At 38.8% G+C, this 72,089-nt stretch overlaps 1 protein-coding gene and 1 pseudogene across 1 annotated transcript; both read left to right on the forward strand.

The window, feature by feature from the left end:
• The first annotated feature begins 371 nt into the window (after positions 1-371).
• Positions 372-29,734, forward strand: LOC140921668 (uncharacterized). The gene is made up of 15 exons (XM_073371679.1): positions 372-620; positions 1,299-1,463; positions 1,717-1,830; positions 2,217-2,342; positions 3,047-3,143; positions 3,939-4,157; positions 5,012-5,388; positions 6,127-6,294; positions 6,860-6,970; positions 11,315-11,434; positions 12,136-12,226; positions 12,772-13,146; positions 13,266-13,400; positions 14,287-14,526; positions 28,354-29,734. The coding sequence occupies exons 1-15, from the start codon at positions 543-545 to the stop codon at positions 28,695-28,697; spliced, it is 2,760 nt and encodes a 919-aa protein (XP_073227780.1). The 5' UTR covers positions 372-542; the 3' UTR covers positions 28,698-29,734.
• Positions 29,735-36,234: 6,500 nt separating this feature from the next.
• LOC140932169 (uncharacterized) lies at positions 36,235-52,164 on the forward strand (annotated as a pseudogene).
• Positions 52,165-72,089: the final 19,925 nt, after the last annotated feature.

Raw genomic sequence — 72,089 nt, forward strand, 5'->3', positions numbered from 1 at the left:
AAACAAATACAAAAAGCCGGAAGATTCTGACGATAAATATAGAAGGTCTGTATTCCATGAAATGGGAATGAGGGGGGGGGGGGGGGGGGGAAGGTGTGAAAGTGTGTGGGGAGGGAAGGGGGCGATTGGGGTAGATTAGCTAGACTCTCTTTTTCTTCATATTTAGTGAGTGGAGTAAACAAGCGGAAGCGTTGAGCAGACGCGAGAAACGAGGGAGGCATTATCGCGCCTTCAGTCACGCGCAAGGTCGTGCGTGTCTCGCGCGTTCCGCTCGACGGATTAGGAAAAAAAGAGAGACTGCTCATAGTCTAGGGTGGAGTTGTCGCCTGTTAAATTTTCATTGATGCCTGTCTTTACCTAACGCATTTCAGGTTCGAGTTTTTGTGTCATTAAGCCATGAAGATCAGTCTTCAGTTGTTCATTCACCTTCCGCCGTTTGGGCAGAGTCCGTTAGTACAGCTGGATTTCAGTTATGCTCGCGTGCAACAGGTTCTACAAATGACACTGGAATTATCAACTGGGTAGCGTTTCAGGACAAACCCATGTTAACGCATGGAAGCGTTACTTTTAGCGGAATATGGACAACAGAAACTAAGTGTGAGAAGGTGGCCTTTTCTCAGGTTAGATAACAATAATTGATAACAAGTATATAATTTTGTTATAAAGGTGTAAAACGTAATTAAATAGAAGAAACAAATGAAATAGTATCAGAAAGTAGTTCTAAAACAAATGATCACTAATTAATATCCTGAATTTGCTCTTATTAGATAATCGGGCATAGCAGAGTCCATCGCTAAAAGTCTTTTTAAGCTTTCTCTCGGGCTTTAAGTTTCAAACTTTTCCTTCCATCGCCTTTAGATAAGCCATTTTCACGTTTTACTTTGGAGGTAGTGATTGAATAATGCGTGACCGTTTTGAATGTGTTGATGTGTTGAAGGGAATTTGGAAAATAGAAGTCTATTTATTTAATGATATCAAATTTTTAGCATTAAACTTAACAAAGTTGGCCGAAAAGAAACATTGTCGTTTGTAACTTTATTTAGTAATGGGCCAAATAAGATGCATTCACCAACCTTTTCAACACTTCGTAGAAAGAGGTGAAAGAGGGGTAGAAAAGTAAGTTAATGTGAATAGACAAGTAGATTTGATTAATCTGCTCCCCTTAGCCTTTGATAAATCCTTAATTTCATCTAAGTGCCGCTAAGTACTTCATGGATACGTTCCTGCTGATTTATCTTTCGAGAAGCTTGTTGATTTTTCAGTCAATAGTTTTTCATACATCTAACATCTTTTTGCAGAGCTTTGCTTCCAAGCCTCGTGTATTTGCCTCTGTTAAGTACACTCGCAGCACAAAGCCAAATGACGCTATGTACTTATGGTTAGAGAACGTCAACTCTGGAGGATTTGAAGTGTGCTTAAGGGAATTCTTGCCCTTTGATGGAAAACACCAAGATGCAGTTGTGGTAAGTGAAGAAAAATGTCCGAGTAAACTATAGTATTGATGAAAACAAACAAACAAACAAACTTGACTTTGCCACACTTCGGCAGCCCGGAAACCCAATTACCCAGAACGTTTTTGACGCAATTAAGGTCAGTGACCTGTCTCACGTGTCTCATGCAGTCATTTCTTGTTAAAGGAAATGTGGTTCGAAACCTAACGCAACTCGTCTTGTAAAGAAAAGGGTAGCAAATTAAACATTATTTTCTTGTCCGCAGGACTGGTTTGCATTCACTGGAAATGGGAGTCAACTTAATTTCACAATAACTGGGGAAGAAATCTTTCCAAACAGTGGAAATCCATCGGCCAAAAACAACTACGGCTTCTGTCAGGTGAAAACTTTAGTTCTAACAAGAACATTTAGCAAGCCAAAGAACACTGATTTTTTAGTGGTTAAGTTCACACTAAAGAAAACTTAAAATACAGTAAGCCCAAGCTTACCATGCCATGGTAATCGACATTGTATCCAAAATGGCAATTCCCAGATGAGCGCGACATGTTTAACGAGCGATTTTGATGTGCGCATATTTCGCGATTCTTAAATTTCGTGACTTTGCGAGAATTTTATATTTCGAATCTCTTCAATTTCGCATTGTAGACAGTGGGCGAATATTAGAAGTGGGGGCTTTACAGAAGATGGGCAAAAATAGAGGGAGAAGTGAGCACGTTCAGATCCATTTACTAACTTACATGACTTTTTTTTTTTACCTATTTACAGGAAGTGCCTTTCAACACGACCTTTTACAAATCGCCAATTGTGATTCTTTCCGTAAATCATGAGTATAATCTTAAGGTCAAGGGAAGTCGTCCTCCAGAAAATAATATAATATCAGCCTGGCTAGAGGTAAGTTTACCTTTTTATTCTAACCTCAGAAAACAGCCCGCCCGATATTTCGCGCCACGGCACCACTAGTTTTCCCAGAAAATGAGGAAAACCCCGAAAACCCCGTTTCACGACGTAGTTACTGGCTTTCCCGTGAAAAGACGTCTGTGGAAGAGCGCAGAAATTCCATACTGATGACGTGTAATTCCCAGATCAAGATAGTGCTTCTGATTGGTCATGCTGCAAAATAAATTTTCTTTAACCAATCAAAAGCACTGCATGCCCAGATCTGGGTAGTGACACATCATCAGTACGCAATTTCTGCGCTCGTTCCTCAGACGTCTTTTCACGGAAAAGCCAGTAATTGCGTCGTGAAACGGAGTTTTCCTCACTGGGTTATTTCCTTGATGGTCACTTGAGGTTAATGATAATGAACAGGGATTTTTTCAGTGCTTTGCTACATTATTCTATTCAATTGTTTGCTTGAACTCTCACGACACCTTTGAGACCCAAAAGCTCATATCTCTTGTTCAATCATTGTAGAGAAGAAATCCGTTTATTCTAGTAAATTTGTAAAAGGACTGTGAAAACTGTGAAAAAGCCATAAGAAAACAATAATTTGGATCTGATCCATGAATTTCATGAATTAAAGGTATCGTCGTAGAAATCAAGAAGAAATTATGGATTTTCTAGTAACTGATGAGTGCTATTACATTTTGCTGTAGGAAGTTGGATTAGAATCTATGAAGGTCTGCGTTAAAGACCTCAGTGGATTAGGATCGAGTCAGGACCCCTTGATTGTCAGCTACGCTGTTACTGGAGGTTGTTTATAATTTTCCTATTGTAATGATCACTATTTCTAGTAAGAACTATTGTTATTTTTATAATCATTATTACTATTATTTTTATTGATATCTTTTAGAAGTTCTTATATGTAGGAATACATTTCATGATATAATTAAAGAAACACTGGAGTACAAACACTGATATACCTTATTCATGTTACACTCCATCTTTGCACGAACTTTAAGATTGATCATTGGCGGGATAAGAGCAATTAGAGGGCACACAAGTAATAAAATTGCCAATACTAGTAATCGAGTAATCGCGGTCGGGTTTGTTTATTCCCTCAAAAATAAGACGACGATTTTAGTCATGCAAAATGCAAAATTTAAACTTTGACAAGTTTTACGTCACAATTCCTTGCTGTGAAGATTTCTGCTGTCGTGTACTGTATTCAAAATCACTTCCACCTTTATTTTGCAATTTTCGTTTTTAAGGTCAAAACGTCTTAATTTTCTGTTGTGTAGATAAAACAAACTCGACTGCATTCCTGTATTTACTGATTTTATCTATTGCTTGCCCCCTGAGACACCACGTAACATTGCTTTAATTTATTCCATCAGTCCTTAAGCGCGTGCAGAGATGGCGGGTATCGTTAATAAGGTCTACTAAGGATAAAGAAACAAACATTAGTTGAGGTACATACAAGCAAACATGTTACTACTACTGAACAGTAACTTAGTTTTAATTGAAATATGAAAAATATATTAGACATTTATGTTTTTTTCCAAATGGATAACTACTCAATATTATGTTTCTTTTTTCTTGGTACAGACCTTAATCCTTGCCTTAATGTGCATTGCCCTCGATTTGGAGTCTGCAGGACCTACAGTGCTCATGATGCTCGGTGTGAGTGCGATGACCAATGCCCCTCATATAAAGACCCCGTGTGCACTGCGAACGGAACAACTTATGACAACCGATGCTGGCATAAGTTAAGCTATTGCAGAGGACTTGAAAATAATCTGGTTTATCACCCTGGAAGCTGTGAAGGTATAACGGAAAATAATTTCAACGATATTTTTTGGCTGTATATGCCACATAAAATAGTCTGGGAGTTGAGCTCTCGATTGCTTAGAATTATAGGTGTTGGATCAAAATTGAATTGGCTTCAAGGTATAATGTTTGTAACTTTTCGTTACTTTTAAGCTCGCTTTTAGCTCCTCAGGCAGGCTAAACAACAATAGACAACTGTAACAAGCTACTTCGTCTCTCTACTTTGGCATACAAAAATATAACAGCTCAGACTATAGCCGATGTTTGATCTGTGTAAGATCTTTTATTCTCTTTTTTCTTGCAATCTAGTTTTTATCGCGTAAAATTAGATTACACAAATTTGCTCGGGGCAAATATGGTGCAAAAAAGTGCAAAAGAGGAGGAAATCAAAGACAAAGGTAGTAAATATCGCATTTACATACCAGTTTACATGGAGTTGCATAATTGAGGGCAAATGCAGTATTTACTATCTTTGCCCTTGATTTCATCCTCTTTTGCACTTTTTTTGCACCTTATTAGCACTGAGTGAATTTGCTGAAAATCAAATATTTCCCGCAGTGGCGCGCGCTCCCAATATACTGGCATATGTTTATCTTTATACTGGCATATGTTTATCTTGGGCACTGAAACCAGCATGCAATAACAAGCAGCCACTATACATTTCGTTGTTGAAAGGTAGCCGACATTACAAGTTATAGCCTAGTTTTAGTTCCATTTCCACGTTTTTTTTATCACCACCCTTCACCACTTAGAGTTGCACTACAACGCAAGCTAGGAAAGCTACCTAAGCGAGAATGCTTAAAGAGCACAGTGATGCTTTGTTATAAAGTACTTAATTTATTACATAACAGGTTTTCCAATTGTTCGGGGCCGTGTAGATCTGCTACAGGTTCCAAAATGGTCAGATTCAAACTGTCAGACAGTCACATTTCCTCCATACCGGTTTTATCCGGATAAACAAGTTCATGTTCAAATAACCGTCAATCACATGAAGCTGAATGACTCTGTGACAGTCCACGACGCTGTTACTTCATGGACAGAAAGTATCAACACAAAAAACTTCACCGTCTGTGTCATGCAAACCGGGAGGAAAGAAGAAGGCGCGAATCCATTTGCTACCATTGATTGGGTGGCTTATCAAGGAGCACCACCCGAAGGATTGACGGGAACGGTTGAGTTGCAGAAATGGTGGTCTGGTACCAACTGCGCAGATGTAACCTTTCGTACGGTGAGATGGGAATGTACATATTAAATTAAATAATTGTTGTAAATTCAATTAAAGTCGCCATGACGAATGTTAGACTTTCATTCAAGTGACATCTTTAATCCATGTCTTGAAAAAAACAAACAAAACAAAACAAAACAACACCAAAAACAGCAAAAAACAAAAAAACAAAAAAACAAAACAAAACAAAACAAAAACTAAATACTAAATAATTGGAAGATTGAGTCTTGTGACCCTAAGCCGAAACATGACAGATTTAATCACGACTTGTATGCGTAACAAAAGAAGAAAAACATCAAGAGCGAGACTGTGAAGGAGAGACCTCCTTAACATCCATTTCAACAAAATGAAGCTCTAATCTGATACAAGGAAGCAGCTTATAACAACAACAACAACAACAAAAACAAACGAACAAAAAACACACAATATTTGTTTATCTATTTGAATTAACTGAATGTGGAAAGACAAGAATTCACATCTTAAGTTAAAGAACATATTAAAACTTTCCTTGAACTAGAAAAATGAGACACAAAGTTAACAAAAAATAATGGATCATTACGAGGTAACTGGGGAGATGATTGCTAGATCTTCTAAAAAGTTGTGACCGACTTAGCGACTTAGTTAACAAGACAGCATTAGATAACAAGTAAGAATGAGAACTTACTTAGTGGTTAGTGTCAAGTAATTTTGCAGCAATATTAAAAAAACCTTTTTCGATTGTTGTTATTGCTTTTTCTTTAGGGCAAGTATGCCGAGGCGCCAATAGTCCTTGTGACGTCAGAGCACCTGAGGACTGGTAAAGAGTATGATGCTGCTCTCATTTGGATTGAAGACGTAACAAAGGACTCAGTTAAAGTCTGTCTTCGTGAAATGCAAAACTTTGACGGTAGACATCAAGATATCACTGTGGTACGTTCTTAGTCAGATTTTAAAAAACTGGAACGCGACTGTCCACAAAATTTGTGAGGAATGCTGGTCTTGTTAAAAATAAAAGCGTTAAGAGAAAAAAAGCATTGCTAAGTAAAGATTGTCCGGGAGATCGCGAGTGATGATCAGTCAAATGAAAGGAAATGCAGAAAGAAAAACATAAAAAAACGAAAACAATAATGATGATGATGATGAAGAAGAAGAAGAAGAAGAAGAAGAAGAAGAAGAAGAAGAAGAAGAAGAAGAAGAAATGAATTGAATAGCATTACGGGTGGTGAATTTTAAATAGCACACAAATTGGTCTTCCTTGCCCCCATGCCTCCCTTCACGCTCTTACGTGATTCACCTGACGTCTTAAAAAATGTGGATTTGCATCCTTTTCTTGAGTCTTTGCGCTCTTTGTTAGGTCACAACTTCATAGCGTTCAAAATACTTAGATTCAAAGGAGCCTAAAAATGATGAGTTTATTTAAATTTTTTGTTGGTGTAATATGATTCTGTCACAAGATGGGTGGCATCATGACTTTTGTTTTTACCTCTTTTCACAGAACTGGTTTGCCTTCTCCAAACTGCACAAGCCTCTTTTCACTGAACATGGTGTCATAAGTTTTCCAAATACGAACCCACCTTTGGATAAAATGAACAATGCTTATTGCCAGGTGAGAAAAGAATTCTTTGCAAAAGCACTGAGTAGCATGCTGTTCACAGCATTTTCCCTCGCAGATATATCGCTTACTTACATCACTGTATATATTTTCAAAACACTTATAGTCATATACACTTTACGCAATAGAGATCAAAGTGACTAGAAAAGTAAAGAAGCTGGTCCACTAAACAATACTTTAAGACAAGAGGTCAGGAAGTACAGACCGATAACGTCCCTCTTAACCATCGACAAGTGTTTGAGCAACTGCACTGTAAACAGGTGACTGTGAAACTCGACCACATCTTTTCCACACGAAGCAATGCTTACAGAAAAGGACACAACTGTGAGATCACTCTACTACGTCTGAATGAGTACTCGAAGCTAGCAATAGACAGAAAAGAGCTAGTAGGTATTCTATCGACTGATATGAGTAAAGCGTTTGACTCTCTCAGCCACTCGCCGACACTAACAAAGCTTGAAGCATACGGTTTTGAGTCCTTAGCGTTGGACCTCAAGCGATCATTCTTTAACAACCGCCCAAATGTTCAACCCTCTGCTCTGGGACGTATTTCAGAATGACCTGCCCTGCTCCATAACTAACGCTAAACTTTCGATCTATGTGGACGACCACCAGTTGTACACCTCAGGAACTAATTTTACAGCTGTAAGGGAAGACTTAGGGCAGGAAGATCGACTTGCCGCGTCTTGGTATCGTGATAATTTTTTAGTCGCAAATCCTGACAAATTCCAGGCGATAATCGTTTATCCTAGAAATATTTTCATTGAAGGCTAATACACTGACATAAGCATAGATGGTAGGGTCATTACAAACACAGATTACATCAAACTACTTGGCGTCCACATTGATTGCAGTATGAACTTCAGTGGTCATATTAGCGAACTGTGTAAGAAAGTCAGTAAGAAAGTAGGGATCCTAATGCGCCTGGGCAATCTTGTTCCCCGCTCAGCTGTAAGTCTTCTATAAGTCTTCCATCCCGCCTTACCTTACCTACTGCCAGCTGGTATGGCACTTCTGCAAGGCCTCCGACAGCAGGAAAATAGAACGTCTTCAAGAACGTGCCTTAAGAGCGGTATACAGAACTAAGTCTGCCTCTTACCTGACACTACTAAAATATCAGGACTACCCACGTTGCAAAATCGTAGATTGCAGGATATAGCTATACTTATGTACAAAGTCACGAAAAACCTCCCCCTACCGACTTAGCAGAACTTTTTAAGTTACTAATTCGAGGTATTCTCTGCGAAACAAGGACTTTCATTTACCTACTAGATTCAATACTGTAACCTAATAAGGCAAACATTCATTTCGTTACTTTGGACCCTTACTATGAAAGAGACTAAACAACAAGGTCAAACAATGACCTAGTCTTCAGTCTTTCGAGAACGCTATCAGAAATGTAGACATTTCTGGTATTTTATTATTTTACTTTATTAGCTTCGCCAAAAAAAAACAAACAAACAAACAGAAAGAACGTTGGCAGGGACACCGCAACAGCTGTGGCCAGTTACAGTGAGCCTGGATACTAAAAAGAAAAAAAGAAAAACAAGAACTAATAAAAAAAATACCGTATTTAACAAGACCATGTGTCGATTTGAAAAAAAGGTTAGATCTAAAAGTTCATGCCAGTAACAAATAGGTATTAGGTTTAGAGTTTGTGAACGAGACTTACAACTTATATTAGAAGAATAAGGCAGTTTTAACATAAACTTAGTCGCGCGTCTTTGGATACGATCAAGCTTGACAATGAGCACGATGGACTGCGGGGCGCAAATTAGTGTGGCGTATCCCAAATGTGGCCTAACTAGCGCTAAGTATAGCGTTCGTCTTTCGTCGGTTCTAAGTATGAACCTCGTGTTCCCCTTTAAGTATCCAAGTAGTTTATGAGCACGCGAAGATTGTTCGTTTACTTGTTTGTACCATGTCAGATCCTTACTAATCCATACGCCGAGATATTTTTTTGCAGAATATAATACAAGTGCGGTGTTGTTGTGTTTGTAAGAGGATAAGATCGGCTTTGTTTTCCTTGTTATGTGCTGCGCCTTATACTTAGCTTCGTTAAAAAGGAGACCGGATGATTGAGACCAAGTTGCAAGCTTACCAAGGTCTTTCTGGAGAGAAGAGGCACCCCCCAAAGTCTTTATCTCTCTGAATATTTTTGTGTCGTCAGCGAACATCAATACTCGACTGCTAGAACTGATGACTTCGGAAAGGTCGATGACGTATACGAGGAAGAGGGTTGGTCCGAGTATGGAACCTTGAGGTACTCCAGAGGTAACAGAAAGATCCTCTGAAGTGGCGCCGGGTACCGTAACGCGTTGGCGTCGACCTGAAAGTTAAGAGCAGAACCAGTTTAAGCAGGTGCCACCGAAAACGGCCCGGATTAGCTCATGAACGAAGCGCCTGTGACTGACTTTGTCGAAAGCTTTCGACAGATCAAGGTAGATGGTGTCAACCTGGCTGCCACTATCTAAATTAGTGAACCAATGCGGACAAAAGCCTCAAGCATGTTGGTGACGCACGATCTTCCAGTACAAAAACCATGTTGTTTAGGTGAAATTACATGGTACAGGTGTTCCTTGATGCTATTCAACACACAACGCTTAAAGACCTTGGACACTATTGGGAATAGAGAGATGGGGCGGTAGTTTTCCAAGTGGTCTTTCGCACCCTTTTTCTGGACAGGCACGACGTTAGCTAGTTTCCAGTCTCTCGGGAGAGACCCTAGTTGCGGCGATTTGTTGAAGATCTTACATAAGGAAGGAGCAATCACTGAGGCAGTCTGTTTGAGCAATTTAGCAGGGATTTCGTCCGGCCCTGTGGCTTAACCGACTTCCAGTGTATTGAGTGCAGCTAGAAACTTGGACTCATTGAGAGTTAGATCGGATATAACAGTGTCCGAACGTATGCACGCTGTCTTCTCCACTGCGCTGTCGATAGTAAATACAGAGGCAAAAAACCTGTTAAACAGGTCAGCTATTCCCGCAGGTGTATCAGCACTTACTCTTGAAGGGTTCTGTGACTGGTCAGCGGAGTAGTCTGGGACGGTTACCATGGAAACACGGCCTGGGATGGGATGAGATTTAGAGTTAAGCTTCAAATTGACCATAAGCGCTTGGGATTGAATCTAAAGCCAGTGTCTATGGAGTCGCAAAAGTGATAACAGCTTTTGCGATCGAACAGTTTCTTAACTTGCGCCCGCAGAGACTTAAACTTATCCCTCAGGCGGGCGTTCGGATGTGACTTAAGTTTTTGGCGAACTGAGTTCTTTTTTTCTTGATAAGGTTTAAAACGTTACTATCTATCCAAGGAACCGGGTTACGGCCTTTCAATCTCTTCAATGTCACGATGTCCTCGACAGCAGCTAGTAATAAGTCCTTCCAGCAGAGCCCATCATCATCTATATTGTTAAGGCCCACAATAGAAGAGCGATTGATTACCGAGAGAGCTTCACGCAAACCTTCATAATCGCCAGTTGCGTAGTCGGACATATTTGCGCGGGTGTGACGACGCATTAACAAAAGAACTGTACCTTAAACAGGACTACACAATGATCCGTAAAAAACACCGGCTTTATCAGGTGACAACACCTCGGTCACTTTGGTGTGTTCTGGAGCACTTGTTATCACTAGATCAAGAATGTTACTACCGCGAGTCGGTGTGTGGTTAATTTGCGTCAAGAAGTGGTCATGTAACGCCTCGATAAATGGCAGTTGGTTATCACCTGAAGCGCTATCCACGTACGGAGTCCCAGGAGATGTGCGGCAAGTTAATGTCACCACAAATTACCATATTTTGAAACTGATCGCAGACTTGATCTAGAAAGGTGTTAAATAAATATACCCAACTAGGGTCTGAATCCGCAGGCCTGTATCAAGAACAGAATAACAATGCAATCTGCGGATCAAATTTAGAAGAAACTAACTGTAACTGTTGTGACCTTTGCAGATCCTTATTTTATGATTTTAAGATTTTTAAAATTTTAATATGTATTATTATGAATTACTATGTATTTTAGATTAGCGTGCCCAATTAGAATATATCATTATAATTAGTATTATCATAGATTATTATTATTATTATTATTATTATGTAATTTTAGATAAGTGTTCGCAATTAGCCATATACGTTTGACACTTAAATAAAGTTCTTATATCTTATTATATAGTTATATCAGATATATCAAGACATCAAAATGGCAGTTTGTTCTGTTAAAATGATTGATCGCAAATATTGCTTGCTCAGTTGGGACTTCAAAAATAAACACATTGACGGGAACTGAAGCTTTTAGTGATTAAGGAACAGTGTTAAACGTTTTACGTTTCTCTTCCATGGCAGTTCGTTTCATTCACGAGAGCTTATAACTCGACTCCAACAGTTCTTGTCTCAGCCAATCACAGCACGACGGTATCTGGGAATTCAGCACCAAATCACAACGGAATTACAACTTGGATCGAGGTAAAATTTTCCGTAATTGGGGAGGATTGTGGGGATGTATCGAGGCAAACAAATTTCAAACCAAAACTCGACGAAAGATATAACTGAACAGAGACACACGCTTGCTTGAGGCGATGTATAGGTCGATAATAAGTGTGGCGCAAAAATGTGCCGAGTGAAGTTGAGATTGCTTATTGGCTACCTTTTGACGTTAATTATCGAATACGATTATGGTGTCGGTTCAAAATAATATCTTTAAATTATCAGCAGGGGCCGCGCGCGGTGGGCTCGAACTTCAGATCTGATTGTGCGGTTTTAAACGTTACTTTAGAGCTCTTTCCTTGGACACGAAACTTTGCTCCAATCATTTGGCTGCTTTCTTCATCAACAGGGATCTTTAGCTCCGTCCTTCTGGGCCTCATAGCTCATTTGTGCCACTGCCGTGCCCCTTATTAGGGTAAAAAGGATATTTTGGATAAAATTTCGAACATTAATTCACAATATTTTTCTTATACCTTTGTTATTTCTAAAGGATTCTTTAATTACTTTCATCAAACCACAGTGTTAATTCACGGCGAATCTTCGCATCTCTATGTTACATAAGAAGACGTAGGAGAACGTTTTAAAAATATTCTGGTATTCTCTTCCTGTTAATTCAGTTGTTTATGACTACAATTTTAGCTGTACTAAACCTACGTTGAGTGCTTATTATTTTTTTTCAGAACATGAATACCTCTGGATTCAGAGCCTGTGTCAAGGAATTATACGGGACCAGATATGACCCCTTGTCCGTCGGTTATGCCGTGCTCACAGGTCTGTAATACTACTGAGTTCATTTATGAAGTAGTTTTAGCAAATGAAAAAAGAAACGTTATTTGTTACCGGATTCATCTGGAAATACTTTGGAAATGCCCTAAACTAATAACACAATGCAAGTTGATGGCTTTGCAAGTCATGGCGGAGTCAAGAGAGTGTACCTGTTGACATAAAAAAGATTCTTGAAATTCTTTCAAGTTATAATTTTCCTACCCCTCGAAGAATTTCACCGTTTAATTAAAAGTTTTCTTAAAGGATAAATAACGAGGATGAAAGACCTTGCTAGAAATTAAAAGCACCATGTTTAAAACAATCGTTTGAATAGTTCGATATATTTTATCTTTATGCGAGTGGTATATCCCTATCGCTAGTCTTCTATCCAATAATATCTTACTAGCACCTTGAAACGATTAAGCGTTGGAAAACATTTTCGCATCAGCTCCTAACAGTACTGCGAGTGAGATGCTGCTAAGGATTTATCAATCCGGCAGTTTATTCGAACGTATAAATTTTTGACCCTTACGTTTATCTGTATTTCGCAGACATCTGTGAACCTGGCTGGAACTATTTCAACGGCTTTTGCTATTTCACAAGTAAGACTTGTCAAAATTGGACCACAGCACTGGATAAATGCCGACAAGAAAACTCGGTTCTTGTTGATGTCCAAAATAACGAAGAAAATGTGTTTTTACAGCATCTACACAATGGAGCAAAATCCTGGCTGGGAGTGAATGATATTTTCACAGAGGGCTCCTTTACTTGGGCAGATCGTGGTACTGGGAACTTTACAGCTTGGGCTAAAAACCAACCGAACAATTTTCAGGATGAAGACTGTGTGCATACACTTGGTGTTGAATACAAATACGAATGGAATGACGTGAAATGCAGCGACTGTCATCAGTTTACTTGTAAGAAAGGTAAGATATGATGTATAAGTTTAGGAATGCACAAGATAGAAGAAAGTCTACTTAACAAAACGCATTTTGGTGTGTTAATCGGGATAAATATATAGTTTTTTTTTTTTCATTTTGAACAGATCTGAATGAATGCAGTAGGGACAAGTATTACTGCCATCAGGTCGCCAGCTGCACAAATTATCGTGGTTCATTTAATTGCACTTGTGATCAAGGCTACTTTGGAGACGGCTTTGAGTGCGAGCTCAATTACGCAAGTATGATCCGATATAAAATTGCAGCACTGCATGTTTATGAAGAATCGCAAGTTGATTTATAGTAATCTTACTAGTGCTAGTGCTAGTGCAAGTATCACGCTCTCTTATCGCGGAGCCGTTCTAATGTTTTCAATGGCCATCATTCAGTAGCTTCTACTGCTTACATGCAACGTCTAAATTTTCGAGTGTCTTTTTATGATTTTCCCAAACTCCCATTCTAAACGACACGATATGGAGAAGAGTAGCTGCGCAGGCGACATGGTATCCTCCTCCTTCTTACGAGTCTAAAGTTTGCTGTTTAATTCGGTGGCCTGGTTAATATTTTGCATATTCGGCCTTATTATTACCCCTAGTATTAGACTCTTGTTGTGAGGGTAGTCATTCGAGAGTTGATAATATTACCTTGCAAAGTAAGAATCCGATTCGCACCGAAAAAGAGTTTTTAAATTCCCGGGTCCGTTCGTTCATTTTCACTATTAACCGCCGACCGATTAGCTCAATTGTATAAGCGCCGGTCTTCCAACCGGGAGGCCACCAAGTGCACCAACTCAGGGGGTCTTTAAATAACTGAGGAGAAATTGTTGCCTGTGAAATAACATCTGCAAGCGGTTAATAAACTTTTTAGTTTTCTCAGATAAGGACGATAAACCGTAGACCCCGTCTCATAACCGTTGCACATACATTATTTTGGGACGTTAAAGAACTCACGCTCTGTTCGTAAATGGTAGGGGACCTATTCTTCGGTGTTGTGGTCTATCTCCCATGGTGCGCGGGACTGTTATGAGACCTCGGGTAATAGGCGCTGCGCGCTGTTGCGGTGACCCAGCCCAGAATTAGTGAACCAAAGGAAATAAATTAGTGATAACTTTGTCTCTAACTTTTGTAGGGGGTTTGAAACAGTCTACCATTGTGGGGAATGATGCTAACTACTTGCAATATTTAAGCACCTGGCTCAAACCAGTTGCTCAGAGCAAATCATCACGATGGAAGCGATGTTGGCGGGCGTCCGTGGATGGCTGGGCTGCCAGTACTTTTCATAGCCGTTGTTACAATAAAGGACCAACTGTAACAATAATAAGAGTCGGCGGGAAATACATATTTGGAGGCTACACCAGCCTCTCATGGGGTAAGTGGTTTGGTTTTTCTGAAACTGGACATATTAATGTGTGAAACTGTCTAAGGAAGTATTTGAAGTAGAAAATGTTATTACCACTAAGAGGACTAAAAAAGTGCATTCACGCTGTTTCAAACTTTATCGCCCTTATTCCAATTCGGTCAATTCTCCAAATGGAGGTGAATTCTTCTGAGTTTAAATTCGAAAAGTCTCTACCAAATGTTGGAAAAAGAAAATCTCTGTCTTGTGTTCACGTACCTCATAAAACTAAAATTAGGACGTTTTACATCGTATTCGTGCTGCGAATTCGCAGACAATTAAATTCTGTGCCGACGTATTTTCTTTTTAGAGTTGTTCCTATTCTAAACTGTTTTTCAGGCAAAGTATTCCGCACTAAATGTCTCAAGTGCCACTGTAATCAAAAAATCAGTAAGAAAAAATAACTAGAAGGCGAGTGTGAATTGATCAAGGCTTAGCTTCCGTTTTCTTGTCTTAAAACTAACATGAAAACTGTATGAAAATAGTGCAAGTTAGATGGGGAAAATTACTACTTCTGATCAAATTTTTTCTTGTTATAGTTCACCAAAAAAATTAAATAGAGAAAGTATTTTGATCAAAGCTACGTATACTGATATCAACCTGAGTAATAGCATGGAATCTTGCGTTTTCTGGTTTTATATCACCTATTATGTGACGTTGACGTGTAGTTCAGTGACCACACATTAGTTCATTGAGGGTAAACTACGTGTAGCTGCGGGAAAAATAACCACAAATACGTTAGATTGTTTTAATATGAATGTGTAGCATTATTAGATTAAGTGGTAAATACTCATTTAGCAACGATACAAGAACTAAATTGAGAAATAGCTACGGTACACTCATGTTATTAAGTTCTAGTGAGCTCACTAATATAAACAGGAACACAGACTGATGGTAAGTTAAAAGTTATAGTCTACTCAGAAGGTCTATCATTAGGAAATCTTAACAGGAAGGATATTTAAGCTAAAGATAGAAGACCCTTTTGCCAAAGAAATTGCAGAAATTTGGTCTGACACTTTCTTTGAGGGGAGTAGTATCAAAAGATCATTTTCTCATCTTTACCTCTGTTACAAAATTCATTAATACCCGGCGTAGCTAATCGAACCCAATCGAACCCAATCGCTCGATTGGGTTCGACTGGGTTCGGTAATCGAACTTAATCGAACTCACAAAAAAATTTTGCCAATCGAACGCAATCGAACGTTCGGTAATCGAACGGTCCAACAATCGAACATAATCGAACACCATAACAATCGGAAACACGAACCAGTTTCATCCGGTCTGAAACAAAGCGTTGCGGTCAAATAAGTTATTTATTGGCTTCTATTTCAAACACGAGTGCAACAGACAAGATGTCGGACAGGGCAGAGGTGAAACTTACCAGTAAGCGAAGCTTTAGCGACGACGGTAGAAATCTTTTAAAAATATCCCCGTTTGGTGTTATCCCGAGCGATATTCATATTGTGAATGAATCAATTTCGAATCAGCTAAACAATAAAGATTTTAGTTCATTGAAATGTGTTAATATCTCTCACACTTGCTCCTCTAGCTAAAACTCAGTTAAAGAGTGAATTCCTTCCAATTCTACTAAGAGTTAATGCTTATCAATGTTGTATACCATTTTGTTTTTCTACCGAACAAAATCGAACCAATCGCGTCGATTGGGTTCGATTGGGTTCGGTAATCGAACTTAATCGAACTCACAAAAAAGTTCCAGTTCGATTATGTTCGATTGCCGAACCAATCGAACTCCAATCGAACGATTGGGTTCGATTGGGTTCGATTGGTTTTTGGTTCGGTTTCGTTCGATTAGCTACGCCGGGTATATACCCTTTGACTGAGTCTTGTAGTGGAGCATTTTTTTTTTTTTATAGCTACTTGTTATTTATTTAATCGGTACCGGAAAGGCCACAGTAGGTAGACTTTCATGAGTTTCTCACTGGCTATTAAGAGCAGTTGTCTGTAAGATTCGAACTATATTGGAAAGTCGCTGCCACACTATGTCACCGAATTGGCTAAAAACTGGCATGTCGACTTGATGATTTGGGGTCTTTAATAAGGAATAGGTAACTTCAGGTTTTAATTCCTTCTATTTCGGAAATTATCGACACGGCCGGTTTTGGGGTGCTTTGGACCGGTGCCGTATTGGTTAATAGAAGATGTTTTTGTGCCGTCGACTACAACCCTGTCCTCAAGGCTAATCTTCCTTTGCCGATACACGTTGAAAGAACTATCCCTCTTTATTGTCTTTTTAGAAACTACCTCGAAATTGATAACGTTTTCGCAACGATCGATTAAACTTTTGGTGGGTATACTTTTTGAATTTTTTACACCCGTAAAATTAACAGAAATTCAAAGGCGTATATCTCTCTTGCCACATCGCATAGAAGCTTGCCATTCTGCCTGAATACTCATTGTTTGTAGTTAAATCGAGTTCGTTGTTTAAAAAAATGGGCAAATTTAATGGAGCGGAAACAAAAGTTATGAATGAAAGAGTGTTCTAGCGACTTATCAATAAGCTTTACACCGAATACTCGCCAGGTGTTGCCAAAATTACAATCGATAATAGAAATTCTGTCACTAAATCTGAGTGGTCTATATAATAAAATTAGCCTCTGCAATATCAGCGATAGCTCTGCTGCGAAAAATAGTAGAAAAAGGCAGATATATAAGGAAAAGGAAAATGAATTTGTTATATTTATGCTACGACGCGTAAATAAAATGCAACCATCACGGTCCAACTGGAATTTCTCTGATTTTCCTCCAGTTCCTTTAACGAAACCAGAGCTTTTAAAATTAACCATAATAATGAAAATTGAAATGTATTGTCTTACTTGACGACAAAGATGCCAATTTCCACCTTGATCGAAAAAAAAGTAATATTTTCCCACGCATATCGCGGGTCCATCGTCACTTTCCTTGCATGGCGTTACAACTCACGTGAAACCGCCTGGTTTCAAACAACTGAACTGAAGAATCCGTGAAAATCTTAGCCAGGGAATAAAATTGATATAAGTTATCATTATTAGTGAGCGAGGATGCGATGATAGTTCCAGCTACATGTATTTACAGCGTTTGAAGAACTCATGAGACATGAGACATGAGCTCTTGAAATAAAAAAAATTACTTCCGGTTTTGCAAATTGGGCGCCGGAAAAGTAATAAATAGACTCATTCTATCTTGAACGCCATTAACAACGGTTCCGTGCAAAATTATTTAGTTTTTATTTTCGTTTGAGGAAATTCTTGGTCTTTCGATAAAGTGCTTTGTGATAAACAGGAAAATTGGTTTGGAAGAGGTTGAGAAGAATGAGGGATGAGCACAGGAGATAAGAAAACCCCAGTCACCCCACTGAGGGGCTTTAAAACTGTGCGCAAATGCCTCTCCCTAAGGACAATTCCAGATTTACGTTTTCTTGAAAAAGCTTAAAATCGCTAGTCCATGCATGGATAACTCAAGACAGTCCTGATTCTAAATAAAGGAAACAGCAAAGAAAATTCAGTATTAAAGCGACCAGAGTGTTTCTTCGATATCGCGAACAAAAAGGGTGTTCTTTCACGGAGTGACTGAAGATGTGTCTGCAGTTTAATGTAAAACCATTCACCATGCTCACGGACCTTTCGACAACGTAAGTGTACCGATTGATGTAATATCAGTGGTAAAAAACGAACGCTCTTTACTGTAGGACGATGACGTCATCATACAAAAGGCGTCTTCACTCTGGCATCCTCATTTTCTAACCGTCAAAACCTAATTTTCTCTGCTCGTAAACTCAAAACACCTCTGAAGACAAGTAGTGGTAATGTGCTTGTTAGTAAGACGACCAACAAGCTGTGCCCATCGTATACAATCTTGTCTGGGCTCCCTTGAAAAATTGCACTTGATCAGAAGCGTTCAAGTTCATCCTCCGCCGCGACAACTTCATGATCTATTTTTACTAATTCACTCATTCCACGTTAAGTGGGTAAATTACCATTTTTTGGTGTCCATGGCAAGTTTTGGGGACTCAAATTGTTTTCCCATAATCATTTCGCTGAAAAATACTTAAAATATGCCCAAATAAATAGCAACAGTACCCCTTTGTGCTCCTGTAGACAGTAACTTTGAGGGAATGAAGGCCAAAAGTGTCCAAAAAATGCAATTTTGCTATGTCCACAGAGAGGGTGGGTATAGAAGGTGACGGTATATTTTTGCTTGTCGCCTTATACTATGGAAACTAATCAATCCAATGTCTCGGGAGGGACCTAAACTAAAGTCCTACATGATCATTTCTCACTGCAGGTCAGTTTTGTTGCTTTTAACTACAGTGAACTGGTGTCCGCTATTTTTATGAAACTTCCGTTACCGATCTGAGGGCAGATCACAAATGGCCTAGAAATAAATACTGCGAATGATTTACATCGGGTAAATATTACTTAAGTTTGCTCTTTTTAATACGCAAAGCAGAAAATGAAGAGCAGAGGCCCGTGGAAAGAAATTCCCTCTCACAATAGCAGGATTCAGGGTGAACGGTTACTAAGTTACTAAGATTACAGCAGGAAAAAATGAAAAGTGGGTCGTGCTGATTTTTGTGGTGACGGAGGAGCTAGTGAGGATTATTATGGAGTTTGGTTTTTCCGAGTTATTAATTTCACTTCAAGATGTAACACAAAAGGTAGAATTGTAACTTCCGTTACCAAGAATTTGTTCGGTCTCTAAAACATGGGATAAACGTCAGGAAAATTTCAGGAAATGCTGTCACACGATTGCCCCATCAAACAACCCAAGCCTTGATGACATCTGGTGAATATTTCGTCATATTATTTTAAAGTAACCCTCATACGTGTCCCATTGGTGAGATACCTCTCTGTCAAGTGTGATAAGGGAATTTTAGCTGAGTTTGTGGTTTGACGAGTTTTTTTGCCTAGTTCAAAGAAGTTTATTTTCCTTTGAAGTATTTCTAGGCAATTTAGGAATATAAGATGAAAATGGGACAGGCATCTTGATCATTTTATTATTTTTTTTAAAGTAACGGAGGTTACACAAAACAGGAAGTGGATTATCTGAAGCTGTTTTCGCTAGTTCAACCCTCTTTTCTGTGAATGGACCTTACAACATTCATGTATTACAATTCTTGTACGAATTCTAACAGATTACCATGTATCTATTAATTTTTTTTCTTTCAATTCAATTTATTTTGCTCATTTTGTTGTTTTTAGCCTTGTTCCACCCAAAAATTCCAAACTTTCATCCAAAATTGTTTAGCATTAATTCAATTCAATGGAATAAGTCATATGCATTGTTATTTAAGACGGTCTGTAATCCCAAAAGTAAGTAGTTGGAAGAGAAATGAAATATTACCTTCCTTCTGTAACTTCCGTTACCGAAACTTATTTGATAATCACTCGTTTTCTAGTAGATCACATGTTTCCAAACTATAAAAAAGGTAAACAACACTTTCTTTCCTTCACATTTACCAAAATAATGTTTAGTCTGACGGCTTTTTTAAAGAAAAAACATTTAAAAAAACATAGCAATTTTAAATTCTTAATATTTTGTTACGTCAGACCAAAGTACACCATGGCAGAACAACTTGACTTTTTCATTCCTTGAGCCACTGACTTGACTAAAATGTAAAACTCAGGCCTTAGCCTTCCACGGATTTCATTTTAAACATTTTATAGTATGCTAAATTGAAGAAAACATACTATAATGCAACACTGTCCTGTTTCAAGCCATACAAAATATCACACTAGATGCTTTTAAATAACAGGCTATAACTTTTTATAGATAAAAGATATGTTGACCAAATTTTGGTTTCTCACCCTTCAATAATGTATCTTTCGGTTAAACTAACTACTTGTCTGATTTGTTGACCTTCGATTTTTCGAAAATCCTTGGCACAATTTACCTACTTAACGTGGAATGAGTGTATTAATGGGTGGTTCAGTTTGGAACTATCCTATGGCTTTTCCTTTCGGGTCTACAGGAGCGTCTCTATCAGGAGCGTAGCCAGGATTTTCCAGGTGTGCGCCCAATTCTCAAAACTTACCCCAACTTCTTACTCAGTTCTCTCGTATCAAACGTTCCCCTATTACATTTGCTAATTCTGTTAACTAGATGAGGTTATGCGTGGATGAAATGGCACTTGCAATCGGTGAGAAAATTAGGTTAGACACTTTGCCCTCAAGGACGGCTCTCGCGTTTTGCTGACACTTTCTACCTTAGAAGTAAAAAGTGAAGCTTTGGCTTTCCCTTTCCGTGTAAACAATTTCGTTCGGCTGTTCAAACTACTTTTAGAAAACAACAAACTACCCAACTTTATTTTTAATGAAGGTGTAAGGGTAGGAATCCAAATTGTTTTCAAATGTTCTTCAAAATGTACGCCATGCAAGTGGAGTGTTTCACTGATTTTAACACGAAGATTGTAAAGCAATGTCTAGTGAGTACGGGGGTAATGCTCCATCGTAAAAAAATGAAACTGAAAAGAAAAATTTTGTATAATAGGAGTACACATTTTTTAATTTTATCGAGTTGTGAAAAATCACAAATTTGTTTCTTCTTGAATGTGTTATACTCTCATCCAGTTTGAGTGTTTTCAGTCTTTCCGATATGTCCGTCGGAGATCGGTAGTTACCGTGAATGATCGATTAAGCGCCGCGGCGCCTATTTCATTTTCCATGTTAAAAGTGCGGTGCTTATGAGGGAGGGGCGCTTATTTCAACTGCGGTTAAAACACTAAGGGGAATATAGAGAGAGAACTCAGAGTTCGGCAAGAAAAAAGGACAAATATGCACACCTCGAACTGTTATATGAACCTGGTTTCGAAAGTTCCCGCTCATTATAACTTTAGAACTCACGACTGGGTCGTGGTCTTGTTTGTCAAGCGATATGGTTTTGATGTCTTTTTATGTCAAGCGTCGTAACAAGTCTAACAAAGGTCGGGCGTTTACTCTGTAGCGGCGTTTATTCCAGTAGCGGCGCTTAATCGATTATTTACGGTAACTGCACATTTGCTTGGAAAAAAGGAAAAAATGAAAGATTGATTTTGTCACTTAGGGAAGTTAACCATGATTTCATAGGTCCGTTCGTGTCAAACAGGTAACATAGTGCTTTCGTCAAGGGAAAAAATGGAAATTTTTGCTCTATTTTCCCTTGGCTTGGTGCCTTAGTGATATATGATTCTTTGGTCTTTATGGGAGCACCGCTGAAGTCATCATAGCTTTTCTTTTAAATATATAGGAAAATAATCGTCGCTTATCAATTTTTAGAGCACTGTCCCGTCAATTAATTTTTGTTTAGTCATGGACTAAAATGATCGTTTTTTGTTAACCTTTTTTGGATTTTTTTTACGCATGTACGGGCCTGAGGAAATGTTACCTGAAAACAAGCTACGATCCTAACTTTCTACCTTCGAGTCTTTTCCATAGCCATAAGTTTTCCCCTCAAGGAATTTTTCTTTGTTTCACATAATGATTGGTCTTGTATGCTCATCGATTTTTGAGAGGTACAATAAAGTTTTGGCCATTTGTCAGTTAAATTTAAGGCCATTTATCAGTTGTCAGTTAATTGGCTGTTAATAATTAAGTAATTTAGTTATTTCTTTTTTATCCAAAATTTAGCTCAAAAGGCACATTAAATGTAAATTGTATCACTAATTCGAACATTCCTACACTAATAACCTTTTTTTTTCCAATTTGGAGTTGAATTCATTACAAGCGGCTTTCTAACGTTACTCTCCTGCTTGCCGAGCAAAACATTCCTCTCTAACCCTTAGACCCTTAGCTCATCAAAATTCCCCTTCAAAATATTTGAAGTATATCGTGAGAAAGACAAACAAATATCGGAAGAGTTCTGTCTTTTTCTGTTCGTTTGATTTGATTGGGTATTGTTTGTCAATGGCTCAATTGTGATTGGCTGGGATGAAGTGATCAGGAAATATTGCACCACAGGCAGCCCAAGCTCACGTCACGTGAAAGGATTAGATTAATTATTAGCGGTGTGCGAGCCGGGACGTGACTGTTCAACGAAAGCGGTATTGGGTTACATGGCGGCCGTGAATTTATAAAGGATTTGTATGGGAATCCACGTTATAGATTTAGGAAGATAAATACTCGTAGAAATTCTCAATAAAAAACGTCTTACCTTATTTACATGGTGTGTTCTTGCTTGCTGTGTGGTTATTTTCCCGATCCGGTGCGATTTTAGCGATTTTTTTCATTTCTGAGTTTCCACTACTAAAGAGAGAGCAAGGCCGAACACTTCCAATCTGGACAGCCCGCCGAACGAAGCCAAAAATTCCAGGTTCAAATATCCCCACGGCCAAAATTCCACCGCAGAATCCAACTACAAAGGTTAAACTTTCATTTCAACTTTCTAGCCACGCAATCGCATCCCTGCGAGCGACGCCAGGCGGCAGTTTGTTTCCCCGATGAAACAGTAAAACGTTGGGCCAGAACCGCGTACAAATCCACCACGACACAACGACCGTTGAAGTCGGCTTGGTAACCTCGTCACGTTGACAAACAAAGACTCACGGGGTACACTAACGCAAATTGTCAACATGAATTTCTGTTCTCATCCCTGGGTCCCCCCGTGAGTCTTTGTTTGTCAACGTGACGAGGTTACCAAGCCGACTTCAACGGTCGTTGTGTCGTGGTGGATTTGTACGCGGTTCTGGCCCAACGTTTTACTGTTTCATCGGGGAAACAAACTGCCGCCTGGCGTCGCTCGCAGGGATGCGATTGCGTGGCTAGAAAGTTGAAATGAAAGTTTAACCTTTGTAGTTGGATTCTGCGGTGGAATTTTGGCCGTGGGGATATTTTAACCTGGAATTTTTGGCTTCGTTCGGCGGGCTGTCCAGATTGGAAGTGTTCGGCCTTGCTCTCTCTTTAGTAGTGGAAACTCAGAAATGAAAAAAATCGCTAAAATCGCACCGGATCGGGAAAATAACCACACAGCAAGCAAGAACACACCATGTAAATAAGGTAAGACGTTTTTTATTGAGAATTTCTACGAGTATTTATCTTCCTAAATCTATAACGTGGATTCCCATACAAATCCTTTATAAATTCACGGCCGCCATGTAACCCAATACCGCTTTCGTTGAACAGTCACGTCCCGGCTCGCACACCGCTAATAATTAATCCAATCCTTTCACGTGACGTGAGCTTGGGCTGCCTGTGATTGCACTCGCCCAAATAGGCGCGTTGGGAAGAGAGTACGGTAACAAACAAAATATGTTTTCTCCTGTGAAACATGAAACATATCTACTATAAGCATACCTTACAAATCAAGTCGAAAATGGGCACGTGGGTGAAGTGTTTTGTTTCTATAATGTTTTGTTTTTAGTTGATGTACTGCGTGTTTTAATGTATGAATTTACATACGATCAACCGACACCACTAAAATCTGACGTGTAACGATCCCTCCAGGAAAGGTGTTGAGAAGCAAGCACACGCGGTGGTTCGCACCGCTGCCGCAAAGCTACAAAATGTAGTCATACATTAGGCCACCGTAAATATAACATAAATAACTTCAAGAAAAATAAATGTTACATAGTGCATTACGTGAAAACAAGAGCGAAAATATTCTGAAAGCGCAACAGTACCCAGAAGGTTTTCCGAACTAACTTTCATGCTTATATTTACACCACTACATGAAACAAATACACAAGCACTAAGAATACATACTGTTCATTTCGCTTCCTGAGTCATCCAGCATACTTGGAAGCTCCAGCTTCCACTGGTCGTTCGTTGTGATGGCGAAGTTATCACTTTTCCCGCCCGGTTTCGGTGCCATCCGATAAAGCTATATATCGAAATCTCCAAGGCCGTATTTAATTGTTAGTTCCTTCAGACCAAGGAATTGAATAAGGTGCTTTTTGAGAGCATGTACTGTATTTAAGTCATTTATCGGAATACGGCTTCTATGTCTTTCGAATGCCGTATCCGAATTAACGAGGTAAAAGCTTACAATCGCTTTAATAACGCCAGCATTGGCAAACATCATGTAAGCTGGCGCGTGCTCGGGACTGCTCAGCGTGAGTTTGTAAGTTCGAGATCAGAGATGAAAATTATGACCCTGATGTACATGGGTCATACAGTAAATTATTAACGAAATATGACACTCAAGCGTCCTGCTGCTAGGATTTAATATAAAACGTGCAATTGTTTGACGAAAAGAGTAAAACATTGTTATTTACAACGGGTTTTGAAGGATATTTAGGGCAATAAGATCTTTTGTCAGTTGTCAGTAAAACCCTCTGACAGTAAAACCCTCTACAAATGTCAGTTGTCAGTTAAATTTTAGCCTATTTGTCAGTTGTCAGTTAAAACTTTCGCCATTTGTCAGTTGTCAGTTAACCCCATCCAGACCCTCTACTTTCTGTCGCAATCCCCTGATCTAACAGCTCCTTGCTGAACAAAAACAGTTTTAATTGTGTCTATTCAGAGAACTAGCCAATATTTTTTCAGCGATACGCACGATGTTCCTAATTCCCCCTAGTCGACACGCGTGCAAAACGTCTGCGCATGCGCAAGGTCTCTATTTTCAATAATTAAAATTTGCAAAATCTTCCCCATTTAAATTGAAAAACACTTAGGAATGTTTGATATGTTTAATGGTTTGCAGCCGGTTCTAGTATTAAGCACAACAAAAAATTACTTTAACTAACTTACCTCGACTGGCTTTTTTCGTGGTTTGACAGTAAACTCAGGATGACTCGAGAATTGTTTATTACCTCGTGCTTTGCAGTGATAACACCACCGTGTGCCCGGGCGATATGCTGTCGTTCGAGAGCCAATCTCGTCAAATATTGGGTAAAATCTGCGAGGAACTGGCTTTGAATCCAGGCGAGAAGGGGTTTTCCTGTCGTGTGTTGGACAGGAGCAGCGCGCGTCCTTTCTTCGCAACTCATCCCAATGTCGCCGGCAAACATGGGAGTTTACCTGCAAACCAACAACACGGCTGAGAGCTTCAGACAGCTGGTACAGTCGTCCAGTACAAGGTTTTTCCGTCCTTGTTTTTCCACTTAGCATGCATTGGTCGTTTTCGTTGTTCGTATTGACCGAGCTCAGCGACATGACGACCAAAACAGCAACAATGGCTACGGCGAAGTGCTGCCAGAGCGAGCGTGGACTTTCAAACATAATTTTCGCCTTTGGTGCAAGGAGGAAAGTATGTGGTGCAAAAGAGAGAAACTAAAGCAAGTAATAAACTTTGTGTTCGTGAAATTCTAAGGTTATCTTTTGTGTGTGGAGCTTACTTTTTTGAATTTCGTGGCCGGAATCTAGTTTGTTATGGTATCGCGTATAATTTCGATGGGGAAGGCACTGGCAAATTCGCGCCGGAAGCAGGGAAGGCACGCATGCGCACTGCGTTTTTCACGCGTGTCCCCCTAGTCCCCGTCTTAGGCGCTGGCGTCGCGTAGAATTCTGGGTTCTCTGAGGTCAACCAAAAATTTCCCGTCCGGGTAGGGGTTAGTATTTTGCTGTTTTTAGCCGTGACACTTCTGAATGAAGCATACATGAGGTAAAAACAATAAAACGGTCAAAGAGTACTGGAAACAAGTTTGAAAAATAAAAAGGATGGCGGCCGAAACGCGGATAATTTTTTTCTGGCTTGCAAATACGTTTTCTGGAAATTTTCTTCGCGCTGGCTACCCCTCACGGATTCAGGTCAAATTCAAAGGAAAAAAAAAACAGTTTTTATCACAATCCTTGGTTTAAAAGACTGTGGTGGTTTAAAGGCAGACAAGAGATGTCACGATATCAGGTGGTACCGTTTGCGATTTCTGCAAACTTTGGTTGTAATCTTTCCGCGCAAGTCTACGCAGGTGAAAATCCATACAAAACTGGCGATTTTTTGAATGGTTTTGAGCGCGAAAAACCCAGTGAAATCCGATAAGCTGGCATTAATCGAAGGCAAGATCTTGAATTTGATGTTTCTTGATATAAATACCGTAAAATTCCGAAAACAAGCCCCGGGCCTTATATTTTTCAAAGGCCCTTTTTGAGGGGCTTATTTTTGGAGGGGCTTATATTCGGAGGGGCTTATCTACGGAGGGAAATTTGCGTTTCAAACTCGATTGGGCTAGCCTTATAGTTGGAAGTAAATTTACCGTTTTTGCTCATTGTTTTACTTTGTATTTGAGGGCAATTTTCCAAGTACAAGCCCCCGGGGGCTTATATTTGGAGGGGCGATTTAACGGAGGTTTTTTTGCTTCACCGGTTTGGGGGGCTTATATTTGGAGGGGCTTATACATGGAGGGGCTTATTTTCGGAATTTTACGGTATTCTGGTGGAACCCATTGAGATTTTGTTACGAGTAACTCACAATCAGAGACAAAAAACTCCGAAAGTCGCTTCAGTCTTATTATTCCGCCATATTTTATAGACCAAATCGTGGCTCGAATGCGGCTCTAGCCTGTTAAATTCCCGGATGTGACCGGGCATTCTACGCGATGAGTGCTTTTAAGGCAAAGGATTCCGTACTATTGTCTCAAGTGCTGTTGTAGTTTAAAAAAAATGACAGAAATGACTAGAACTTACGTTTCCTGTTTTTATCTCACCTATTGTATGACGCACACTCGATTTTATATTAGCGCATCAGTCTGTCTAGTGGCTCCCAAAGCACTAACACGATTTTTTAACTATTCTATGTTTTAATTGCTGTAGTCAATTACTTATTATAGGTGATTATTAATATAAATTCATTTTAAATCTACTTATACATTTTTGTATCTTTTTTAGAATCTTATCGTATCTTTGTAGAGTTTTTGTTGTTAGTAGTTGTTTATTGTAAGTAATTTTATCCTTATTTTTCATTTTAGTTCTATATCGTTATCATTTTTATACGGCCCCTCAAGCGTTGAGTTTTAAGTCTTATCTTGTTTTAATAAAAGAAAGAGATGATGATGATCATGGTGATGATGATGATCATGGTTTATGTTTGAAAACCTTGAGTATGAATATGTATAATATTTCAAAAAGCTACACAAAGACCGAGCATACAATCGACAAACAACATAATCAGAACGGGGGCCGCTGTAGTGTCAGCTATTACAAGTGTATATTTCTTTTTTCACTCAAGTTTTCCTTGCACAATTGTGATGTACTTTGTCGCCGAAAAGCAAAACCGTACATTAGCGTTTTGAAGAGCTGGACCACGACCAAGACAGCAGGGAGTAATTCGGAAGTTAATCTGAATGTACAGTGGAAGCTCGGCATAACGAAGGACCAAGTGACCGGCAGAATTTGTTCGCTATATAACGAAGTTTCGTATTATCGAGGTTCTTTTCCATATATTTTATTACTACTGGAGTAACGAAAATCGTTTGTTACACCGAGGACTTTAATTTGTTATATAGAGGTTCATTAAAACAAGGTTCCACTGAAGTAAACGATATCTGAACAATTCAAGCCTTTTTGTCGTAGGTGACGACAAGTGATAGTCTCTGTACAGACCTTACCCCTTCTCAGAAAAAAAATCAGGAGAAGAGAGTCGTCTCCCTAGCAGGGGGGACGTCTGTACACAGGCTAGACAAGTAACTATTATTCTGCGATTTATTATCGCTATTTGTAATATTGTTGTGTTTAGCTTTTCAAATATGCACCAGTTTCTTTGTTCCCAGATTAAATACTTTAGTAAGAGTAGTTCAAAACCTATTAAAAACAAACTTTTACGAGGCTCGTATCTTTACGAAGGGAATTAAACTATTACAAGTAGTACATATTTTCTTGTCACTTTACGAACTGTACAAATTGGGATTTTTGAAGCCTGGGCATTGATCTTGCTTTTCATTTCTTTTTTTCCGAACAGGTTACAGCAGTTGTCCCGGGTATCGATACGATTCATCGGCATTTCTTTTCTCGCTGGTTAACAAACCAGGATGGGCACCTGTGAAACTGCCCGCGTATAGAAATTACGGTAATGCCATATACGATTGCTCGTCTTATGGACCTACTTTTGGTGGAGGCAATGACATTAGAATTGACGACTACGCGTCATCCGGTAGTGGTTCCATTACTTATCTTGGCCATACTTACACCCCACCAAGCGGGTACCGCTATGGAAGTACCTTCAGCAACACATTCCTGCAAGGACAAAGAAATACGGATCATTTTACACCAGACGAAGTAGAAACGTTTTACGAAACAACCTAGCTGTGGCATCGTATTCAGCTTCAAGCTTTACAGTCAATGAATAAAATAAAATATAAAATCGAAGAATTGTGTTTCTCCCAGCATATAAGCAATTCATTTCCGCAAATCCTAGTTAAAGAAATAACGTTTTGTTGGATACAATGAAGTACCAGGAAGTTCAGGTCTAATAAAACTTGCATAACCTAAAGAAGAAACGAAATAATTAGAAAGCGCGCGACATATCGGCAGACGTAATTGTTAAAGTTCAGAGTTTAGCAGAATGTGTCTGCTTTAAATTTTACGTTCATGCATATCCAAATTAATCAGTCTTCATAATACTTTAGTACATTAACTAAATAAAAAGGATTTTAACCCTTCAGTACTGTTATCATAAAAAAGAAAAGTTGTTTAATTTTTGAACGAGCCGACTATTATTCCTAGGAGATTAATCTCCATAAAGTTATTAAAATATGATGCATTGTAACAGTGTGGAAAGATAAAAATCGAGTTTGGAAGTTTAAAGTTTTGTTGTTGTTTTATTAAGTGGGTCAAGGTTACTTAAGGTTGTATTCCACTAAATCAGAGCTACATTGGACAGGTTTTGGGGCGGTATCTTCGTCTTTTTAATGAGCTTTTTAACTTAATTGTCGTGTATTTTGAAGGCCTATCCTTAAGCAAAACAAACTTTGTTTTAAGGATTCTTATACAAAAAACCGGACAGGAGTGTGGGATCCCTAGTGTATGATAAATCATAGACTGTGAAACAAACGTGGCTCCCTATTCCGCGATAATAACCTTCCACGGAACAAGTACCCTTTTCGGCCGCCATTTTGTTTTGCCTTCTTCATTCAGCTTCATAGTCCGCTCATTTAAACTGCTCATGAGCAGAACCAATTTTTCAGGCTTAAGACCATGTAAATCGACCTCAAAGGGGTCATTTCTTGCCATGAATTGTTTCTCGTAGAATTTAATATGTAGTAACAAAAAATAATTATTTTGGGAGGTAAAAGTGATTTTAGGTTTTGCAGTGAGGTAGTTGCGGAAGTGATAATTTGGTTATGAAGGAATAATGTAGTTACAGTACGTTGAAATAAAGTGGTGGTTATGAAAAGTACATACTTGTACTTATTTTATATGTTGTCAGGCTCTCTGTTTAGGATTGTTTTTCGCTTATTTTTGATCATATTTGTATAGATATGTATAGAACATGGATAAGGCCAAAAGCTCATTTAATACAGAGAAAGGAGTATGGAAGGGGCTGGGGGGGGGGGGGGGGGGCAATTTGAAGATAAATGCTGTGTTGTGACACACTGCGCGGCGGACATTCGCGTCGCTTGGCTTGTTTACCTGGCTTGTTTACGCTCGCACGTATTGCGTGCCTATTGCAACTTTGAATCAAAACAAGCGAACTCGATTACTCTATGAGAATGAAGTGCACGCATTAGCGAGGTTGGCTTTCTACGAGAATTTCTTGGTTGGGCAAGAATCAAGTGTCTGTTGTCCCCATGAACGAGTGCTCATAGGCGTTTTTTACCAAAAACTTTCGGAAACTTCCATGGAAAGGTCCATCGAGTGAAGAATGTGTTCCATTTGACACAAGTTCCATTCGTTTATACGTTCGTCACCAAAATTCAAGATGGTAGCACAGATATCGCTGTGCTTGAATAGCCTGGAACTGCCGGTGATTCCTTGTGAAAACTCATAAATGGAACATGCTTTTTCACCGGAAATTTCCAACGGGAAAACAGGACTACCTTTTTTAAATTCCCATTATTCCCGGGAACTTTCCAGAGGAACGCCCGCAAAATGTGTGTTCCATTAACATCCCAACTGGAATTTTCGGAATTTCTTAGTAAATGGAAAGCGCCCCATATTACATTTAAGGGAAAAGTATCCCGATTCTGCGCATGCTCAGAATTTTGATTTTTGTTTATCCTGTCGCGAAATCAAACGATGCGAGGAGAGTAAGAAAACCTTGAAAAATCCGTTTGCACCGCGCTTCGCCGAGTTCGATACTACACTAAATCTTCTCAGAATTACAGATCAATGATATATTGTTTCGATTTGGGCGAAATCGGGATTTTTTGGCGTTACTTTCATTGCCGTTAGCTGGAGGACCAAGAGAAGGGAAGCGCTTTAATGCCAGTTGATAGCTTATTTCTCTCCCTACGGCCGTTAAAATCAAACAGACAGGCACTACATGTTTTAAGAAACGAGTGCAATTAAGTCGTAAAATTATGTTTGACTAACCTTTGTAATGCTTCATCGCGCTGAGATTGAATTTTTATTTTTATCTTTCAAACTTTTGAGGCTAGAACGCCAGCAAATACTACTCGACTTGGATTTGCCACAAATTGACCTCTGACACCAGTTTCACAGCAGAAAAGCTGTTTTAAAAGGAAGCGGAACGAGCTTTTCGGGTCGCGAGACGGCCGCGCTAGCGGCGAAATCGCGATAAGTCTTCGTGCCGCGAGCCAAATTTTAAATAAGGCGAAGGACTTCTTCGAAAGTCTAAAATATTACTTGAGAATGTAACCAACAAATCTCCGTCGGCGGTGCGGTCCGGAAGGAAATCTTGCCGCGTCAATATGACAGTTCTATTGTCTTTTTAAGAAAGAACAGATGATGCTCGCGCGTGCGCATAGTCGGGACACTGTCCCTTTAAGAGGCCCTCTCAGGGCTTCAGGAGGGTTACGTATGTCTCTAGTCTGAATTTCAAAACCTGTTGTTTCACGTATTGAGGGGGAAGCCATATCGCTGTCGGTATTTTACTACTGATTTTTCTCTTTTCTATGTCGTTGTCGTAGTTTCATCCCATCTTTGTGTCACTTCTCACCATTTCTGCTCCATTGTCGCTGTTCAAAGGCCATGTCGCTTGTCGGAATTTACCCTAACGGGGCTCCTGCCCTAACAGGATCTTCCCTAGGGACAAAGGAAACTGACCGTGTCATAAATACGTCAAATCACTTTATTGTGTCAATCAAGTTATATGTAGACCTAGATGCTGGAAATGTTGAGGACATGGTACCATTCTTCGTAATTTTGGAATGGAATTTTACTTGTCTTTAAAAACGTGCGTGAAAGATCATGGGGATAGTTTTAGCTGAGCGATGTAGAAAGACGGATTTCATTAATATGTGCTGAGGGGCTCTACTTAGCTGTTTGGTAAACATTTTGGTCTTAAACAACTAAGCGAATAATTTTGAATCTCTCGATGGATTTTTTTCTAATTTGAGATTCTCGAGACTAACTGTCGTTTGGTATTACCCTTACGGTTCGAGATTATTGATATCTTGTAAGGCAGTAAAATACGAAGGGCTGGGGCGACCTCAAAGGTTTCACGCGTTTAAGGCAGAGCCTCTTCTTCTCCCTCTCGATCAAGAACACAAAAGGTGGCTTTGATCATATCACCGGGTGGAGTCCTTATGATACGAGAGATGATTTTCTTGTTACCATGTAAACTCTTTCCTAAGTTTAGGTGGCCTTTCTTCTGTCTCTGGTACAGTCGACTCTCTCTTAACGGAATTTTCTATAAAAAGGGTATCTCGGTAAAAGGACATCTACAGTTAGTCCTTTCCTTTCTCTGATCCCTTTAGTTGATTGTTTCTAAGACGGACATCAGCCTTAAACAAACACTCAGTGCGCGCCCCAAAGGTGTTCCTCTTAGAAAAAGTTGACCGATGTTTGATGCTCCTACTAGGGTTTATTGTTGTTGTTGTTTTTGTACTGGCGAAGCAATTTTGAACCTTGTTAGAGGAAGCTTCTATACGTGAATGATAACACGTTATTTAATGAGCAACGAGAGGAGAATGTACATTTTGTATGCATTTTCAAATCTGACCACTGCAGACCTATTGTCTCGACTAGCAGCTTATACATCACATTCGATAAGTAACCCTAAATGTCTAAATAGGTATAAATCATTTATCAGATAAGGAGGAAAGATTTAAATTTTATAATCTTAGCCTTCTGAGTGCCTCGGCGTTATCTTTTTATAAGGAAGTAAGTGTGTTGACATACTGATCAACCACCCTAAGAAAAATGAAAAAAGGCGCCCGAACAAATTCAGCCCACCTAAATAACGTAAAATCTCTTCACTCTCGTTTTTCATTTTAACTGGTTAACTCTAATATCGAGATGGAACTTCATATTTAGTTTTCCATTAGTGTTAGACACTTAGGAGACCTGAAAGCCGCATAAGAGAGCTTTAGCAGCCATTGTCATCCGTCAACTATTTTCTCTGGTCACGCATAAAACTTGCCTACAATACATGACCTAGAATAAAGAATCAAAAAGAGATTTTAAATGTAAAAAACAACTGTTTGAGTTAGTTTTTCTTCTTTTTAGGTCTTCTCTACTAATTCGTGGCAGCGTGATTCTTTCAGTCTTAAGACTGCTTTATCGTGGATTAAGCGGTATTAGGAATGTACCTCGGTCAAAAAAGCTGCAGAATGAAAATATCTTGTCAAACCTGGCCTAACCGGGAATAACAAAAATTATTTATTATTTGATAGGTAACTTTCCTATGCATACCAGGCGCTGTAAAATAATTATCGTTTTTAGTGAAGGAATCTCAGGCTTTTAGAAGGCAAGCAGTATTGAAAGCCAGTTTACTATTTATTCAAAAATTGGTTTAAGATGTCAGCAAGTGGAAATAAAAACTGTCAAGTGGTAATAAAACGATTTACCTCTGAGTTTTTACGTTTTTACTACATGTGTAGCTAGATTCTCCGAATATGGTGTGCATGTTGCATTGAAAAGTCTAAAACTGGATTTCCAATGTATGCAAGGTCTTAGCAGTGAGAAGATGTAAACGATTATATATGTTAATTTAAAGCCTGACAGCGTGCAGTTTATTCATTTGACATGCCGAAGTTGGAATGAAGGGTTTCACTAAGTGGGGTAGCCTGCGTAGCAGGCGTTAAAAAGGGAAGGGGAAGCAGGAATTCTGGCGCGCGAGGATGTTGAAAATGGGAACCTTTTCGTCTCTTTTCCCTTTTTCTCCCTCCTCGCGCGCCCCTCGCGATCTCATGCGCCCAATTCCCGCGTTCCCCTAATCCCCTTTTAAAGCTGCCACGCAGGCTACTTTTAGGGGATTAATCCTAGCTAATTAGGCCCTTCTACTGTTAAGTGGTTTCTAAAAGGTTGCGGTTGTGTTCGTGGCTTGAACCTCACACAGACTGCAAGCAAATGTGACGAAATATCCTTTTAAGAACAACAGAAAATCTTAAGATTGAAAAGGGAGTTAAAAACACTCTACTTCTACTTAATGAATGTTTCACATGTTTTTCTTAAAAGTGGATCTGAAAATCAGATGCGCTATTTTTCAAAAGTGGATCTGAAAATCAGATGCGCTATTTTTCAAGTCCACTATCAGCTTACCCTTTACTGACTGTTTCGAACTGGCCCAGAAAGAAATATTTTCTTAACGTTCCATTTAAGGGATTGCATGTGACTAGGGGAAGCTTTTTGAACTTAATCCATACTTGTCGCGCCAATACGGGTCATCGCCAAAAACACTTAGCATCAACTTGGCTTTTTGAAAGAAGGTCCTGTTTGCTAAAAGGAACCATAATCAACTATTTAATAAGTTAAATCATGAAACAAGTGCAAATGCAATCATTTCATTGAATGACCAAGAAAACAGCTGATGGTTGATAGGGCAGCGGGCCTCCGCGTTCTTTTTCTTTCAAGAAAACATAGTGTGTAGTAATAAGACTTTCTAAGACGCAGTACGTGGTATACTGCACGTCGAGTTAAATGCTTATACTCATCCACGCTTTGCCAAGAAAGTTGTATCTCAGGTTTGGCCAGCTACCTTCCTTTTTACAGGGTACATTGAGTTTAGGAAACAGACTGAAGATTATTCTTGCTCTTGCAAATATCAATAAAAACTGGTTAATTCTAGGAAGATTTATGAAACGGGGGAGTCTTTAGAAAGAGTTGGGCTAAATAACAACACCATGACTAAACTGTTTTCGCAGACTTAAGCTACTGAGAGAGCACCTTTGTATGTTAGGCTAAATACTAAGAAAATTCGCATTGCGTATGAAATTGACCGAAATAATTGCAAAAAACATAGACATGCATGAGATCAATATGCATCACTGTATTTTTATTACCCAATCAGTTTGTTTTTACTGGTTAAGCCGGATTTGGAATACTTAGCTGATTTTTGTTAACCGCGAACCCAGGAAACGCAATTGAACCACCGCTATAAAACAAATCCTCCAGTATCGACAGCCATTACATCTAGATTCAGCAGCCAGATGGAACTCAGAAAATTTGCACCTTTTGTCTTTCTCCTACACCTAGGGGTTCTCTCTACAACTGTTAAAGGTATATATTCCACATTGTTTGTTCTTAGGGTATAATAAGGAAAATTTTTTAACAACAATCTTTAAATTTCTATCTTGTAAAACCTAATTCATTTCGTTAAAACTCTTTTAATTCATATTTATTTTCTAGGGAAAATGTTCTATTTCAGGCTTCATCTAACACAAGGTCTAACTGTAAGATCATTTGAATTTTTAGGGGGGTGTGTTTTGTTTACAAGTTTGGGGAACATATCGCGCCCTTCCCCGTTTCCCTGTTTTTATGTAACTAAATTTGTGCTCGAGCTCACGACTAGCTAAGGAACGCATTAATCACTTTATTTAACTACATTTCTGCGGGTCTCATCGTGAATAAAACTGTGAAGGAGGTCACTTACAAATGAATGATCTAAAACTTTGAGTATAACTAGCTCCTGTCTTCGGGTAGTGAACCTTACAGCATTCTGTCTCAAAAGAAAGCCTCATATCGATGTATTTTATTATCTCTTTGTTTTTTGTTTGCAGATCCTCTACATCCCTTTTTCCGGAAAAAAATGATTACATTACGAAAGCCTAGATCAATTAACTTGTTTGTCCCATCTCGGTTAGAATCTTAAAAAAAATTATTGTCTGTTATGAGGCTACCACTTGAAAGAAAACGAAACAAAATGGCTAAAAGGGGACGCTCAGGCAATTATTAATACGATGTTTCATATGCCTAGAAGACTTTGCAGTTTGCGGGTATTTCAGTATAACATAAGATTTTTCCAGTGGGGTAAGGTTTTTAAAAACCTTCCCTATTACACTCCACACCCACATTCTGATTTAACGCGGAATTTTTATCTATTTCAAATTTTCGAAGGAATAAAATAGTGATATCTGGCAGTTCAGCGATCCGCTTTTAACAAAGAAATTTAGACAAGGTTATATTATTTGATTTTCATATCCAGTCTGAATCAGCCATTACCCCCTTCTACCCAGTTGTCGTAACATTTAGATACTTTCAAGCAGTATCTGAAAAATCAGAATCTTCCCTTCCGTGCAGCTGTGCTTTAATCCAATCAGAGATAACTGTCATTGACGGCTTTTGGTTCAAGGAGCGGAGCTCGTGTATGGTGACGCTAGCAAAGCGGTAATTTGATGGTTCAGAGAATTGGATCTAGACATTTAGATTTACTTTCAATGCGTCTCACTGGATATTAACGAAAAAGTAGTGAGAGGATCGAGTCACAATCGGGTTGCTAATGATTGATTTTGACGGTGGGATGGACTTTATTGACAGTGAACGTGATAATAAACACAGAACAACAACTTCTGATTGTACATGTGTATTCCAATTTGCACATTGATTAGAAAAAAACTGTTGAAGATAATTACGGGAGTTTTGTACCTTTCTAATAGTTTTTGGCTCCAAACATTTTGGAGTGTGCGTATATCGAACTCATGGTCATAAAGAAATGCCATTCACCACCAACTTGTTCATTACCATTTCGTAAGAGCATTTTGGGTATATTTCATATTTAAATATCTGTATATGTATAGAAATCCTCTTCCTAAGCGCTAAGCTGCGTTCTTTTAGAGCATCATTCGGCCATTTTCAACGCAACAGTAGACTCTCCACTTTTTACGATCACGATCTTTCGTACTTAATCCCAGATACTAGACTATTGAATCATAGGCCAAGTTACGTGAGGGCTATCGTGCAAAACAGATTTGTAATATCCTTACAAAAGAAAAACAGGAGTGATATTTTGTTCTTACAGAATTTCACTAAATGAAGAAGAATCAATTTTCTATCTTCATCACATTTTACCCACGAAAGTTCCGCATCTCTCCTCGCCTTTCATTTGAACACAGACCCGCCCCTAGCCTATATTCATTTCTTTTCAAGCAACACTCTCCTGATATATCTCGTAACACCTCATAACCTCTGTTTCCGCTCTTTTGCCACTACATTGAAACAACTTTGGATAAGTTTTTGAATTTTTTCTTCCTTATAGGCATTTCCCATCAAGTTGGAAAACTGAACCCATCAGAGACACGTCAAGGATGGAATTGCAACAGCGGATGTGAGGCGCCACAACATTGTTCATTGCCACGCTGCACGAACGTGGTATTTGCGCAAACGTTTAGTGGATCTGGAACCGTAAGTAAACTCTATTAAAGAAATTATAAAGTGGCTTCCTCTAATGGGTTCGTGAAAACTTCCTTATGTAAGCAGACCACAATAAGCTTCTTTAGAAACTATCTTCTTAACAAATTTTGATTTGCCAACATTGTGGCTTTTATGATGTTATGACCTCAGCGAATTTAGTGCACATAGGCATATTCAAGTGCTCCATAATCCCTAAAATAAGTCGTGTGTTTTTAAACAAAACAAAAAAGTCAGAGGATTCTGACGATAAATTTAGGTTGGAAAATATCTAATCCTTGGAATAGGACCAGGATTGGGGAATGGGGAGAGGTGGAGGCGTCAATTAAGGGTGGCAGTTTTGCTTACTAACTATCGCTGCTTGTAACAACTTGTTATATATGATGTTATAACATAGAAGATTGTAGTTTTAAATTGTTTGGTGAACAGTCGATGCAACAGGTGGTGTAAGACCCAAATAAATATTGTTTTGTCTTGTCTTGATTTCTCATTAATGCATATTTCTACCTGACTCATTTCAGGTTCGAGTATTTGTATCATTAAGCCACGAAGATCAGTCATCAGTTGTTCATTCACCTTCCGTCGTTTGGGCAGAGTCGGTTAGTACAGCTGGATTTCAGTTATGCTCGCGTACAACAGGTTCTACAAATGACACTGGAATTATCAACTGGGTAGCGTTTCAGGACAAACCCATGTTAACGCATGGGAGCGTTACTTTTAGCGGAATATGAACAACAGAAACCAAATGTGAGAAGGTGGCCTTTTCTCAGGTTAGATAATAGACTGACAATAATTGTATAATTTAGTAAGACGAAAAAATAAAAATAAAATAGCACTTTATTAAGCAGATGATGCTAAACAAGAGAGGATATCCTCTCTTGTACTGAACAAATCAAATATCAGGAGTTTCCATTTTTGGATAATAGGGATCAGGAAATTAATTCTCTCAGTCTGGTTTAGTTTAGTTTTTCATGCTTGGACTTTTACTTTGATTTGGTGGTGTCAGTGAGATGGTTGGTCTTGTTGAATGTATTGATATGCCTGTAGTGAATCAGGGAATTAAATAGAGCTATCTTCATTTACTTGAAATTTTATTATTTTTACTTTGTAAGTAACAAAGCTTAGCTGAAAACTAAAGTTTTTATTTGTAACCTTTAGTAATGTGGTAAATATGATTGATTTCACCCTGCTTTTTGAAATCATTTATTCGCTGAAAAAGGGGATGAAAAGAAACTCGAGCCAACATGATTAGATTACCGTAAAATTTCATGTATAAGCCCCTTCAAATATAAGCCCCCCAAACCGGTAACGCAAAAAAACCCTCTGTTAAATCACCCCTTCAAATATAAGCCCCCGGGGGCTTGTACTTGGAAAATTGCCCTCAAATACAGAGTGAAACAAAGGAAAAACAGTAAATTTACTTCCATCTATAAGGGAAGCTCAATCGATTTTGAAACGCTTATCTCCCTCCGAATATAGGCCCCTCCAAAAATAAACCCCTCAAAAAGGACCTTTGAAAAATATAAGCCCCGGGGCGTATTTTCGGAATTTTACGGTAATGGGATTGATCCATGATTCCTTTTTCTTTTCATTTAAGTGCAGCTTACATGAGGACAACATTGACTTTTATTTGATTTCTAGGAAATGTTGCTTGTTTTTCTCCGTTAATAGTTTTTCATTCGCCTATATATTCTTTTTTGCAGAACTTTGCTTCTGAACCTAATGTATTTGTCTCTGTTAAGTACACTCACAGTACAAAGCCAAATGACGCTATGTACTTATGGTTAGAAAACGTCAATTCTGGAGGATTTGAAGTTTGCTTAAGGGAATTCTTGCCCTTTGATGGAAAACACCAAGATGCAGTTGTGGTAAGAGAAGTATTATGCTCGAGTAATAGGACAATTGCACGATGACATCATTTTACTACAACTACCACAATCCTTGAGTTTGTTGATTTCTTGTGCAAATTAAGGCTATTGTTCTTTAATCCTCAGTGGGATTGATAAATTTAAATAACAGAGCAAAACCGAAATGAATTCTGGTAGTTGTAGTCAAATATCGTCATCGTGTAATTGTCCTATTAAACAATAAAGTTAAAGATCACGGACTATACAGTACTATCATCTCGGATCACGCACTGGTACATGACGTGTAGCATGAGGTTTGCAAATACGATTTGTGTCTTGTTAATTCACGTGCTGCTTTATTCGGGGTGAAATATTTTTGTTGTCTCTCACGTCGCGACGTCAGTGTTTTGTGTCGATGTCATAAGTTACGAATAACGGGTAAGTAGAGTGGCTCGACTGGACTTTTCAGGGGTAATGCAATCCATGTTTGAGTATTTACTGCGTCGTTGTTGTTAGGTAAAGATGGAAATATGTTTTGATTAGTGTGACGTTGACATCTGAGTTGTTATGACAAGGTAATGACGTGTTCAACACTGAGAATCGCTTACTGGAACTTCTAATAGCTTTCTTAATGTTCGCAAAATTTGAGCAAACCTACTAGAGCATTATCGAGATATTTTGGTAGGAAGTTTTTTAAAGATAGAAATTCAGTAAAAATTAACTGATCAATCTTGATTTGGTGATTTTAAGGGGCAGCCCGTTCAAGTTTTGCAGAGTACAAAGAAATGAGGTTGCAAGTAGAATATGTAATGATGATGGCACTGAAAAATCCTGCCGACTTTCAGAAAATGTCATTCGTAGTCTGCCATGATCATTCCTGTCTAAAAGATGGCAAGTTTAATCTGTTCTTTTCTTCGTTTTTACCTTTTTACATTTTTTTTGCCCCAGGACTGGTTCGCATTCACTGGCAATGGAAGTCAACTCAACTTTACAATTACAGGAAAAGAGTATTTTGCAAACAGTGGAAATCCATCAGCCCAAAACAACTATGGCTTTTGTCAGGTGAAAACTACTTTTAATTATTTCAACATTTAGCACAGTTATTTGTAAGATTAAAACTTTCAATTAATTTCAGTAACAGTAACAGTTTCGATACCAACTGCACAGTTATTAAGTGGACAGCTGATTGCCAAAGTAACGAATTTTAAAAATACTTTTCAACTCCTTGGCTGTTTCCACCCCACCGTTCGTACTTATTTTGCGTGTTTCTTGAGTTATATTAATAGTGATGAATGAAAACACAGCGAAACTGTCATAGATTTGAACAAAATTCAGAACAACTGGTATTTCTAAATTTTACCTCATGAGAGTTTAGAAATGATGGCTTTCGAGGAGAGCGGAAAACAAGAGCACCCACAGAAAAACCTCTTGGAGCAAAGGAGAGAACCAACAAAAATTTCAAGCCACTTGTGGCGTCTACGCTGGGTTTGATCCCGGGCTACATTGGTGGGAGGAGAGTGCGGGCGCCACCCTTGCTCTCCTTTTAGTGACAATTACAAGCTAAATTTTGGCAACTCGTTTCGTGTCATTGACAATAATCACTGAACTATATCTGTAAAAGTTAAAACTTTGTACTATGCCCGCCGACCCATCCTTATAGTGGTCGCTTAAAAAAATAATAACAGAAGTGCTAAGTGATAAGCGCTGTTGTCCTATTACGCGCCGATTTGAGGTCGTTACACAAATTAACAAATAGTTTATCAGCTCGTTCTTTTTTTTATGGTTGTCGGTTTTCGTGAGGATGCAAAAAGCTGTACGTACACTTATACATTGCTGTGCCACCTGCTTTTTGTATAGAGTTACTCGAGTTTCTTCAGCAAAGAATAGTATGGGTTGTCTTGAAACGTATCTGCTTTATATTCATTGAAAATAGCTAGCCCTGCATCTTTTCTTAGACTGAGAGATTATTCTGAGAAGTGAAAGGTTTATAGAGGATGGCCCTAAATAATGGGAAAAGAGCCACATACTAATTCATCTCCTTAAAACTTTCTTGATTTGTCTTACGTATTTACAGGAAGTACCTTTCAATACGTCCTTCTATGAATCGCCAGTTGTGATTCTTTCCGTTAATCATCAATATGATCGTCAGATCAAGGGAAGTCGTCTTCCAGGAAATAATATCATATCGGCATGGGTAGAGGTAGGTTTGCATTGTTATTACGTGTGGTTGATGATCAGGATTATGGATTTTTTTCAGTGCTTTGCTGAATCATTTATGCAATTGTTTGCTTGAAGAATGACCACACCTTCAGGTCCAAATCACGTCTTTCTCGTTTAGTCAGGGGATAGAAGTACTTCGGTCAGTCTTCTCAATTGATTAAAGGACTTTAATTAAAATTGCTGACAAAGAATAGTTTGGATCTGATCAAAGTTATCGTTGAAATTAGCGGGAATTTATATTAAATCGGAAGGTCAAATATCCAAATTGACGTTCGGTGAAAATCAGACCATGTTTATTTTCTGAGTCCTATCACTTTTTGCTGTAGGAAGTTGGATTAGAATCTATGAAGATATGCGTTAAAGACCTCAGTGGACTAGGATCGAGTCATGATCCCTTAATAGTCAGCTATGCTGTTACTGGAGGTTTGTTTGTTTTTTTCATTTTAATAAATTTGTTTGTATTATCTAAATTTGCATAGCAAACCATTTACAGCGGTTACCACTAACACGCGCCCTCAAAGAGTTTTTTCTCTGGTTCAAACCTGCGTTTTGGTGGACGTCAATCAACCGTTACCATGGTTTTTCACGCGTTGGCCCATAGAAGTTTCTTTCTCCGTTTCTTGAGCACTCGCATGTCGGCGTTTCAGCCGTTTTTGCAATATTTTGCTGCAGGATCTGACACCGCTTCATGTCAAGATTACGAGGAGAAAGAATTTGTTGAGTGTCTCTCGGAGGAAACTCAAATTATCGACATATATATTTACACACTGTAAGTTACAACCACATATATATACGCTTTCGCAATCGCTCGCAACTCGTCTGAGTTCTTGCTAGTTCTGGTTTCTATTCGATAACTTGAAGAATGATAAGTAGTAAAATTCATTTTCGAAAACAGCCTCCATTCAGAGGAAACTTTTTCCCTTTTCGGTGTGATATCTTTTGTTTCTTTGAATTTATACTAGCTTAGCTTCTTGGCAATTCAGTCGTCCACGGCTCCCGTGTTTTCATACATCAAATAAATAAACAACCTAAAAACCGTTACTTCAACTATAGACAATGTTTCCGCAATTTCACTCAGCTCGTAGAGACCTCGTTGTTTTAACAATGTAATCCTTCATCTTAATAAAATAATTTAAAAAGCCGTCGTCGTTCGAAATTATTCGCCCTTCATTCAGCGATGAGGGAACCTTCTCTGTCAGAGCGCGTTGAAAACCATGGAAACAGTTGATTGACGTACACGAAAACTTAGGTTTAAACAGGCAGAAGAAAACCCTTCAAAGGTGCGTCTTGGTGGTAACCGCTGTAATGACATCATCATATAAACCTTGTGGTTCACAACAATAACAGAGCCCTGGCCGGTATGCAAACATGTTGTAATCATACGTGATTGTTTTTTTTTTAATGGTGAGAATACCTCAATAATATAATGACTTGTTTCTTGGTACAGATCTTAATCCTTGCCTTAATGTGCATTGCCCACGGTTTGGAGTCTGCAGGACCTACAGTGCCCATGACGCTCGGTGTGAGTGCGATGACCAATGTCCCTCATATAAAGACCCAGTGTGCACTGCAAACGGAACAACTTACGACAACCGATGCTGGCATAAGCTAAGCTATTGCAGAGGACTTGAAAATAATCTGGTCTATCACCCGGGAAGCTGTGAAGGTAACGATAAATAATTTCAATAATATTGTTTGGCTGTATATGCCATTTTAAACAGTCTGATTTTAAGGTACAGTGCTCTATAAATTCACTCTCGTCGAGGGACTCCACGTTTTTCTCTTCATTCCCACTGGTGTTCCATGTTCAGTGCAAAAGAGGAGGAAATCAAAGACAAAGGTAGTAAATATCGCATTTACATACCAGTTTACATGGAGTTGCATATATGAGGGCAAATGCAGTATTTACTATCTTTGCCCTTGATTTCATCCTCTTTTGCACTTTTTTGCACCCTATTAGCACTGAGTGAATTTGCTGAAAATCAAATATTTCCCGCAGTGGCGCGCGCTCCCAATAATCTGGCATATGTTTATCTTTATACTGGCATATGTTTATCTTGGACACTGAAACCACCATGCAATAACAAGCAGCCACTATACATTTCGTTGTTGAAAGGCAGCCGACATTACAAGTTATAGCCTAGTTTCAGTTCCATTTCTACGCTTTTCATCACCACCCTTCACCACTTAGAGTTGCACTACAACGCAAGCTAGGGAAGCTACCTAAGCGATAATGCTTAAAGAGCACAGTGATGCTTCCTTATAAAGTTCTTAATTTATTACAAAACAGGTTTTCCAATTGTTCGGGGCGGTGTAGATCTGCTACAGGTTCCAAAATGGTCAGATTCAAACTGTCAGACAGTCACATTTCCTCCATACCGGTTTTATCCGGATAAACAAGTTCATGTTCAAGTAACCGTCAATCACATGAAGCTGAATGACTCTGTGACGGTCCACGACGCTGTCACTTCATGGACAGAAAGTATCAACACAAAAAACTTCACCGTCTGTGTCATGCAAACCGGGAGGAAAGAAGAAGGCGCGAATCCATTTGCCACCATTGATTGGGTGGCTTATCAAGGAGCACCACCCGAAGGATTGACGGGAACGGTTGAGTTGCAGAAATGGTGGTCTGGTACTAACTGCGCAGATGTAACCTTTCCTACGGTGGGATGGGAATGTACATATTAAATTAAATAATTGATGCAAATTCAATTGATGTCTCCATGACGAATGTTAGACTTTCATTCATGTGACAGCTTTAATCCATGTCTTGGAAAAAAAAAACAAAAAAAACAACAACAACAACAAAAACAGCAAAAACAAAACAAAAACAAAAGAAAAACAAAAAACTAAATACTAAATAATTGGAAAATTGAATCTTGTGACCCTTAGCCGAAACATGAGAGATTTAATCACGATTTGTCTGCGTAACAAAAGAAGAAAAACATGAAGAGCGAAACTGTGAAGGAGAGACGTCCTTAACATCGAGCAAAATGAAGCGCTAATCTGGTACAAGGAAGCAGCTTATAACAAACAAACAAAAAAACACAAAAGATTTGTTTATCTATTTGGAAAGACAAGAATTCACATCTTAAGTTAAATAACATATTAAAACTTTCCTTGAACTAGAAAAATGAGACACAAAGTTAAGAAAAAATAATCGATCATTACGAGGTAACTGGGAAGATGATTGCTATATCCTCTAAAAAGTTGTGACCGACTTAGCGACTTAGTTAACAAAACAACATTAGGTAACAAGTAAGAATGGGAACTTACTTAGTGGTTAGTTTCAAGTAATTTTGCAGCAATATTAAAAAAAAGCTGTTTCGATTGTTGTTATTGATTTTTCTTCAGGGCAAGTTTGCCGAGGCGCCAATAGTCCTTGTGACGTCAGAGCACCTGAGGACTGGTAAAGAGTATGATGCTGCTCTCATTTGGATTGAAGACGTAACAAAGGACTCAGTTAAAGTCTGTCTTCGTGAAATGCAAAACTTTGACGGTAGACACCAAGATATCACTGTGGTACGTTCTTAGTGAGATTTTAAAAAACTGGAACGCGACTGTCCACAACATTTGTGAGGAATGCTGGTCTTGTTAAAAATAACAGCGTTAAGAGGAAAAAGCGTTGCTAAGTAAAGATCGTCCGGGCGATCGCGAGTGATGATCAGTCAAACGAAAGGAAATGCAGAAAGAAATTCATAAAAAGAAACGGAAATAATAATAATAATAATAATAATGAATAATAATAACAATAATGAATAATAATGATAATAATAATAACAATAATGAATAATAATAATGAACAATAATAATCATAATCATAACTATAACAAAATTGTCAAATCTGATTGGCTCTCAACTGCCCCGATTTCAGCCTTAATTGGACAGTTTAATAGGACAGTACGCGTCATGCCTAAGTATTTGGACAGTACGCGCCATCACATGCGCGCTTAAATGGCTTTTTTTCACTGCTAGCAAAACAAAATTTCGAATTTCTTGTGTTTTGGTTCAAAAAATAGCCTATTGTATCACAAATTTTGTTAAAGTTATGATTAATTGGTAACAGAACCTCGTGTCGTCCAATTCGGTCTGTAATCATACTCGTGATTAAACAAATCGGACTCCCGCTACGCGGTCGTCCGATTTTGTTAATCACTCGTATGATTACAGACCGAATTGGACTCCACTCAGTCCTGTTACCATTACTAATAATGAATAATAATAATAACAATAATGAATAATAATAATAATAACAATAATGAATAATAATAATGAATAATAATAATGACAATAATGAATAATAATAAGAAGAAGAAGAAGAAGAAAAAGAAGAAGAAGAAGAAGAAGAAGAAGAAGAAGAAGAAGAAGAAGAAGAAGAAGAAGAAGAAGAAGAAGAAGAAGAAGAAGAAGAAGAAGAAGAAGAAATGAATTGAACAGCATTACGGGTGGTGAATTTTAAATAGCACACAAATTGGTCTTCCTTGTCCCCATGTCTCCCTTCATGCTCTTACGTGATTCGCCTGATGTCTTATAAAATGTGGATTTGCATCCTTTTCTTGACTCTTTGCGCTCTTTGTTAGGTCACAACTTCATAGAGTTCAAAATACTTAGATTCAAAGGGGCCTAAAAATGATGAGTTTATTTAAATTTTTTGTTGGTGTAATACGATTCTGTCACAAGATGGCTGGCATTACTTTTGTTTTTACCTCTTTTCACAGAACTGGTTTGCCTTCTCCAAACTGCACAAGCCTCTTTTCACTGAACATGGTGTCATAAGTTTTCCAAATACGAACCCACCTTTGGATAAAATGAACAATGCTTATTGCCAGGTGAGAAAAGAATTCTTTGCAAAAGCACTGAGTAGAATGCTGTTCACAGCATTTTCCCTCACAGATATATCGCTTACTTACATCACTGTTTATATTTTCAAAACACTTTTAGTCATATACACTTTACGCAATAGAGATCAAAGTGACTAGAAAAGTAAAGAAGCTGGTCCACTAAACAATACTTTAAGACAAGAGGTCAAGAACTACAGACCGATAACGTCTCTCTTAACCATCGACAAAGTGTTTGAGCAACTGCTCTGTAAACAGGTGACTGTGAAACTCGACCACATCTTTTCTAGCATAAACACTGCTTACAGAAAGGGACACAGCTGTGAGACCACTCTACTACGTCTGACTGAGTACTGGAAGCTAGCAATAGACAGAAAAGATCTAGTATGTATTCTATCGACTGACATGAGTAAAGCGTTTGACTGATCTCTCAGCCACTCGCCGACATTAACGAAGCTTGAAGCATACGGTTTTGAGTCCTCAGCGTTAGACCTAATCGAATCATTCTTTAACGACCGCCAAAATAGAGTAAGATTGGGAAATAAGGAAAGTAACTGGTATCAAATGAGCAGAGCGTGTCCTCAGGGGTCGTCCTTCAACCCCTTGCTCTGGAACTTATTTCAGAATGACCTGTCCTGCTCCATAACTACCGCTAAACTCTCAATGTATGTGGACGACCACCAGCTGTACATCTGAGGAACTAATAAATTTTACAGCTGTAAGGGAAGCCTTAGAGCATTCTAATCCTGCCAAATTCCTGGCGATGATCCTTTATCCTAGAAATATTGACATTGAAGGCTAATACACTGACATAAGCATAGATGGCAGGTTCATTACAAACACAGATTACATCAAACTACTTGGCGTCCACATTGATTGCAGTATGAACTTCAGTGGTCATATTAGCGAACTGTGTAAGAAAGTCAGTAAGAAAGTAGGGATCCTAATGCGCCTGCGCAATCTTGTTCCCTGCTCAGCTGTAAGTCTTCTATAAGTCTTCCATCCTGCCTTACCTTACCTACTGCCAGCTGGTATGGCACTTCTGTAAGGCCTTCGAAAGCAGGAAAATAGAACGTCTTCAAGAACGTGGCTTAAGAGCGGTGTACAGAACTAAGTCTGCCTCTTACCAGACACTACTAAAATATCAGGACTACCCACGTTGCAAAATCGAAGATTGCAGGGGATAGCTTTACTTATGTACAAAGTCAAGAACAGCCTCGCCCCTACAGACGTAGCAGAACTTTTTAATTTAAATGATTCGAGGTATTCTCTGCGAAACAAGGACTTTCATTTACCTACTAGATTCAATACTGTAACCTATATACGGCAAACTTTCATTTCGTTACTTTGGACTTTTACTATGGAAGAGATTAAAGAACAAGGTCAAGCAATCACCTAGTCTTCAGTCTTTCAAGAACGCTACCAGAAAGTTAGATATTTCTGGTATTTTATTATTTTATTTTATTAACTTCGCCCTCCAAAAAACAAACAAACAAACAAACAAACAAACAGAAAGAACGTTGGCAGGGACACCGCAACAGCTGTGGCCAATTACAGTGGGCCCGGATACTAATAAAAAGAATAAAAACAAGAAATATTAAAAAACACAGCGATACAAGAAAAACTACAGCTACATACAACAAGTTATTGGACGAGACAAGGAACGAGCACTGTTACATTTTAAACAGATAGACTTGAACGAACGTGGGTCTTCACAATCGTAAGACACAGCTAACGCGGACTTATGATAATTAAAAATAACCGATTTAAAGGAAGATAAGGTCGATGAGCTCAAATCTAGTTCATCCACTAAACAATTCCAAATTCCAGTAGTTCTAATGAGAAAGGATTTCTGGTACGTAGTAGTTTTACATTTCTTAAGTATGTATTTATTAACATTGCTGGTCGAGGATCTAGTGCGTCTACCGTATTTGCGAACTTCAGGTAGGACAGAGGAGTTCACGTTAACAAGACCGTGTGTCAATTTGAAAAAAAAAAAAAAAAAAAGGTTAGATCTAAAAGTTCATGCCAGTAACAAATAGGTATTAGGTTTAGAGTTTGTAAACGAGACTTATAAATTATATTAGAAGAATAAGGCAATTTTAACATAAACTTAGTCGCGCGTCTTTGGATACGCTCGTGCTTGACAATGAGCTCAATGGACTGCGGGGCCCAAATTTGGGTGGCGTATCCCAAATGTAATCTACCTAGGGCTAGGTATAGCGTTCGTCTTACGTCGGTTCTAAGTATGAACCTCGTGTTCCTCTTTAAGTATCCAAGTAGTTTATGAGCACGCGAAGATTGTTCGTTTACTTATTTGTACCATGTCAGATCCTTACTAATCCATACGCCCAGATCTTTTTCTGCAAGATATAATTCAAGTGCGGTGTTGTTGAGTTTCTAAGGGGATAAGATCGGCTTTGTTTTCCTTGTTATGTGCTGCGCCTTATACTTAGCTTCGTTAAAAAGGAGACCAGATGATTGAGACCCAGTTGCAAGCTTACCAAGGTCTTTCTGGAGAGAAGAAGCATCCCCCAAAGTCTTTATCTCTCTGAATCTCTCTATTTTTGTGTCGTCAGCGAACATCAATGCTCGACTGCTAGAACTGATGACTTTGGGAAGGTCGTTGGCGTATAAGAGAAAGAGGGCTGGTCCAGGGGTAACAGGAAGATCCTCTGCAGCGGTTCCGAGTACCGTAACGCGTTGGCGTCGACCTGACAGGTGAGCAGAACCAGTTAAGCAGGTGCCACCGAAACCGGCCTGGATTAGCTTATGAACGAAGCGCCTGTGACTGACTTTGTCGAAAGCTTTTGACAGATCAACGTAGATGGTGTCAACCTGGCTGCCACTATCTAAATTAGTGAACCAATGTGGTCAAAAGCCTCAAGCAGGTTGGTGACGCACGATCTTCCAGTACAAAATCCATGTTGTTTAAGTGAAATTACATGGTACAGGTGGTCCTTGATGCTATTCAACACACAGCGCTGTACAGTACCGCAAATGATCCCCAACCACAAATGATCCCGAGACCGCAAATGATCCCCAAAATGGACCGCAAATGATCCTCGACCGCCTTTTAAAGAAAAAGGGAACGAGGACGCTTCATCTCAGATCAATTTATACAAGGCGAAAAAAAAAAAAAAAAAAATGGATTAAATCTGAAAAGGTATGGTATTAACCGTATACTTCTTCCTTTGTCGACTGCTTCAATTTTCTTTCAAGAATGTTTCGTCTTTTGAAAAATTTAAGACAGGCAGGACGTTACGCAGAAAAATTGTTTTAACGCCTAGAAGCTCAACCTTTCTATTGAGGAATACAAAGCGGGGCACCCTCTACCTAACAAGAGCTTTATTGACTTTACTGATCTTTTTGAAAGCGTGAAATTAATCAGCCAGAATATTTCATTTTGATTTTTCTCTAAAGTGTTAATTTTACGTGATGAACAGCAAGACATTTGTTCGTAACTTAGGTGCCCGTTACGAAACAAGACATGATTTAACATAAACACAAGTCAAAATGCCCCCGAACTTATCAATGTCCACAGGTTTCGGTTTATTTCGAAATAGCAACTTTCTTACATCTCATGAAGGTGTTGTCATTTGTTGTGCTTTGCTGAAGACAGTTACCAGAAATCTAAACCTGGTAATGAGAAACGCAAAGCCAGGTAAGCGGTAGTTATCGCGTGACAAAACATCGTAAGAAACCGTCACATTCACGGACTAAAAGAAAATCGCTTATGATTATTCGGATCCAGGAGGCACTTAGGAGAAAATTAAACAACCTAAAACCCTTATTTAGCGGCAATGAAGAGCACTGCATTTCAAAAGAGGTCAAAGGAAATGCTCTTGCATCAAAGGGCAAATCACGCCGACCAGAAACAGCAATAACCGCAGAAAATGCGTGTCATGACCTCTCACTATGAAATAAGCAGCAAAAATCGCATTTGCTCAGTCAAAACGTTTTCCTCAGAGGTATAATCTACCCGCCAGAGCAGGAAAAAAGTCATTGGAACAAGCAGCATTTTAGCTTAAGGTAAAAGTCGTGTGTTGCCTACCTACTTCGTTTTTACTCTTGAATGATTTTTTTCATTTAGTTTTTATTCATATATTTATTTGAGAAGTAAAATTTAGCTTTTAACCTGACTTATTGTAATAGTAATAAAATCGACACGATGATCCGCTAACTTCAGTTCAAGTCATTCCTATTTTTCTTTCGGGATCATTTGCGGTCGACTTTGGGGATCACTTGCGGTCGAGGATCATTTGCGGTCTCGGGATCATTTGCGGTTGGGGATCATTTGCGGCACTGTACAGCGCTCAAAGACCTTGGACACTATTGGGAGTAGAGAGATGGGGCGGTAATTTTCCACGTGGTCTTTTGCACCCTTTTTGTGGACATGCACGACGTTAGCTAGTTTCCAGTCACTCGGGAGAGACCCTAGTTGCAGTGATTTGTTGAAGATCTTACATAAGGAAGGAGCAATCAGTGAGGCAGTCTCTTTGAGCAATTTAGCAGGGATTTCGTCCGGCCCTGTGGCTTTACCGACTTCTAGTACTTTGAGTGCAGCTAGAAACTTGGACTCATTGAGAGTTAGATCGGATATAACAGTGTCCGAACGTATGCACGCTGTCTTCTCCACTGCGCTGTCGATAGTGAATACAAAGGCAAAAAACCTGTTAAACAGGTCAGCTATTCCCGCAGGTGTATCAGCACTTAATCTTGAAGGGTTTTGTGACTGGTCAGCGGAAAAGTCTGGGACGGTTACCATGGAGACATGGTCTGGGATGGGATGAGATTTAGAGTTAAGTTTCAAATTGACCATAAGTGCTTGGGATTGAATCTAAAGCCAGTGTCAATGAAGTCGTAAAAGTGATCAAGGCTTTCGCGAAGCAGTTTCTTGACTTGCGCCCGGTGAGACTTAAATTTATCCCTCAGGCCGGCGTTCGGATGTGACTTAAGTTTTTGTCGAACTGAGTTCTTTTTCTTGATTAGTTTTAAAATGTTACTATCTATCCAAGGAACCGGATTACGGCCATTCAGTCTCTTCGATGTCACGAAGTCCTTGACAGCAGCTAGTAATAATTCCTTCCGGCACCGCCCGTCATCATCTATATTGTTATGGCCCACAATACAAGAAAGATTGATTGCCGAGAGAGCTTCACGCAAACCTTCAAAATCGCCAATTGCTTAGTCGTAGACAAATTTGCGCGGGTGTGAAGACGCAATAACAAAAGAACTGTACTCAAACAGGACTACACAATGATCCGTAAAAACACCGGCTTTATCAGGTGACAACGCCTCGGTCACTTTGGTGTGATCTGGGGCACTTCTTATCACTAGATCAAGAATGTTACTACCGCGAGTCGGTGTGTGGTTAGTTTGCGTCAAGAAGTGGTCATGTAACGCCTCGATAAATGGCAGTTCGTTAGCACCTGAAGCGCTATCCACGGAGTCCCAGAATAATAATGTAATCTTCTGATCAAATTTAGGAGAAAATAACTGTGACTGTTATGACGTTTACAGATCCTAATTTTATGATTTTAAGATTTTTAAGATTTTAATATGTATTATTATGAATTACTATGTATTTTATATTAGTGTGCCCAATAAGAATATATCATCATAATTAGTATTTTCATAGATTATTATTATTATTATGTAATTTTAGACAAGTGTCCCCAATTAGCCATATACGTTTGACACTTAAATAAAGTGCTTATGTCTTATTATATTGTTATATTAGACATATCAAAATATCAAAATGGCAGTTTGTTCTGTTAAAATGATTAATCGCAAATATTGCTTGTTCAATTGAGACTTAAAAAATAAACAAATTGACGGGAACTGAAGCTTTCAGTGATTAGGGAACAGTGTTAAACGTTTTACGTTTCTCTTCCATAGCAGTTCGTTTCATTCACGAGAGCTTATAACGCGACTCCAACAGTTCTTGTCTCAGCCAATCACAGCACGACGGCATCTGGAAATTCAGCACCGAATCACAACGGAATTACAACTTGGATCGAGATAAAATTTTCCGCAGTTGAGGAGGATTGCCGTATGTTGGGATGTATCGAGGCAAACAAATTTCTAACCAAAACTCGACGAAAGATATAACTGAACAGAGACACACGCTTGCTTGAGGCGATGTATAGGTCGATAATAGGTGTGGCGCAAAAACGTGCCGAGTAAAGTTGAGATTGCTTATCGGCTTCCTTTTGACGTAAATTATCGAATACGATTATGGTGTTGGTACAAAATAATATCAGCAGGGCCCGCGCGCGGTGGTCTCGAACTTCGGATCTGATTGTGCTGGTTTAAATTTCATGAGGATCCGCAAGAGACTTTTTTTTGCGATCAGCATGATTTCTTAGTTGCTACGGACGCTTTGTTTTCAAAAGGTGACAAGAGAATTTCCTGCTGTGGGAATTTAATTAGTACATTAATTTCTGGCCAAAAAACGTAATCCGATAAGGTGTCAACCCTGTCATATGCCACTACAGTAGTAATCCTTTTGAAAGCTCAGAACGTGTTCAAGATAGTAAAAACCAGATGAAAATACAACGCTATCCATTATAAAAATTAAAATAAAGCAAAATTAAAACAATTTTGCTTATAGTAAAGTGTATGCCTTGCAAAACCTTCAAGTTGCGTTCTAGATAATTTTTTTGTCAGATTTCAGCACGAGGAATCCACGCGCCAGGACGCGCGGACAGCAATGATCAAGAAATAAAGCGGAAGAACGAATTGTCTTATCAAAAATATATTTTCCCTTTCAAACTGAAATGCTTCAAGGCTAAACGAGATTTTGCCTAATGCGACTGGCCGGTGCTATCTCACGATAGCCGATCTGTAGCGAAGACACGGAGTCCAGTGTAAATATTGAGCCGCTTTTTAGGCATGCGGTTGACTGCAGTCTTTATTTATGCGTCGTAATGTCAAAACAAAGAAACAAATCAGCAAGTCGAAAAAAGGATTGTGCAAGTAAAAGTATAACCCATCCTACAATGGCATTAATTGGATTTTACTTTATATGGTATGCTTTTGGTATATCGCGCTAGATCTGCCACGATACTTTGTCAGAAGATTCCTGAGAGTGAGAGCCAAGAGTGATGGCGGTGTACATGTGTGACTATCCTCGTCTATTCTATTGCGCCGGGTTTTTTTCTCCTTCGCTGGATACCGAAAAGACTTGGTATCATTGCTTTGAATTCCAGCCTATGTAATGGAAAGCTATGCATGTTCGGCTCCTCCGATTCAGTCAAGAGTTTTAGCGAGGAATTTAAGCAGTCTGACAAGATGGCGTTCTTGCTTGTATGAGTTGGTTCTCCCGTGCCGTCGATGGAGGAGGCTTTTTGGTCCGCTGTCGCTCGATATCATTCGCCACAAGTCCCTTAGCTAACTCCTGTTTCTAGAAGCGGATTTCAAGAGGTGGTCGACTGGATCATTTCATTTTGATTCAAGGGTTCTGTCCATTGGCGCCAAAATCGAATAGCCCGCCAATTCCCCAAAATAGCCCACCAATCCAAAATCTCTGTACACCTCCTTCACTCAGGAAACAACCAAGTAACAATGGGGATGACTCGCTTTTATTAAATAACAAAGTCAGTATACCAACTTGCATAGCAAATTGTGCGAAATGAGGTCAGTTAACCAGTTTATTGTTTGTTGAAATATCATTTTCTTGTAATTATTGTGGGACATAATTTTTGAAGCCCATTGTTTCTCCCTTATTTAAATTCAATTTTTTCTCCTTTTACTTTAATTCCTGTCACTTTTCAATGTCTAATAATGTTTTTTTTTTTTTCATAAAGGCTGATCTCAGAAACTGTTTTGCAAATGTGATTAGGCATACAGAGGTCTTAAAGAAAAGTGGAATTTTTTTGACAGAGAACACTACAATATGTTTGTTTAAAGGGTGACATTTAACTTTAAGAAGAAATTCTTCTTTTTCATCTATCTGTATGTATTCAAGAGTGGGTGTTTGATACTGCCATGATGTTCTGCGACTCCTAAGCCGCAAATTGTGAAATGCAACAGAACACTAGGTGTGTCGCCTGTGTTTCTGTGAGTTAGAAATTCATGGCATTATTAATTCACCTGCAAACTTATCTAATAGTCATCTTGAGTGAGTAGGTTTTTGATAATGCCATGATGTTCTGCGACTCCTAAGTGCAAATTGTGAAATGCAACAGAACACTAGGTGTGTCGCCCGTGTTTCTGTGAGTTAGAAATTCATGGCATTATTAATTCACCTGCAAACTTATCTAATAGTCATCTTGAGTGAGTAGGTTTTTAATAATGCCATGATGTTCTGCGACTCCTAAGTGCAAATCGAGAAATGCAACAGAACACTAAGTGTGTTGCCCGTGTTTCTGTGAGTTAGAAATTCATGGCATTATTAATTCACCTGCAAACTTATCTAATAGTCATCTTGAGTGTGTAGGTTTTTGATAATGCCATGATGTTCTGCGACTCCTAAGTGCAAATTGTGAAATGCAACAGAACACTAGGTGTGTCGCCCGTGTTTCTGTGAGTTAGAAATTCATGGCATTATTAATTCACCTGCAAACTTATCTAATAGTCATCTTGAGTGAGTAGGTTTTTCATAATGCCATGATGTTCTGCGACTCCTAAGTGCAAATTGTGAAATGCAACAGAACACTAGGTGTGTCGCCCGTGTTTCTGTGAGTTAGAAATTCATGGCATTATTAATTCACCTGCAAACTTATCTAACAGTCATCTTGAGTGAGTAGGTTTTTAATAATGCCATGATGTTCTGCGACTCCTAAGTGCAAATCGAGAAATGCAACAGAACACTAGGTGTGTCGCCCGTGTTTCTGTGAGTTAGAAATTCATGGCATTATTAATTAATGCCATGATGTTCTGCGACTCCTAAGTGCAAATTGTGAAATGCAACAGAACACTAGGTGTGTCGCCCGTGTTTCTGTGAGTTAGATATTCATGGCATTATTAATTCACCTGCAAACTTATCTAATAGTCATCTTGAGTGAGTAGCACAGGAAAAAGTAACAGATTCCCATTTCTGGATATTTTAGGAAATTTAAAGAATACCCACAAAAATCCCAAATTTGGAAGAGTGAGACAAGTCCCAATCTGGGAACTTGGTTGGGACTTGTCTCACTTTGCCAAATTTGGGATTTTTATGGGTATTCTTTAAATACCCTAAAATATCCAAAAATGGGAATCTGTTATTTTTTCCTGTGTAGGTTTTTGATAATGCCATGATGTTCTGTGACTCCCAAGTGCAAATTGTGAAATGCAACAGAACACTAGGTGTGTCGCCCGTGTTTCTGTGAGTTTGAAATTCATGGCATTATTAATTCACCTGCAAACTTATCTAATAGTCATCTTGAGTGAGTAGGTTTTTGATAATGCCATGATCTTCTGCGACTCCTAAGTGCAAATTGTGAAATGCAACAGAACACTAGGTGTGTCGCCCGTGTTTCTGTGAGTTAGAAATTCATCACATTTTTAATTCATCTGTAAACTTATCTAATGGTCATCTTAAGTGAGTATAGGTTTTGGGAATGGGTTTTTGACATTATACTTCTCTTACTGACAATCGGTCATTTAGAAAATATTGTTGTTTGCAGTTACACTGGATCATAAAGGGTTGTTATTGATAATGGCATGAACTCTATGCTATTCTATTTGTCCTTTCTGTTGAGTTTTGTATCTTTTTCTGTGCATTTAGGATATGGCTGGATTCTATTGCGTTTTGCCTTAAACTGCAGTGGAATGAACAAGTAATAGTTTTCCTTAGTATTGAAACATGTATTTATTAACCTAGTATTATCATTTTAACAACTACCGACCTTTAGATGCTCCAGAAGGCTTTGTTCAAGCAATAGCCCTTGAAGAGCAAAAAATCAACCGGAGGCACCATGAACTTTATACGTGTATGTGTCTAAAAGCTTTTCGCTCATATGAAAACTCATATCATAAAGATTTAAAAATGTAGAAACTTTTGAAATCTAATATTAAGCAATCCTTTTTCTTAACTTTGACCATTTTTAGGCTTATGACTGCAATCTTGGCAGGCATAATTCTTTAATACCTACAGAAAAAAATGGCGCTCCAGTTCAAAGACTAACTTGTTCCAAGAAAAACTTAATGGACTGCATCAGCGTCTAAAAAATGATCTTGAGTGAAAACAAAAGAAACTAAAATCTTTATTTTTAGAAAATAATTACCCAATATACATGGACCATCTTCTTGACCTCGAAATGTATGTCGCGGAAAAAATAAGATTCGCTCAGTAAAAGTTTAGAACGCTCCACGCGCGGCATAGTGACCAACGCGCGACAAAGAAAACCCCTGTTGTTCAAGTAAACTCTAAGGACCTCTAAGGTCACGTCTCACATTATTACTAGTTTATAAGTCGTGTTTATTTCAAACAATTAAGAGAGTTTTTCTAGACTGCTTGCAGGCCGCCTTTTTTGCATAGACCATTTTCATGACCGCTAAATGTAAGTCTCAGTGCGGCGGAAAAAATACAATTTTAGAACGCTCCATGTGCGGCATGATGACCAACGCGCGACGAGGGAAAGAAGGAAAACCCCTGTTGTTCAAGCAAACTCTAAGGTCACGTCTCACAACATTACGAGTTTTTAAGTCGTGTTTATTTCAAACATTTAAGAAAGTCTTTCTAGACTGTTTGCAGCCCGCCGTTTCTCTTAAAATCTGTTTAGTTCTTATTCCAGCTAGCGAGATTGTAAACAACAACTTTAGAATAGAGAATTTACCCTGGGTGCCAGAGACTTTCCATGCCCGCGCTTTCCGTTTTCGCCCAAAGCTTTTCAGTGAAATCAGTGAAGGTCGAGACGCCCGCATTTAGTAGTTCGCGGTTTTTTAATGGAAAATAATAGACTGCAGTTTATAGTTGTTCAAGCAACGAGGCCTTCTGATGGCAAAATAAATATTGTACTAAAAAATTTTGAGTTAAAGTGCTACTGTGATCAAATCAAGCATTATTTGTGTTTTACGATTTTTAGAATGTTTGATAGCTAATAAATACACATACCAAATTTGAGATCCTAGTTCTCACTGGAAGTCCGATTTTCTAAGCCGTGTTTTTCTTCAGTGGCGGTCCGCCATTACCGAAACTAAAAATGTCCGAGCAAAAGGAGAGGGATTGGATCGAGGTCGACGGGGTTGCCTGTGACGTCATCTTATCCCCAGAGGCTGAAAGAAAAGTTCTTCTTGGTAACTCTTCTTGGTCAGTTTCATCGAGCAAAGATGCCCTTGTTGCTACGTTGTCCAGGACTGCAGCAACAGTCTCCAATCCGAAAAAGGGAATTTCTTTGCACAGGCAAAAGAGCGCTGTGGAACGCATTTTTCGAACGTGCAGCGAGAACTTCAACCTCAAGGAGCTCTGTATTAATTTCACGTCCGATTGCTTCGAGAGGCAAGTTCACGTAAAAGACGCTGCAAGAACGTAGAAGAGGAATTCCCGGAGCAAATCCAACTATTTGTAAAAATAACGTACCTGGCAAGTGCAGTGTCATGTCCGCGAGAAGCCGGCTTATGGTGAGTTAACACTCATAGCCCTTTGACTCTTGCTTTGTGGGATTGTGTCATAATTTTCAGTTTGGAGCCGGGATAGAAAGGGCAAGATACAAATCATTAGTACGGTTTTTTTCGAAAACACAAACTTAAGTTATATACACACTGACGGAGAAATAAACAGAGATGTCAAGAAACGATCGCCCAATCTAGTATTTTGTTGTGTTTCGCGTAACTTCGCGGCGGTAAAAAATGTCGACCGAAAATTAGAAAAGGGGCTAATTTTTTAGTAGTCTGTTTTGGTCGTATTCGCTGCAGTCGCTGAACTCGTAAAAATCATTTATGGATACTGAACTGTGAAATCTTAGTTGACAATGAAATCATTGATTCAGTCTCGATTTTTCTGTAGGTGCAGTTCAGTGATCACTTTCCAGTATGTGAAGTTCAGTAAGACGCTCAATGACCACACAGTAGTTCAATAACCATAGCAATAGTTAAAAAAAAAAGTATATTAAAGTTGTTTAGTCTCTGTATTTTACTTTATTTAGACATTGTTCCTATTTTACAGTAAGTGATCGTAAGTATCACCGTTCAAAATTATCTTGCCTTGAGGCCTGCTAGTTCAGTTTTTATTTTCCTGTAGGTGCAGTTCAGTCAAGACAGAATAATTATATAGTTCAATAACCATACAGCTAGTAGTACAATAACCATAGCAGTAGTTCACAAATGGCACAGTTTCCTTTCATTGTAGGTAATTATTTGAGGGGGTTAGTTTGTTCAAACCACTTCCATCTTTGTATTTTATTTAGACATTGTCCCTCCATCATAGCCAGCCACGTCAAGTGCCATTGTTCAAAATTTTCTTGCCATGGGGCCTGCTGCTAGTTTGATATTTTTCCTCTTGCAGTGCTAGTATCTGGTCATAGCTTTACAGTGGAAATGCTTCCACTTGGTTATGTTTATGAGTAGTGTTGTTGCTTTAGATCCTGTTATCATTTTGGTTTGTTCCAAAAATTAGGCTGGTGGGTGGGGCCTTCAGCCTTGGATTTTATGATCATTAATTTGTATTTTGCGATTTATTTTGATAGAGTGCTCCAACTCCCTTTTCATCTTTCAAGTGTTATTTTTTGATGTTATAATTATTTAATGATAAGGGGTAAAGGGTACTCTTTGATTTATTTTGATTACTGACTGGTGTCACTTCAAATACTTTCTCATTTGGAAATCCCTCGAAGATGGTGAGAAAAAGGCTTGTAGTACATGATGCAAGAAGTGCTGCATTGACAAGGGATGTTTCTTTTGATGATCTTCTAATAAAGAGTATTACTGCTGATTGCTACATAAAGAAAGCCAGTTAAAGAAGCAGAGGGTGAAGGAGTTGGAAAGGACGATATGGAGTGACATATGAAAAGACTACATACAATAGGAAAAATTTTTGAAGAATTATTCATCCTTTTCCATTGTCTATATAAATGCATTTTCTCAAAAGAGTTATTCCCTTTTTCATTGACTGTATTATGTACAATTTTTAAAACAATCTGTAACTGTTTTTTACTCTTTTCTGTTTGGTATTCATGTGATTTTTATTACATTTTCTTTTTAGGCTTTTTCCTTTTTTCACGGAACCAATGTATATATACAATTTCTTAAAAGAAGAGGGGACTGTTTTTTTACTTTTATCTGTCTGGTTTACATATTATTCATCTGCCTGTGCCAAGATATGGTTAGCCAAGGGGGGTAGCTGCCCAGCCATAAGTTGAAACTGTGCATCCAACCACCTTGCCTCAATGAGCGCAGTTTTTATTTGTTTTGTCTTTCTTTGGAGAGCCTTTTGTTTTTCCTCCAGCTCCTGCTCTTCCTTTTAAATCTTGCATCACCTCTACTCCATGTAACAAACTTTTAAGTATAGTTCTTTGATTGATAACCTTGTAAACGTATGCTCATGTGTGCAGCCTGTCAGGAAAAACCTTATGTTATCTGAGGAGGAAACCTGAACCCTCCCAAAAGCAGAGCCACACACTTAACATGAACCTCGAGGGAGAGAGGTTGAAGTAAAATAACAAACTATTCTTAAAACTGTGAAAGCTTTGAACCCAGAAGTCATTTCATAAGAAGGTTGTATCACGTCAGTTATAATGGTATTTTTAAATTAAAACTGGTTATTGACCTGATTGGTGAATTAAGTTGTCATGTTATTGGTTCTACAAAGAGAGAAAAGCAAATAACAAATAAACAGGTCTTTTCACGGCTTTCAACTTTTGACATGGGCAAGTTAAGCAAAATCTGTTGGAAAGAGTGCCTTTCAGTCAGTACAATTGCCAAGTTTGAAAGTGATCTGTTGGAAACTATACAACAAGTATTCATCAAAATTGCAAAATTTTACAGACATTAATTGTATGGTGGGGGACACAAACTTTCCCCCACCATACAAACGTCTGAGTGTAAATTTTTGCAACTTTGCAGAGCTCTATCTTCCCTCACTTAGGACCTAACACTTTTAAACTAGGCAGGTTAACTGTTAGACTTGCTACAAGTCGACCTCTCATAAGTTCTTAGTGAGCGAAGCAAGCTTCAACAAGGTCACACAGTGGCCAACCAGGAAAAAAAATGTAAAGGACTTTTAGAAAGTCTAGTTAACTGTATTGTAATGTGTTCATTCCAGTGGTGTTGACAGATTTTCCCTAAATTGTCCATGTCAAAAGCTGAAAAAAACAACGTGGCTCACTGTAGAACCAATAACATTGCCAGTTAATTGACCGATCAGGTCAATGATTGTCTATGATTCATCATCTTCAAAGCCATGATGTTCCCCAATTTCACTTGGAAAGCTGTCCTTATTGCTTTGTAAGCACAACATGGGTATGGATAAGGCTTGGAACTTCCAACAAAATCCCAAACAAGTCAAGTAAATTGTCTGTAGAACACTGATCGGAGAAACCTATACAGAAGTAAAAAATATGTACTCAGTCCATCCCCAGTTTGGTCTTTTCTACTTGTTTGTATGCTGGACTGTTTGATTTTGTTTTTTATTGTACCTTGTTCTTTCTCATCATGCAGTAAGGTAAATGGTGTACACTCCTTGTTTTATTTTCTTTATTTTATATAGGAGTTTTGGGCCAATTATAGTAATTTTTTTCAGGGTTCTAGAAAATTAATAAGAAAAAAAATAAGTCTATACTGCTAGGAGTTTATATTTTCTTCGTCAACAAGGGTTTGAGTATAATTCAACCTTATTTACCAAATAAATAGATATTTCAGGTTCACCTACAAGACACCCAGGTGAACAACATATGACTTCAACAACTACAGCAAGAGGACGAATAACAACAAAATAAACAACAAGGACTGAATAAATTACTCTGATTCCGTTTTAAGACCTTGAGTGAACAAATTTCGGTAACTTTTTCCAGTTTTCGTCTTCAGATTAAGCGATGCAACTTGAAGAAGCCACCGGTTCAGGCTAACATCCTGAAAACTGGGATGATTGATCTTGATGAAGAGTATTAAATGCAGTCACCTTCTTCTACTTTACCCATACTTCCCTTACACGGTCCATTTCTTTGCAGCAAATACACTCGTCCGTTTTGGTAGTGATGGGACCTGATGGCGACGGACCAGTTCGAACAAGTGCACTTAACAAACAAAAAGAGACATGTGCTCCGTTCAGTATTGTTTTTATTTCACAGAGTTAGAGAATTTAGATACTTGTACTGGGTTCCCTTCTGCTGTCAGCAAATTACATCACAACAGAAACGCAGTACGATGAAAAAAAAAAAAAAAAAAACGACAAAAAAACTTAATCGGAGTAATGCCTACCATGCGCCTATTTCACCAGTAAAATGTCTTTGGAGCTCGAGATTACGATCTTCTTCAAGAATCGCGCTTTCCTCGAATGCGGCGGCTGCTTCTACGGTGGCGTTTGGCTCCAAATCCTCATCGTACGGGATAAAAGCAGTTCCATTGCCGTCCAAAATATCTTTCTGTTCGACTGTTTTAAATCAGATCTGTCTTTCGAAGAAATGGATGAAGAACACGGAACAGACGACAACACAATAACACGCTAGAAGTAGTTGTAGCGAGATGGTGGTGAGTTTTGGGGATAAGATGACGTCACAGGCGACCTCGATCCAATCCCTCCCCTTTGACTCGGACATTTGTTGTTTATGTAATGGCGGACCCATTTTTCCCACTTTCAGACATCTTTCTTGTGGGAACCGCTTCGTCAGATTGGTCTGAATTACATTTTTTCGTGAAGTTTTAAGTCCAAACATTAAGTTCGAGCCCAAAAATTTCGTTTAGAAAGACTGCGATTTTCGTGGCAGTAGCACTTTAACCTTCGCAAACTGACTAAAGAATTCTATGTAACATTTGGTTTCGGAATAATTGTTACGGCGTGCATTTAGTTTTCCTCGCTTTTAGCCAAATATTTCACTCACGAGAAAAATAGTTTTTAACTGGGCATTTGCAGCTCACACGCAAAATTGTTCACGCGTTTTACTCGCCGTTTGTCGCGGCTTGCTTTGAAAGGTCCCACGAGTTTTTTTCTGTGTTTCCATTGAGTGCAATGAATCAAGTTTCTAATTAATTTGGTTATTAAGCTGTCAAACGATGACTTGTAAATAAAATGAAACATCCAGTCGTGATGATTTAGAGAGGATCGTATTCTATGAGTTGTCAACACGTCTTTTGTTTTATATTGCGCAATCGGTCATTTCAGATGACCGACTTCGCCGATCTCTAAGTCTCGCGGGTCCTCATGCTTTAGAGCTGTTTCCTTGGACACGAAACTTTGCTCCAATCATGTGGCTGCTTTCTTCATCAACAGGGATATTTAGCTCCGTCCTTCTGGGCCTCATAGCTAACTGCTAACTACTTGCAATATTTAAGCACCTGGCTCAAACCAGTTGCTCAGAGCAAATTTTCACGATGGAAGCGATGTTGGCGGGCGTCCGTGGACGGCTGGGCTGCCAGTACTTTTCACAGCGGATGTGACAACAAAGGACCAACTGTAACAATCATAAGAGTCGGCCGAAAATACATTTTTGGAGGTTACACCAGCCTCTCTTGGGGTAAGTGGTTTGGTTTTTCTAAAACTGGGCATTATAATCAAGTAAAATTGTCCAAGGAAGTATTTGAAGTGGAAAATAATATTACCACGAAGAAGACTAAACAAAAGTGCATTCACGTAACTTTATCACCCTTATCCCATTTCGGTCAATTCGCCAAATGAAGGTGAATTATTCTGGGTTTAAATTCGAAACGTTTCTACTAAATATTAGAAAAAGAAAATCGTTGTCTTGTGTTCAAGTTCCCTACATCATTTTCTCATCCTTACCTCTGTTACAAAATTCATTGATAAGCACCGGTTTTCTGCAATGATTGGTCTACCATCAATAATACAAAAAGTTTAACATCCATAGCTAATGGACGATAATTAATTCTCTCAATTTCCTTTCCCTCGACCATTAATTCAGAATAGATATGATATTCGAGTAAGACCCTTAATGTTTTTCGGAATAGTCTCAGCCGTGAAATCCGGCTTTACAACGACAAATCCCGGGAACACACCAGCATCATGAAAGTTCTTTCAACACATTTTTCAAAAGCCAAAAATCATCTTGAATTGTTTTCAAACAACAAATGGCATAAAGACATCTGCTCTTCAACCGATGGACTGAACTCGGCCTTCATAGTGGGTTGTCCTTTTTTGGCTGCCTTGAGCAAAGTTTTCCGAAAGGCATCAATAAGCCTTATTAAGGAACAATTCTCACGTCTGGCAAAGTCTGCTGTGTCCAATATCTTCTGGTATTTCGTCTCATTTCGGGCTACACGGGTGAAAGACTGATCCCGGGCTTGAGACTGAAAGATTGGATATTGCGAGCTTTGTTGTTGGCAGTAACAAGTCTTTGACCTCACAAAATAGGTTTTAGAGTTGAAATCTATTCGGCAAGATAGAAATCCATGCTGATTTCTGACCAGGCCAAAGACTCAGTAAAAAATTGTGTCGAAGGCGTGGGCTGTATGTCTCCTTTTCAACCGTTGGTTTACATCCGGGATCTTGAATAAATCGACTGTCAGTGAGTCTAGAAAAGTTCCATGTGACGATTTATATGGAGAAAGCGAGTCAAAGTGTTACGGAGTAATTTGACGATGTTTCGCCCGTGTTAAGTGTGAAAATATTGTGAGTGGTTTTGTTAAGTGTTTTGATTGCTGCGAAAGTCATTTATTGAGTGATTTACCGAAAGTGTTGGCAGACAAATCTCAGGTATGTGCAGTTGAGCTCGTGTTACTAGAATACTTTGTGTCAAGCATAAAACGCTTTGTGAGTGTTTAGGTGATTTTGTCTTAGAAAGCCTACTCTGTGCTCAAAGATTCTGGATTCTTAATCTGTTTTCGGCCGACACTGAGCTATGCATGGGCTCACGGTTTGACTGACTAAAGATTACAATTTTTGGACGTTTCATTCACCGCAAAATGCTGTTACTTCTGCGAGAGAACTTTACCGTCGATCTGTTGCCAGCAATAATGCTGTCATTGTTTAGCTTCAGCTAGTGAGTTTAACTGCTTCCCATTCCACTTACATGTCAAATAGTTAAAATGCACTTGAAAGTTCTTTAGCCACGTTTTAACAAATCCAGACAGATACATAATATACGAATCTTGCCTTCCATCTCCAAAGACATGAATTAGTTTTATCCAAACCGAAAGAAAGCAAAGAAATGCAAAAATTAATCAGTATAAATTATGCTAAGAGATATATGGAATTAGCACTGCTGTCCTCTGTAGTTTATATTTGTAAGTACTGCCCTGTAAATGCGAAATTGACCAGCACCATTCCAAAGTGGCTCTCTGATTGGCTATCTTTGCCTCGATGAGACTGTTTCCGTACCGGACTGTACCGAAGCAATCACATCACCCCATGTAAGGAAATCCAGGACAGTCTTGGATTCTGGATTCCACTCGTTATTGGGATTCCGAATTCCTTGAGCTGTATTGCGGATTCCAAAGACCAGGATTCCGGATTCCATAAGCAAAATTTTCCTGGATTCCGGATTCCCTTACATGGGGCGAAATCACAACACAACACAGCATTCAATGCGACCCAAGAGGTCCGATTCTTTCGCGTCATTCGAGAGAATCGAAAGGAGATGTGCGGCGCGTGTACAGTAGAGTGAACCTTGTTTGTGGCTTAATTTAATCTTAGATTTTTTAACAAGTTGTTTCTGAGAAAATTTGTTTTATTGACTGAAGCAAACCGGCTCCATTTTGATGTTTATTATAACCGGTAATCGAAGCACGTTGTCACACTCGATGTGTGAGTGCAGGAATGAGTGACTGCAAGTTTAGCTTGATCGTAATGTAACTTCTCTTTTTGCAAAATTGACGTAGTCTTCGCTATTTCTGCAATCGCCTTTATAAACCACGCGATCACTCACTGTTCCAATTAAGCTATTATTGTCATATTTCGCTCAAAAGTAAAGTTGAACCACAGGCAACCCAAACTCATGATACGAGGAAAGAGTGTAAAGTAATTAACTTACCATAGGTGACGCGTGACTTTTCTGCTGGACGCGCCCGTGTCGTGTTACAGACGACCGTTGAAAATAATAGATCCCAGCATATTACTTCTCATACAAAGTCTCTTATTTTCAACGGTCGCCCGTAGCGCGACACCGACGCGTCCAGCAGAAAGGTCACGCGTCACCTATGGTTAGTAAATTACTTTACACCATTTCCTCCTAGCGTGAGTTTGGTCTGCCTGTGGTAAAACCCGGGTAATCGAACTCTGTAGTGAAACGAAAAACAGTTCGAGTTAGCGGGAAATTCGAGTTATCGCGGTAAACTTCGGTGAAATTTTGATCAAGAGAAAGGAAATTTAGTTCAAGTTAGCGGGAAATTCGAGTAATCCGAGTTCGAGTTATCGAAATTCTACTGTATTCTCAGTGTAAAAAGGGGTCGGTAGACCTACACGACTTAATTCATACCAAAATGTTGCTTTTTACAAAGTGTTTTTTCCCTGGCGGGTAGATTATATGCTCTGCAGGGTTTTATGATTTGATTTACCCGCTTGTTTCACACTGAGAAGTCATGACACGTTTATTGATTTTCTGTGCAGTTTTTGTTTCTGGTCGGGAAAATGATTTGCCCTCTGATGCAAGAGCATTTTCTTTGACCTCTTTCGTGAAGTGTAAAGCTCTTTATTGCGGCTAAATAAGGCTTTTAGGCTTTTTGATTTTCTCTAAAGTGCCTCAAGATCTGAATAACTAAGCGATTTCCTTTAGTACGTGAATGTGATATTTTCCTGCAATGTTGTATCACGCTGTGCCCAGCTGCGGTTTAAGTTTTGTTTGCATATGATGTTCTGAAATTCTCACGGATTAAGCGATTTACTGAGGAGCACCCAACGACGGTTTTCTCCTGAATACATTAAAAACACTTTTTAGGCCTATCCAGAGTATTTTAAGATCTCTAGGAATGCATTCTAAGCTATAAAATTTGTATCTGTTCGGTCATCCTAGGTGTTGAGTCTTTTCGAAATTACAAGGGCTTGAGTATTATTTTCCCGAAAATTTTAGATGCAATTTGACTTATTACGAAAGTGAGACATTTTCTGATTCCTCTCTCCATCACACTTTTGAATCCCAAAATTTTAGATTTCCTTTTGTCTACGAAAAATAGCCTAACTGGGGAAGTGAAATGTGAAAATTAAACTTCAGAAAATCGTAGGGAATTTGTTAGATATGCTTCGAAAATTGTACATGAATGGAACGGTCATCTAGAAATCTTTAACCGTCTTCAAGTAATAGAAGAATCTAGGTAATATTTGCTTCTCCGAACAGATATTTTACAGAAAACAGTCATTGGGTGCCCCTGATTTACAGATCCAAATATAGATATACAGATATAATTGCGGCTTACTGACGCTAAACCAGCTATTGAGCATTGCATTGTAATAGCTTTTGAAATACTGAAGCTCAACAGTCTTTCGAATGTTTTGTTATTGCCAAGACCATGGCTTCGCTTTTTCACGCAAACCTATTACATGTAGTTGCCAGGTTGGCTTTGTACTCAGTTGCTTTTACAAGAGCAACTTTAGTTGTTCTGTGTTGTGGCGAGAACGGAACAGCTGTTCTGTCTAACTGAATATCCGCTTGTTTTCTGGGCTACTTAAAAAATAGCTTGTAAACGTAACCAGTTACGGAGTCACTATATTTCGAACCCTTTAAGAGAAAAGACATGGACAAAAATTATAATGATTATGATGATCATCAAAAACAAAAAGGTTACCTTTCATTGGTTTTTCCTAATATGCATTTTTCACAATGAGACATTGGTCTTAGGAAGGGATCATGCTTTTCCTTAATTAGAGAAAACATTGTTCAGTTAGGAGTGATTTTTTGTAAAAAGACAAGATATGCTGGAAATGATATCACACAGCTTGCACAATCACCCCAGTGTTTGAGCTGTGCAACCAAAGAAAGGTCTTTGGCAGGATTAATATGTCGCTCGAATTAATATACATATTTTTTTGTAGAGCAGCCTTCAAAAGAGGGAAGTGATATTTCGCTTTCTTTCGTACATTCTTGTTTGGGGGAAAATATTTTTCTAAGCTACTCGTTGTGAATCAATTTTATTTTACTCAATTTTTCTTTGCAGGTTTCGTTTTCAAAAACGTACGTCTCTTCCCCCAATCATGAATGCATAGTATTTTACCAACAATCTTTCCACACAAATATATATAATTTATGTATATTAATAATCACAGGAGTTCAGGCTTCAGGAGTAATCATTGATCGTTTATTGCGACAGTGCTGTTTCGTAAGCGGGTCCGAAATTGTAGGACCACACTCATCAGACAACTTCAACGATTGAACTTTAAAATTAAAAGCCGGCAGTAAAATATAGGGATGCGTTAAGAGAAAGTATCTAGGTAACAGATGGATTGTGTCTTAGTTACGTTACTCTAGAGTTCTGAAGTACATATCTGTTTCTGTGGGGGCATGAACTCGATAGTTTGTTTCGCCTCTTTAGGCTACAAAGCTCTTTTCATGCCCCCACAGAAACAGATATGTACAGTTCAGGACTCTAGAGTAACGTAACTAAGACACAATCCAGATACTAGATACTATCTCTTAACGCATCGTTCGAATGTTAACGTCTATACTTTAATCATCCTTTTCAATATTTTCCTTCAGTTTCCAGCTGCCTGTATCGATATGATTCATCAGCATTCCTATTCTCGCTGGTTAACAAACCAGGATGGGCACCTGTAAAAATTCTCCAGAGAGGATTATATTACGACCATTACTCTTATTCCATATACGACTGCTCATCCTATGGACCTACTTTCGGAGGTGGATATGACATTTACGTTGCCAACTATGCGTCGTCCAATGGCGATTCCTATACCAACCTTGGTCATACGTATAGCGCACCAAGCGGGTACAGCTATGGAAACAGCTTCAGTTACACGTTCCTGCACGGACAGAGTAATACGAATAATTTCACACCAGACGAAATAGAAACGTTTTACGAAACAACCTAAAATTCTTAGTATCGTGCTTTACTTCAGGCTTGCCAGGCCATAAATAAATTAAAGTAATATATTTTAATTTGGTACATTTTAGCCTTTTAAAAACTCTACTGTAAAACTTCGAAAAGAAATGTAATGAATAGAATGCATAACGTCTAGGATCAAACTTCGTGACCTTTCAAGGTCTAATTAAAGACATAAGTAATAAAAACAATAAGATCGATTCGACGGTATATTTGATGGGACTGAAATGTGATTGATCGATGGTAAATTTGCCAGAAAACGAGGCTGCTAGGCAATAGTGAACCTAAAAAACGTCGTTCACGGCTAAATATCCGATGACCAAATAGCTAAATTTTAACTAAAATTGAAAGGAAGAAATTCAAGAATACGGTGAACATATTGCTCGCTGGATGTTCCCAGCGGATTAGCCTACCAATCAGGCTTTCTGGTATCGTTATGAAACAGAACGAATAGGGTTCGATCAATGAATAAAGTACGTGTGGACAGGAAAAGAATGTTAGAAAACTGTATATTAGAAATAATACACTACTCTTTTATATTTATCAGACATGCGCTAGATATGAATTAACTTTTAATTAGCTTGTTTTAAAATCTCAAAGTTTTCCAGGAACAGCATATATAGAAGACCGTGTTCAAGTTTTTCAAACAAAGAGTACTCTCGTTGTTCAAGACTAGAGGTGTATAACAACGTAAACGCGTGTGTACTTTTGAGAAACGTTAGCGAAAACAGGTTTAAATTAAGTAGTCAAATATCGGAAGTTGTAGGACTAGAGGATTACATGTATGAAACCCAAGCTGGAAAGGGTTGTATGCAGAGTTTAAAATTATATTCATTTTGGACTAAATTGAGCCTGTGTATGGGAATTCCCCGCGACGACATCGAAATTGCGACGATCGCAAGTTGATGAAGCGACGATTGTATTGCCATTTCAATTTTGCAAGTTTGACAACTCAGCGTTAGTCGTGCAATGACGGCAAAGAAGTCTGCGAGATAGTGTGCTGCATGTTCAGTGTTTTTGCTGTGCTTATTAACCTGTTGCTTTTTTAATTATTATTTTCTCGTTTCCGTCGTCGTTTTGGATGCGCTGAGCTCGCCAGTAGCACTTAATGCCACTCAAAACAATTCTTAACATGCGCCGACTTCGCATGAAAAACTGACGATGTCATCGAAGACAAGCGCCGAAATAGACGTCCACAGGTACCCATACCTTGGCTCTATATTTAGTTAGCTTAAATTTACGATGTGTGCATGTAGTTTGATTTTATCCGCGCTAGTTTTTACTTGTTCATGTATTAAAAAACCTTCAATTATTACTCTGCAAATTATATACCCTTTGAAAATAGTGTAATCACAGCATTGAAAACAATGATAATCTTGGCGGACCGGAGAGATTTCTACGTCGCAACTTCGACATAGCATGCATGATTTGCGTTCAAGAACTAGAACGGGACAGCCGACACGATCAGCAAGATGGCTGAACTCGCCCCAATGTAAGGATATGTAAGACAGTCTTAGATTTTGGGTTACACGCGGTGGATTCGTGAATCTGCATTCCGAAATTTCCCGTATTCCGGAATCTGGACTCCCTTAAATGGAGCGACTGAACTCATAAGGATATCTTAAAACCAAAGGTTAATGGAAATAAGAGAGATAAAAGAGAAATAACTATCGACGACTTAAATTTCCCAGGGCATTGCAATGATCAGTCTGACATAATAAAATGTAGTTTGAGGCAACTGAGTATTGCGTCTTTTTTGCGTTCAAATTGTTGTTCAGTACCCGATATTTATTATTTATTCAACCCCCTGCCCCAAAATTCTAGAAAAGAAAAGAGTTTTTTTCAGATATTTTTGACCGAATCCGAGGAAACCAGATGTCTTGAACATCTATAACCATGCGATACGATAAGAAAATGAAAGGGAGAGTGACCTTTTTTCCCAATGCCACTTTTCCTGTTCCCTTTACCATTTCAATATGTACTGATAAATAGTTCAGCCTTTAATTAAAGCCTGGTTAGACTACGAGTAGTCCCCATTTTTTCTCAGGGATAGTAGAGCGAGCGAAAAGCGACCGCGCGTGAAAATCACCCCACCGCGTCAGCGCGCGTGAAAATCAGGACGCGGTGGGGTGACACGCGCTGACGTTTCTCGCGCTCTGCTATCCCTGAGGATAAATGAGGCCTACTTCTGGTCTAAAGCCTGGCTTAATGTTTTCGTCTTTTTTTATTTTTTTCTTTGTTTTGATTTGTTTTATTTTGTCGTTTCATTCAATGCGTACCTGTACGAAAACTATGACTTCAGCTCTATTCCCATCTTGAACAGAAGTTAATCAAAGGCTCCTGTAAGCCTGCCCATTGGATAAGTATGCGACCTATGATGAACAACTTAAATAATATAAAATATATGTCATTGTAAGTTGAAAAACCGCGGTTTATGGGGTTGAGAAGTTGCTTATTATTTTTTACACCCACACAAAACAACTACAGAAAGAAAGAAAAAAACCCCATATCCCGAGCGGACTAGGAACCCATCCTGAGACGGGTTATACGAATAACTTTAGATTTCCCTTCAAATCACGACAGGGTCGGGAAGGGGAAAAAGGCACCATTTTTTCTTTTTTTACCAGAACACGCTACCGAGTCCTAAAAGACGACCACAAGACTAAACCCTTTAAACGTTAACCCTCGAACACGCTGTAGAACACTTAAGTCTAATCACACGGCCAATTTCTTTCAAAGGTCGGACATATGATTAAACACTTCCCAAGGTCGAACATTCCACCTGACTCTCTCTGAGGTCGAACACGCGACTAAAACCCCTGTTTCTGCAGCCGTCAACACACGAGCAAACACTTCCTCAGGTCGAGCACATGACAAAAATCAACAAAAACCAAATCGTTCTCAGGTTCAATTCACGACCAAACATTTCCTCAGGTCGATACACAAATAAAAATCTATTAAGTGGAACAAACAACTCCAAAATGCTTCTCGGTTCTAATACGGCAGGTCAAGAAACGAGCGAACCAAATACATAGTCAAGAAAAAAATGTGCGACATACAAACAGAAAATTTCGGGTAAACGTCGGCAAATGGAATTTTAAAAGCATTAAGGATGTGATTGACTTGTTTGGAATTCTACTCAATCAGGATTTATTTCTCCTAATGGAAGATTTAAAAAAATAAAAAGATATTAGCGTCCTTGCCGGCGTACCCTACACCACCCCCTCGCGCGTTTTTCGCGCTTCTCGAGCGCCCGGAATCCCCTCCCCTTTCCTTTCAAATGCCTGTCGCACAGGTTATTAGATACAGTCCAGAATATCGGAAATGTAAGAAGATGAATATACGAAGATGCTCGCTAAGTTTCAGGTCGGTGCAATTTTTCATATGCGAAATATTATAATTAAGAGTAATATTTTACCTTAAAAGAGCCTTGTATGGAGCATGCTCGGAGACCCAGGGGCAGTCAGTCGGGCCGGGTTAAAAGGCGCGACGAAAGTTTTTAAGCATGGGCGGAAGAGCCCCTGGTTACCGACTCTCACCGGACCATTTCCAAACGGTCAAGAGAATGCTGGTTCCTGATTGGGCACAAAAAATGCTTTGTGTTATTATGCCCGATCGGCGAACAGTTTCTCCCGAGTTCTTTTCGTGATTTTGTACTCGACGGCTATTATCTCGCCACAGTTGCCCGGTTCGTTCACCAAGCTTTCCTAACCAGAAACGAAGGAACTACCAATGAGTCGAAAAACGTTTCGGATGCTATCAGCAGGAGCAATTCAATTTACACTGAGAAAATTCTGTTTCTGACGGATCACAATGTATTGTAAATAATAGGAAGTTTAAGGGCCTGTTTACATGGAGGTGGGGGACCCCAGGTAGGTGAGGTAACCTGTTTAGGTGGTGTAACCCGCCTGTCCATATGAGCTCTCATTTTAATTTCATGACGTTTACATGATAGG

This window comes from Porites lutea, chromosome 1 (assembly GCF_958299795.1).
Source record: "Porites lutea chromosome 1, jaPorLute2.1, whole genome shotgun sequence".
NCBI classification, from domain to species: Eukaryota; Metazoa; Cnidaria; class Anthozoa; order Scleractinia; family Poritidae; genus Porites; species Porites lutea.

Bases quoted from the DNA above. Each gene is read 5' to 3' on its own strand.
- LOC140921668 (XM_073371679.1), top strand. From the start codon at position 543: ATGTTAACGCATGGAAGCGTTACTTTTAGCGGAATATGGACAACAGAA. The intron at 1,831-2,216 runs GTGAAAACTTTA...ACCTATTTACAG, and splicing joins ACAACTACGGCTTCTGTCAG to GAAGTGCCTTTCAACACGAC. The intron at 6,295-6,859 runs GTACGTTCTTAG...CTCTTTTCACAG, and splicing joins GACATCAAGATATCACTGTG to AACTGGTTTGCCTTCTCCAA.